A 72,089-nucleotide genomic window follows, 5' to 3' on the forward strand; every position below is an offset into this window, starting at 1 on the left:
GCTGAAAACTTTCTTAACCTGTAGAAGGAAACAGACATCTAGGTTCAGGAAGCATAGCTATTCCCAAGCAAGATGAACCCAAAGATATCCACACCAATTAATATACAGAAATCTGTTGCATTCCTATACATTAATAATGAACTATCAGAAAGAGAAATTAAGAAAATTATCCCATTTAGAATTACATCAAAAAGAATACAACACCTCGGAATAAATTTAACCAAGGAGGGGGAGGATCTGTACACCAAAAACTAAAAGACATTAATGAAAGAAATTAAGATGACACAAATGAATGGAAAGATGCTCATGGACTAGAAGAATTAATATTGTTAAAATGTTTATATTGTTCAAAGCAATCTACAGATTCAAGGCAATCCCTATCAAAATACCAATGCTATTTTTCACAGAACTAGAACAAATAATCCTGAAATTTGTATGGAACCATGAAAGACCCCTAATAGCCAACACAATTTTGAGAATGAAGAAAAAAGCTGAGGTATCATGCTCCCTGATCTCAAACTATGCTATAAAGTTATAATAATCAAAACAGTATGGCACTAGCACAAAAACAGACACATGGCTCAATGGAACAAAATAGAAAGCACAGAAATAAACCTATGCATAGATGTACCATTAATCTATGACAAAAGAGGTAATACAATGGGGAAAAGACAGTCTCTTCAATAAACTGTGTTGGGAAAACTGGACAGCCACATGCAAAAGAATAAAACTGGATCATTTTCTTATAACATTTACAAAAATGAACTCAAAATGGATTAAAGGCTCAAATGTAAGACCTTAAACCATAAAACCCCTAGAAAAAAAACATAGCAAACTCTTTCATCTTGATCTTAGCAATATTTTTTTTGGAATTGTCTCCTCAGATAAGAGCAACACTAGCAAAAATAAACAAATAGGACTACATCAAACTAAAAAGCTTTTGCATAGCAAAGGAAACCACCAACACAATGAAAAGGCAATGTACTGAATGGGAGGAGATATTTGCAAATGACATAAGGGATCACATCTGAAATATATAAAGAACTCATATAACTCAATATCAAAAAAATCCCCAAGGAATTTCATTCAAAAATGGGCAGAGGACCTGAATAGACATTTTTCCAAAGAAGACATACAGATGGCCAACAGACAGATGTTCAATACCACTGAGCATCAGGAAAATGCAAATCACAATCACAATGAGATATCACTTTTTTTTTAACCTTCACTCGAGGATATTTTTTCCATTGCTTTTCAGAGAGAATAGAAGATGGGGGAGAGAGAAAGAGAGTGAAGGAGAGAGAGACAGAGAGAGAGAGGCAGGAAGAGAGAAGGAAGGAGAGAGAGAGAAACATCGATGTGAGAGAAACACATCGATTGGTTGCCTCCCACATGCACCCAGGCCAGGGCCAGGGATTGCGCCTGCAATGAAGGTATGTGCCCTTGACCGGAATCGAACCCGAGACCCCTCGGGCCATGGGCCAGTGCTCTAACCACTGAGCAAAACTGGCTAGGACGAGATGTCACTTTACACCTGTCGGAATGGCTATTGTAAAAAGGACAACTAATAATAAATGTTGGAAAGGATGTGGGGAAAAGGGAAACTTTGTGCACTCTTGGTGGGAATGTAAATTGATACAGCTACCATGGAAAACAGTGTAGAGGTTACTAAAAAAAATAAGAACAGAACTACCATATGACCCAGCAGTTCCACTTTGGGGTATTTATCTGAAGAAAATGAAAATACTAATTTGAAAAGATATATACACCCCTGTTCATTGCAGCATTATTTACAACAGCCAAGATATGGAAGCATCCTAAGTGTCCGCTGACAGATGAAAGGATAAAGTATGTGTGGTACACCCCCCCGAAATATTACTCAACCATAAAAACAATGACATCTTGCCATTTACAACAACATGGATGGACTTAGGGTATTACACTAAGTGAAATAAGTCAGACAGAGAAAGACAAATACCATATGATTTCACTTATATGTGGAAACTGAAAAGCAAAACAAACAAAACAAAACAGAAACAGAGTCATAGATACATAAAATAACCTGATGGTGGCCAGAGGGGCAGGGATTGGGGAGATGGGCAAAATAGATGAAAGGGATTAAGGGGTACAGACTTCCAGTTATAAAATAAATCAGTCATGGAGATGTAATGTACAGCATAGGGAATATAGTCAGTAATATTGTAATAACTCTGTGTCATGACAGATGGTTACTTGACTTGGTGTGGTGATCATTTTGTATGATATTTAAATGTTGGATCACTGCTGTACACCTGAAACTAATATAATATTGTATGTCAACTATACTTTAATAAACATGAAATTAGGACAATTATTTATTACGCTAAAAGGTGTCAATTGTAAGGAAAGATTAAGCATTTAGGTTGTCTTTCATGTACAAACAGTACATTGGGTAATCAAATAGCCCTAAATAGTGAGTGAAAGTTCTTTACAGAAAAATTCCACACAATAAAAGTTTAAAGAACAATAGAACTAGAAAGTCAGCATTTTAACCTCTATTGAATAGTAGATTGGGGCAATAATCATCACTGGATAAAACCATTAGATGAAATTTTGTTGGAAACTTTCCACTGGAGGAAGCAGACTATCGTGCCCAAACCCATTGATTAATCTTAGCCTCAGACAGCGCACGCCTCCTGCTATGCCTCCAGTTTTGAAGTACTGTTTGTGATCTATAAAGTTGAACCAGAATCTAATAAAATCTTTAAAGCTAACTTCATTTGGGAGGAGATATGAGAGATGAATGAATAATCAGTTGACACTACAAGGAAGTAAACAGGACAAGTCCCAAATTCTGGATCTTCTATAGGACAATACATTTGATTTCATCACAAGCCAATTACCTGAAAAACGGAAAAAGTAAAGGAGAAGGAGGAGATAATTCTAGATTGAGAGACTTTAGATAACTAAATATAATGTGTGGCCCTTCTTTGGGTCCCATAAAACCAAATGGAAAAGCATTTTAAATACCTACGGAAATCCGAACATGTCTAAGTTTTATATGATACCATGAAAATTCATGTTTACTTATGTGTGTAAAAATGGTAATATGGGTGTGTAAGGGAATATCATATTTTCTAGATATGTACAGTCAAGTATGTAGAGCTAAAATGACATGATGTCTGGAGTTTGCTTTGAAATGGTTTGCCAAAAAATGAGCAAGACAGACAGAAAAGAGAAGGGGGCGGAGGAAGAAGGAGAGAGGTTATCAACAGGATGATGAAGACAGGAAGACAGAGGAAATGAGAAATTAATCGTAGCTATGAGAAAGTAAAGTTTCCCTAACCTGAAGAAAGACTCAAGTGCTGACATCCCTCAAGAATCAATATATCATGTAGACCCAGAAAATGTGTACTTGTTTGGGTGACATTAACAAGCTTGAGTATAAATATGTCTTATTTTTATCCAACAAATAGAGAACTCCAATTCTTCCCAAATAACTCCTTAACTTTTACTGTCATTGATAGTCACAAAGAACATTTTGTGATTTTACCATTTGATTTTTTTTAGTGGTAGTGTTGTAGAATTTTGATTTTCAAATTTATCTTAAATTGGATTTTGGTTTTCTCTCTTCCCCCACCCCCTTCCTCTCTCTTTTTCTCTCTCTCTCCTCCAGTCTAAAACATACTATTCTGCTGGCATTGGGTTCTTATTTTGTGGTGATGTTAATGATAAGACAAAATACCCTCACCAACATTGAGAGTATCTTAGCTGTGTTTTCTTTCTCTTCCCTAAATTTATTTGGCTGCTCCTCACACTTACTGTTCTGGAATAACTACACCCAGTTTGTGAAGTTGTATACACCATCACACTGCCATCTGTTTGGGACTGCACTGATTTTTGTAAGAATAACTGAGATAATTGTGGTATGTTTACAATATTGTGTGTTCTCACCTAGGAGCAAGGTATATGCCTCTGCTATTCTGGTCTTCTTTTAAATCTGCCAACACATTTTACAGATTTTTTTCACTGTGTTCTTGCACATTTCTTCTGTGCTATCACTGTGAATGGGCTTTTTAAAACTTGCATTTCTAATTAGTTATTAGTAGTGCATGGAAAGCTCGTGATCTTATGTTGCGTTTATATCTGGCAATCTGGGGAAATTGTCATAATTATTTAAAAATTGATTGAAGCCCGGCCAGGCGTGGCTCAGCGGTTGAACGTCAGCGTGGGATCCAGGTGATCGGGGTTCGATTCCCGGTCAGGGCACATGCCCGGGTTGCGGGCTCGATCAATGACTCTCTCATCATTGATGCTTCTATCTCTCTCTCTCCCTCTCCTTTCCTTTCTCTGAAATCAATAAAAAGATATATTTTAAAAATAATAATAAAAAATAAATAAAAATTTATTGAAAATTATCTAAATCTTTATCAATAGAGAAATGATTAAATTAGGATAAATCTAGTTAATGGAACATGATACAGCTTCTCCAAGATAAACTAGGGGGAAAAGCAAGTAAGCAAAAAGAGTGGGAATAATAATATAGTATGGTTTCAATGTGTAAAATGATGAATGCGGATGTCTGCATATACACTATAAATGCACAGAGTAAGGTCTGGAAAATGCATCCCAGTGTCAGCAGTGATTACCCTGAGGTAGGGGAATAAAGGAGATATTTTTACTTTTTTCTAGATATGTTTTTGTATTGTTTAATTTTTTTTCTAAAATGTGAATTTAATCATGCTTTTGAAATTAAAACTTTTTTAAAGGTAAAAAAAATAAGATGCTGTGAATAGACAAGTTGATAAAGATTGACATGGAGGGAGCTCCAGGGAGAGTAGATATAAGTCTATAGAAAACCCTCACGGGTCATTAATTTCTACAATATCTTTAAAGTCACTTCCATTTGGCTTTGGAAATCTGTGGCTCTACACAACCTGTCAAGAACTATTACTAGCATCTATCAGAGCAGAAAATGAAGATAAAATGTAACACAACTGTCCAATGAAATCAGTGGAGACAACCCCTCCCCGATGTTTATCTACCTTGTGTGATGTCTCCCATGCTAGGGCCATGGACTAGGGAAAGACTTAAATAAATTAGCTGGCTAAATGAATTGGATAATTTTCCTTCTAGCCCTCTCTCCTTGTCAGCTGGAAACCAGATGAGACCCGCCTTTATTTCCCAGGTCTTTCGAGTGTCTAGAGTTTCTGCGTGGGAAACTCTTTCAACCTGACTTTGGGAAGGAGAGCCCTGTTGGTTTACCTGCATCAGGTGGGCTGAGTCACACATGTTCACCTTGAAGCCGGGCTGTTCCTGGGCTTGGCACATGAGCTCTTTATGAAAGGGCCCTGACTACCTCATATCACTGCAGGTGTTTGTGCTGTGTCCCTTGCAATGAGTTAGTTATATCTTAAGTTGTGCCATAAGCAAATTTTGGCAGATGTGTGTAAACTGGACTTTTATTTTATATACATTAAATGGAGATCTATGATGAACACCTAACACAGTATCTAGCAGTGCTTCTCAAAGTTTAATGTAGGAGTCCTGTCAGGATGCTGATTTGAGTCTGGGGTAGACACTCGAACTTGCATTTCTAAGAAGCTCCCAGGTTGGTGGATGTGGCTGGTCCAAGGAACCACACTTAAAATCAGTAGTGTATGGCTCATGATTGGTACTCAATAAACGTTTGTTGAGTGAGTCATCTTCTGTCCTAACCCCCTAGAATTGTGGAATTCCCTGTAGAGGCACAACCTTCCCTTTTAGTGTCTGTGTTAGACAGTGAGGAATTTTTACTTTCTGGAAAGCTAAATCTGTCAAGCTCTTGTGTTTTACATACTTCCACCCCCATCCCAACATTCTACCCACGTAGAAGCAGGACCCAGGGCTGCTTTTTCATAGAGCCAACATCACTGTGTGCACCCTGATCTAGTCACCCTCTCCCAGCCCAATCTAGCATAATTACCTGCCTCTGCACTGGAAGATGCCTCACTGGGGCTGCAGGTCAGCATCACAGGCAAAGCCAAGAGGGAAACTGAAGGCCTTTTATGCAAAACCAAGTTTCCCCCAGAGCCACAACCTTTTCCTTCTCTGGGGTAGTGACTTGCTAGAGCACTAAATTGCTTCATAAAACTTAACAAACAGAAAAATAAAAATCAAGCAGCACATCGACTCTAACACAGAGGTACCCTAAACAGAGCAAGGATTAAAAGTTAACTAGACTGGCCCAGCTGGCGTGGCTCAGTGGTTGAGTGTCGACCTATGAACCAGGAAGTCAAGGTTTGATTCCCGGTCAGGGCACATGCCCGAGCTGCAGGCTCGATCCCCAGTAGGGGGCGTGCAGGAGGCAGCCAATCAATGACTCATCATTGATGTTTCTATCTCTCTCTCTCCCTTCCTCCCTCTGAAATCAATAAAAACATATTTTTTAAAAATAAACTTTTTTTTTTTTAAGTTAACTAGACTGGCCCTGGCCAGTAGCTCAGTTGGTTGGAGCGTCATCCCATACACCAAATAAGGTTGTGGGTTCGATTCCTAGTCAGGCCACATACCCAGGTTGTGGGTTCGATCCCTGGTGAGAGTGCAAATGGGAGTCAACTGATCTATGTTTCTCTCTTACATTGATGTTTCTCTATCACATCAATGTTTCTCTCTCTCTTTCTCTCTCTAAGGTCAATAAACATCCTCAGGTGAGGATTTTTAAAAAGTTAACTAGACTAGTATCTTGAGAAATGTATTGCCTACTTAGTTTTTCCTTCACTGGAGAAAAAACAATGTTTGCCTATTGAGCTGTTGTGAAAAAGACTCATACATTAAAATCTCAAGCCTGATTCTTTTGGAGTTATTTTCCTTAGAGTAGGATCAAAAGCCAAGCTGGAAAGTGATCCAAATATGTACGTTGAAATACTCTTTTGGCATGAACTAGGCATGTTTGGGGCAGATGGCGATGTTAGTTTTACTGTGTGAAACCATGTTTAATATTTTAAGAATTGTCTTGTTCAAGATGACTGAATTGTGTAGACAGAAAAATTCTATTGTCTTACAATCAATTTAACAGTTATTCTCACTTATTGGCCACTCAGCTGGGGACTCTGGGGTGCAGTGTTAGCAGAATTCACTTGGGGATTCTAGCATGAGCACATTAGCAGAATAGATTGGACCGTGATTTGTAGCGCGGGCCTGCTTTTACAGGGAGCATTTTCCACCCCCGCACAGCTTCGCGGTGATGTTGGAATATGTCTAGCCGGTGGAGGATCAGTAGCTTAAGGAGCTAATGAATATTCATTTCTTTTCCCTGGGTGCAAAGTAAAATAACCAGTAATTAGTATAATATTTAATACTTTTATTCAAAATAAATAAATCTTTTGTAAAAAAATAAAAAAACCTAATTATTATAATGTAGCAAATTCCGCATATGTAACTGGAATTGGATGTGGTGATTTGAAAATGCTCCTAAGCCCTCATTTACATGTTCAAGATTAGTTAATTATTCCCCTCGTATGCATAAAACAGAACTTTAAGTTTTTACCTGCATTTATTATTCATTTTCCTATCTCCCAAGCTTAGCTGATTCTAATGTTTAAATTTCACATTTTCTTCCATACTGGAGATAGCTGTATTTTGAAGTAACGTTTTGAATTGGCCCTTGTCTTCCCCTTTTCTCAGCCCACAATATGGGATGCAAATGGTATTTCTTACCCGATCGCCGGTTCCTGTGGTAAGGTTTACCAGGTCCATTTTTTAAAATACACATTTTTGAGCACATAATATGTGGTTGGCACTGTGCAGGGTACCTCCACACACGTCATCATGTTTTTACTCTGCAACAGTCCTGCGGGATTTGTTTTCCTACCACTCTTCTGCAAATGAGGACACTGAGCTCAAAGAGGCTAACTCCTTTTGTGCAAAGTATAAAATTCTAAATTTTTTGTGTTTCTGAGTCCAGATCCGGTTTATACCACAACTACAAGATTCTGAAACTTGTTCTTCCCAGGTGAGGAGGGGAGAAAGGTCTGGAGGAGTCGATGGTATGCTTGTGTGCAAGTGAAAATTCCCCAGGTGTCATCATGGGCGTGAGTGCTTGTGGGTGCCAACCTCTGCTGGGGGTGAGCGGCAGCACAGCGTCATTTGTCTTGTAGGCAAATACTTTCTGGGCCTGTGGTAAACAAGGAAACTTCAGATCGACAGCCCAGAGGTTAGTCAATGATTCTGGCTAGTGCCTGCCAGAGAGAATTCACATTCTTGCCCAAGTGCAAGTGTATGGATGTATGTAGGATACGGTCAAAATCCAGGAAACCCTAGGTAATTCATAGTGCTGCAATTCCTCAATTCTATGAAAAAATGGAAAGCTGACATGCAGGGAGTTTGTATGACTCATCTGGGGTCGGGGGAGAGGCAGGTGCCTCTGTTTTAGATTCTTTTGAAGATTCTAGGACAACCAGAATAAAATTCAGGTTTCTGACCATGCACTGCAGGCCCCAAGTGACCCAGCTAGTGCCTGCCTCTCCCAGCTCCTGTGTGTTCCTCTTCCATTCTCCTTCCATGCTCAGCACCCTCCAGCCACACTAGTCACCTCCTTTCTGTTCCTCTAACTTGCAAGTTTGTTCTCACCTCAAAACCTTTACATTTATTGTTCCTTCTACTTGGGGTGCTTTTCCCTGCTGTCTCCACATGGCTGATTTTTCTCATCTTCAGGCCCCAGTTCAGATATATACTCCACATAGAGCCTTCCCTGCCCCCTGCCCCATCCAAAGGAGCCTCTCCCCATGACTACCCACAACCCCCAGGAACTCATCAGCCTATGGCCCTGTTCACTCCACTTCAGAGCACGTTTGCTTTCTGAAATGATCTTTGCTTATTTCTTTTTATTGGCTGTTTTGTTTATCACTTTGGCATCCAGAGCAGCTCTGGAACATAGTAGGTACTTGATAAATGTGTTGAATAAATGAATCCATGAATCAATGAATGAATGCAAGTTAGACTTAAAGAATTACAAATTCTAGTGTTTAAAGGCACTTGCTAGCTAATCCGTCCCAACTTTACACCCTGTATCTGTATTTGATTACTTCCAGTAAGAATAAATTCATTACTTTCCAAAACAGAGTCTCCAATTTTTATATTGAGAGACAGTGTCGGACTGTGGAAAATAAGTCCACCTCACCTTAATTCAAATCTAAGTCTGTTACAAACTAGCTGTGAACCTTGGTTAGGTCAGTTAACTCTCTGTGTCCTGTCTCCTTATCTGAAAAGGGAGTAACAATACCTACCTGGACAAACTGTTGTCAGACATAAGCAAAGCCATGTAGACAAAGTGTCGTGCATATCTATAAACACATGGTATAGAAAGGTTGACATGTAAAGGGGGTCAGACAAATGTTAGTTTTCTTCTTTTTCTGTGCATCAGTCCTATTTTACAGGTGAAAAAAATCAAGGGTAATGCTATTAAGTAATTTGGCCAAAGTGCCCCTTCTAAGAAATGGCCCAGTCACTGTTGTCCAGTTCCCTTCCCACCAAAGCTACCTCTTCCTTCTGCCTCCAACACCAAAGAGCAAACAGGTTCATGAAAGGGGAGGATAAAAATCTGCTGCCCAGTTTAACTCTCAGAGTGCCAGAGGGCATCTGCTTCGCCCCCTGGGCAGCACAGTCAACTAGAGCCGCAGGGCCTGTGCAAAGGAGACGAGCAAACACGGGCAAAGGAGGGTGCACCAACCTCTCACGCCAGGGCCCCAGCCCCGCTGCCTTTAGAGCACCACACCCCTTCTTCAGTTAAGTCCAGCTTTGGCTCTGAAACGAATTAAGGTGATGGGCAAGTTGTTGTTATCACTTGTCACGATTATTGAATAGCTGGGAACTCTAGCGTATTGCTACTGGGCACTGTGGTGCCCCAGCCACAGTTGCTGGGTATCACGTGAGCTAATTTGGACGTGGTCATTGAAGAGGACAGCAGAGCAATGGATTTAGAGTCAGGCTTGGTTTTAAACTCTTATTTCATCATGTATCAACTGTGTGACTTCGGGCAGGTTATTTTCTAAATACTCTATTTGCTCCTTCTGTATAATAGGGATAATTCCATCTACCTCACAAGGCTTATTTGGGGAATTAAATATGCCCAACACATGTCAACTTGTAATATGTGATAGCCACCACAACTATCTCCTTTTCCTGCAGGTAGCATTACTGTTCTCCAGGTGGAAGCTGATGGAAATGGTTGGAAATGTCTAAGGGCTCCTATCACACCCCCACTGTAACAGGGCCAAAGCAGGGAGGCTCCTCCTGTTTCCAACCTGTGTTTTGTTTTCTGAGTGATATGTGAATTCTGGGGGAATCAGACAGTTTACTTCTGAACACTTCGCAGATAGGGTGGAAGTAATGTGAGTAATAAATTATCCTCTCTTCTCCAAGATCTTCGTGGTCATTATTCTCTAATGTAATTAGAGTGCCAGATGCAGACCCATCCGTCTTCATCAAGGAGTGATGGTAAACTGGAGAAAACGCTTGCGGCAAAGAAAGGATGGATTTTCTGTGGAGAGGTAGAGATTCAAACTTAGAGACTTGATCTGACTTCCAAAAGCAGAAGTGAGGGCTTTGCTGTGCTTTCTTCCCAAATATGCATGTCAAGGCACTTGCTTTCCTTTTAATAGTCAATCTAATGTCTTTGTTTGAAATCTCTCTAAGATTTCTAGAGAATATTCTTGCTTCTGTGGTTTTCCTACCTTCATGTCAAGGAAAACATCTGAACTTCCTTGGGTTCCCTCTCACCACATCCCTCAAAGTTTCTCAGGCCTAGAATTTAAGCTATAAGTGTCATTTGTGGTCATTCGTGGCAATTTTGGCTTATATGTGTGTGGCTAATACAATCAGATGATATGACAGTAAAAATATCTACCAACTGGATCCAGAACTGCTAGAAGAAAATACTGATAAAGTTCTACCTCTGTTGAACCTTCAAAGGGAAGTAAGTAAATCCTTATGATCTATTTGCTTCTCTCCACTGGAAATATAACAAGGCGGTGTGATTTGAGAACCTGTTGGAGACTACCAAGCTCAAAGTCTTTCTCCCCTAGCCCTAATATATTCATTAAAATTCCTTTATTTGAACATGCCTTCCTTTCTCCTTCCCTCTCTCCCTCCCTCTATTCCTTCCTGTGAATGACTGTAGCTGGGCGAGTGTAGGGGTCCCAACTATTTTGCTCCCTACTCTTTCTCTAGCACTTAGCACATATAGTAGAAGCTCAGCAAGTTTTTGCTAAATAAATGGGTGAATGGACATTTACCGAGTACCTATTATGTCCCTAGTTCTTCAATTCTTAGGGTTAAAATTTTGTTTTCCAAACTCAGATATTTACATACTCCTTTCAGATATTTGCCAGATCTCTGAACTACTTTTTTCTATTTATTTAACATTTTCTTTTAAATTGACTTTCCTTTATACTTAGTTAGCATTATCCATAGCAATAATATTCACAAAATTACAGATTTGGTGTCTATTTACAAATTTTTTCTAATTCGCCTTAAAGTAAATTTGTAACTATTAAAATAAAAAGACTCTTGTGTCACCTAAAATCATCTAAATGACCTCTATTAAAATAACAATCTTATCTAGAATGAGTTTAAAACATTATTGATCACACCCACCAGCTATGAACCTCTAAAGTAAACGGGCCCAGGATCAACAGTTCTGCAGAGGAAAGACTTCTTAGTGGAAGCTGATGCTCAAGGGAGCAGATGACCGGCACATCCCAGAGGATCAATGGGTACTGTGGGAAGCGTCTGCCATACGGCTCTAGCTCTTTGTGACTTTGGTTGGGTAAATAGTTTGCTGACTCTCTCATCCCTCAAATCTAGTATGAAAGCAACAACCACACCACCTCAGGGTTTGAAAAGCACTGAAAAAGTGTGAAAGACCATTTATATCCAAGAATAACTATATAGTGGGTGCACAATAAATATTTTAAATTTACATTATCAGGAGGTCAGTAAGCAATTAATATGAAGTTGAATGCCCCAAAGCAGAAAGAAGCTAAGAAAAAGACTAGAAAAGCATTTCATTTCTTCATTCACTCATTCACTTATTCCTTCATTCAGTTTTTCAACAACTACTTAACTGTTATTCTTGACCCAGAACTAGGTGCTGAGAATATTACAGCAGAAAGACAGACATAGTCTAGTGGGAGAGACAGTTACACAAACAATTACACTTATAACTATCCGAATATAGCTGTGATAGATGCCACGATGAAAAATACGAAGTGCAATAATAGTGTACAGCAGGGAACCAGCTAACCCGAGGAGTCAGGGAGGGCATCCTTCCCGAAGCGACGTTGAAGCCAAGGCCTACAACATCGGTCGAGGTTAAACAAATATACAAGGGAGCACTGAAAACCTACTTTCCAAATTCTTATGAGACTAGGTGCCCCCCTCTCCTTATTGCTTTCTCTGTTTCTCACCAGCCAACTGCAGCTTGACATTCCAGCGATTTATCTTCTCACTCCCTCACCAGTTGGTGGAGCACATTGGCCACCACTGCCTTAAAAAAGAATCTGGAAGTGTGGCCTGAGAAAAGATCACAGAACCAAGTACATTTCACACAGCAAAGCACTAATGAGAATCTGTCTCCATTCCTAATTATAAAGAATTAACTGTTAAAAATTTAGTGTTTCTACTTCTTGTGGGAATTCCCTTTGCCAAAGAAAGGAACAAATGTGGTAGGCGCAAATTCAGAGTTTGTACATGTAGAATGGTTAGGATGTAAAATCTATACTATAACTTGTGTAGTGTCACATATAAATATCACTACCAAGCATGTTAGGCCCCCATGGGTTCCTGATGGGGTTTCCTTGACAGGTCAGCTAAGAGAAGGGGCCATTAGTTGGCATCAGTGAAAATAAGAGTTATTCTGCTTATGATAGCCCAGACTCCCCTGCTTATGCTCCTCAGAATGCTTCGATTAGTTTTTCTTTATTTGATTTTATGCTTTTTTTAAAAAACAAGGAGTACATATTTATTGTAAACAAAAACAAGTACAGATTGATTAAAGTGAAATAAAAATTAGCCGTTATCTCACTACCCAGGAAATATTAACAATCATAAGCACTTTGTGGTATATTCATGTATATAATTAACTCGAGATCATATTGATATCACACTGTTGGTTATTAGTCTTTTACAATTGTGTGAGGTTGGTTTTTGTTTTTTTTAACTTTCAACCATGAGTGACTTTTAGAATAAACCTTAGGCTTTCTCTGGAGCCAAGTCTCCTAAGAAAATCATTTGAGAAGATTACTCATCCTAATAATCCACAATTCACAATCCCTCTCAGGAGAGTTTGTTAACCTTAGGGATTAACAGTAGGCTCCTCACAGTGCTGTGTGAGTAGCTGCCTCTGTGAAGGCCTGGGGACCACTGGGATTGTGAAGCATTTTTGCAAAATTTGCACAGGAAAGTGTCACTTAGGCTTTCCCCCTATGTTTCTCTTCAGTTTTCAAAAGCAGAGAAATAGCAATAGCCTCAGGTAGAAAAGTGACTTCAGCTGCAGTTGATAGGAGCTGAATATTTTGGAGGATTGCAGGGAAAAGTCATTCTGCAAGAATGTGTAGATTAATAAAGATGAATTCAAACTCTTAGTGGCATGGCAGCGATATACCAGTTAAAGCGTAGGGTTAAGCTTCGAGCTACAGTTGGGTTGTTTCTCCTGTTTCATGTTCTTAAGTTGGCTCACGACACTGCCACAATGTAAATGTGCTCATATCCAACCAACCCTAGTGCTTCCCTGTTCCACCACCAAATGCTTCCAAACTTCCCAACATCCCTCCCTAGTTTGTACCCCGCTCCCCCACATTCTGGGACCATTATGCTCCAAACTTCAGACACAGACCCATCAGAAGGGAAAGGTGGCAATAGAAGGGATTATGGGCAAATTGGGATGCATTCTGGTGAAGGCTGACTTCATTACGAAAATGATGGAGTTAGTATACCTGTTGGGGAAGGAGGCAACTGCTACATTGTTCTGTCAGTGCCCATGTGGACCAAGTAAAGGATCGCCAACACTATACGCACAGCCAGTGTGGCATACTAGGGGGAGATCTGAGTAGCAGCCCTGCTGAGGTCCCCGAGACTGAACTTGGCTTGAGGTCCCATAAGATTTTTTTTTTTAAATATATCTTTATTGATTTCAGAGAGAGGAAAGGAGAGGGATAGAGAGAGAGAAACATGAATGATGAGAGAGTCATTGATCGGCTGCCTCCTACACGCCCCTGACTGGGGATCGAGCCCGCAACCTGGGCATGTGCCCTGACCAGGAATCGAATCCCGATCGCCTGGATCCTGGGTCAACGCTCAACTGCGGAGCCACGCTAGGCCGGGCAAGATTTTTTTAAATTTTATTTTATGTTGGGAAATTTTCTGCTTTCATTATCATCTTTGTCCAAAACTTCTGTTGGAACTTCAATTTCTAAATCACTCTCAAAAGGAAATAATGATTATCTGGTCTATCCAAATGAAAACAATGAGAAGCAGCCCAAGCATAGAATACACTTGTTTGCCTACTTATGATGATGGTAACTAACACCTCTTTTGCGCTTATTATGTCTGGCATTAGTAGCTTATTTATCGGCTCATTTAATTCCAAGGACAGTATGAAATAGGTGCTTAGTGTTTCAGAAGAGGAAACTGAGTGAAGGAAAAGTTTCCCCAGATCTAGTTTGATTCTGAAGTCCATGTTCTTGACACTGAACTCGCTGCCCATGCCAAGTTCCTTTGTTTTGCACTTGTGACATTCCTGCAAGAGTGGGCACTCTCTTACCACATGAGAGAGATGAACTTGAGGCTCTCAAGTGCTTCTTAGCAAACTGGAAAAGCTTTGCAAAGCATGCTGCTAATGGGCCTGCTCTTGGGGGCTCTTTTTTCTGGGCTCCTAATGCAAGGACAGAATGAGAGATTTCACTTAGACAATCAACTTGGAGTGGAAACAGCACGTAAAAAGTTGTGGTGCTCAGAAATGATAAGAAACATGATTTAATAGAAGTTGCAGTTTCGCTTTCCCTTGAGGCTGAAGCATCTCAAAAGAAAGGGGGAAAAACACACTAGGGGTTCAGCCTGTTCTGGCTGGGTCATCTGGCTTGAGTCAAGCTCTTGACTTCTCTGAGACTTGATTTCTTCATATATTAAGTAAAAGGACTGAGCCAGATAATCCCCAGTGTGCTCAGCTCTGAGTGTGAGATTGGTCTGTCTCTGCTGGGCCTGGGAAATTACAGAAATAGGGTAGCTTCTGCTTGTCTTCCATTTTTCCCTTTCCCTATAACCCCTTGTGTTGGGGAAGAGCATCCCTTTGGAGAGTCAGGGTATGGACAGACAAACTTGTCCTTTAGTCTAGAGCAAGGTGTCACAAACCCAACAGCTGTAGAGGTCAGATAGGGTGTGTGTGTGTGTTTAAAAAACCCCAAATCCCAAATCAAAATAGAGTGCAGGGACCAATGTATGCTCAATACCATTTTCCTGAAAACATCTATCACTCTTAGTCCGCTCTCTGATTTTCCCACTTTTGATAAAGACAGTGATATACAGAGATATTTCCCTATTACAAGAAAAACAACTGAGCAGGAGCACTGGTGCAAGCTACAAAGAACACAGTAGTGAGGCCCTGGCCATGAGCCACCAGCTTATTTTCTATGCTCTTCAGGTTGTGCATCCTAGATCAACAAGTTGACACCATGTTGGTTTTAGAATATTGAGAGAACTCTTGTATTGTTTTTATGCTGATCATTTCTATTCACCCACAAGTTTTCTTATGGTTTAGCTGAGATCTGGCTTTCTCAAATGTGCCTACAGTTAACTTGTGCATAAGGAGGGGAAGGAGGGAAGTAGAGCCTGGCAGAGATCATTCATGGGTAATTTACACAGCTTTTGGAAGTCTGTGTTTCTGGAAGCAGACATACCTTCCTAGTGTAGTACCTGGCATATCCTAGGCACTCAAAACACATTTGTGGAATGAGAGAACAGATAGATAAATGGAGAGATACGTAGATACACAGGTAGATAGATAGTTCTGTATAGATGACAGGTAGCCAGTTAGAGGCAAAACTGGGACTAAAACCCAGGTCTGCCAATGCCAAACGCAATGCTCTTTCCACAGTCTTCTGCCTGTTTTATTTTTCTCACATACAATTTTTTTTCATTGCATCATTATTTATTTATTTTAAATTTATCTTTATTGTTGAAAGAATTACGGATATCCCCTTTTTTCCCCATTGACCTCTTCCACCCTACACCCACCCCCTGCCCTAGGCCTTCACCACACTATTGTCTGTGTCCATGGGTTATACATACACAATTTAGTTCCTTAAACTCATGCAACTATGACCCAATGGTCTCCTAGATTCTTTCTCATGCTCAAATGTATGATCTCTGCTCACAGTTTAGGAGAGTGTCCCAACACTAAATGGGTGGGATGTGACTGCTGCCCCTTCTCAGGTAAACCTGGCTTGACTAGATTTGGGTGAAATACTTTTGATAAGAATATCTTATAGGTGGTGCTGTGCACTTTATATTGCATCTCATCAAGAGGTATATAATGTCTGGCTCTTCTACTTGTGTAGTGCTAGGACTGATTCTGGGTTTATGTCCCATCGCCTGATGCCCCAAGTTTTCCCTACCCAGTAGTGGGGGGTAGGGGGAGGTAGTACTTTGATACCAGGTCAGTCTAATTCCCTGTCAACCTTTCCCCTATTGTCCATAGGTGATCCTTGGACACCTATTATTTCTTTAGGGATTGCAAAATGGTAATTTTCTAATTTTATCATTTCTTCAACATTTACTAACCAGTACTCACCCATCAAGAATACCTTACCTCATCAGCTGGGGCTTAATGGTTACCCTAAAATATAAGCTATTTACCAATTTTCAGAGTAAGGGAGTTGGTATGATAGCCAACTCCAATAATAAACAGTATTTGTTTGCTTGCTTTCTCTCTTTTGAGTATCTTTATGGACTCATGGATTTTTAGATAGTCACTGTGCTTTAATCCATTGCAGTCAGTTATTCATTGTGATACTTAATTTGTCCCAACTTTTTTTTTTTTTTGTGGGTGTCTCTTCAAGTTGGGTCAATATTTGAAGATGGAAAATGATGGAAAGATATACTCAGCAGAAAACCCATCCAAGAACTTGGCTGTGCTTGGTGCCAGGCTAGAGGCTGGGCAAAAAGGGCCACATTCACACATTAACACTTAAGAGATAAGTCCTGACCGTATTAGTGAATGAGCAAGAGCAAAAGCAAACTGCAGAGTGAGCAAGTTTGCCTTTGAATGTGCCCTCTTGTCACCAGGCAGATGGGCAAATTGAGTCAGCTGTGGTCCCCCGAGGATGCTGTCAGGTAGCTAGTTGGTAGTATGTGACTCAAATCTATAAAAAGGTAAATCAGAACTGAGATCCGAGGTGGGTGTCAGTTTTTCTGGGTTTGTTCTGTTTCAGCTGTTCTCCTAACTACAGTTGCAAAAGCCAAATCAAAATGATCTCAGCATTTGAGGCATAGTAGTTGGGGTGGGGTGGGGTGGGGTGGGGTGGGCTGGAGGTAAAGGGGAGTTGAGAAAAACAGGTGTTGGGGAAAGCATGCTGTGTTCTTCCCTCAGTACATACTAGCTGTGTGGTAGAGGCAAGGCAGCCAGCTCCCTTCATGCACCAGTTCCCCATCCACAAACTAAGCCTGAGCTCTGACCCCGGAGGCTGCTGGTGACGACTGACGGCCAATAGCAGATGTGGGAGCCTGAGACTAATCGGAAGACTCATTATTGTTAGATAATGTTAAACAAAAATTTTAATTTCCTTTTAAAGAAAGAAAAATTTTATTTTTAATTTTCTTTTAAAGAAAGATTTAATTTTCTTTTAAAGCCCAAAATGCTAGCCAAAAAAAAGATCCGTTCTGGAACATGAAGTCCAAACCACCAGCAGCATGGCCGGGTGGAAGAGACATACATGTCCATCATCTGGGAAATTTGCAAGGGCTTTTATATATGGAGTAGGGGGAAGAAAGAAGGAAGGTGTAAGCTGTCGGAAAGAATTTACATTAGTTACAGAGTAAGAGGTGGGAGAAGGTGGAGTGGGGCCGGCTCTGGGGTAGGCAGAGTCTGCAGAAAGAAATGTTCGCTCCTGTGGATTGGCTGTGGGCAGCAGTCCCGAAAGCCCATCTGCAAACCAGAAGCGGAGGCTCCCGGAGTGCCCCAGTGACTGGCTGGCATAACCTAGGCGGCCAGCTGGAAATCAGTCCGAAATTCCAAGAGACAGAGAAGGACTGTGAGCAGGCTTTTGTTAGTTGGCCCACAGCCGTAAACAGACTAACAGTTAGTTCTGTGTCTTTCTCACTTTCCTGCACTGTAATTTAATTTAGAACATGTCAGAATTTTCTCCTTGTCAGGAATAATCAGTGGGAGGATCCCGGCCAGTGGTCCTATAGATGTCTCACAATTCTGGAAGCAGCTGATGTTCTTCTCTTGTATCTTCTCCTTTTTCTTGCTCTTCTGCCCCGGGTATGTCCTAAGCCTTCAAGTAAGAGCAAAGACTTGGTTAAGTTCTGGTGAAATGTTTTTGACAAGAATATTTTGGAGACCCAATTTCCTTTCAACTTAAAATAGTAACAGGAGGCACCATTTATTCAGTGCTTAACTTATGTAACCCTTTCAACTACCTCTTTGATGTAGGTGCTGTTGTTATTCCCATCTTACAGATAAGGAAACTGAGGCACAAGAGGGTTAAGTAACTTGCCCGAGATCACAGCTGATAAATGACGGATGCGGGGTTTGAGCCTGTGTTTCCAGGCTCCAGCAATGGGGCTCTCCATTCCTCTGCTGTGAGCAAATACCTTCTGGAGAAATCTGTAAGAGGTGTCTGCATCATTTGATGTCCACGCTGTAGATTTGAATTTTTAATTTGGGCTTCTGGGGAGCATAAAAACATCGGAAGTGGTGCTTCAGCCAACAAGATGACTGAAACAAATGTTTCCATCACATCTTTTTTTTATGTCCTGTAGTCACCTTCTCCAGTGGGTAACTGGAGGGACTTGACTACCTGCCTAGAAAAGCAGAGCTGATGCTTTCTGTAATTTTTTTTTTTTGCTATAATTTGAAGACTTAAATACATATTTGAGTCAGCTTGGTTTGCCTGTCATGGAGAAGAGAATCTTATTTGGGGCAGCGTGGTCTGGTGGTTCCATGTACAGGCTCTCCCTAGAAGTTCTGGAGCTGAATGGGGCTCTTTCTGAGGCTTTACTTGTATTTTATGTTAGGAGAACTTGCCTAGGGTAGTGTTAAGTGTGTGAACTTGAGAGCAAGGCTGCCTATATTTGCAAGACACACACAAAGCTTGGTGCGTGGTAATCGCTCAATAAAGACCAGCTATTGTTACTGGAATGAATGGCTTTCTTAGCTCAAAAGTGGGTTATGAAGAGTATCTTTGGGCTCCTCTTTGGAGATTAAGACCAAGAAACACCAGGCTAGAGATTCTGAACCAGGGTTCTAATACCACCTGCTAGGTGCAACCTAGTTCAGGATATTCATAACAGTGATGAGCAAGTCCCCTCCTCATCCCAGCTCAGTGTTACACCTGTGTCCTGGGACAAGCTGGTGTTAATCCGCACTCCCCTGGCCAAACAGGCAGCGTCTTTGAAGCCCCACTTCCTGTGGATCCTTCCTGCTGTGCCTCTCAGTGACTTGAAAAGAGCTTTGAGTCCCACTGACTGGGCTTGGATCTCAGTCTCCCTATAGAGTCGCTGTGTGACTCTGGGCAATTTACCCAGCTTTCCTGAGTCTCATCTCCCCATCTGTAAGAGAGAGACAATACCTACCTCATGGGTCATTGTGAGCACTTAGAACTAATAATATATAAAATTGTGCCTGGACTCCCCCGGAGGCTCCCTCTCCCTACTGTAACCACCTGCCAAGAACACTGAGCATTCGGGAGGTACCCGGGAACAAGGAAGTCATATTTAGTGCTCTTTTTAGCAGGCAGAGTTGAGATCTTAAAATAGTGAATTTTTAAAATTTACTTTTTTTTTTTAATTTGCTAAGCATTCCCCCCACCCTGAACTGAAATAAGATAATTGAAGAATTGTTCATTACTGAGCTAGATGATTCAGACAAAGGCGTAGTTTATTCTTAAAGAGTAATATGCTTATCCTTTTAATCTTAAACCATGAAAGGTTGGATCTTTTTTTGTTTTAATGCTCAATCTAGAGTAGTCAAATTCATAAAGACAGAAAGATGTTTGTCAGAGGCTGGAAGAGGGAGGGATGGGAGTTATTGTTTGATGGGTACAGATTTTGTTTTTCACAATGAAAAGAATTCTGTGGATGGATAGTGGTGATGGTCACACAACAGTGTGAATGTACTTCATGCCACGGAACTGGACACTTAAAAATGAATTGGTAAATTTTATGTTATATGTATTTGGCCCTAATTTTTAAAAAAATAATGTTCAAAACACGAATGAGCCCAATTTTAGTTCCCTTAAGCCTCTGAATCCCGACAAGAGAGCTGGATGGAGGCACCTCTGGCACGAGTTCTAGATTCTAACAGCGAGAGTCGCAGGCCCTTTCAGAAGCAGCGTCCCTGTGTGTGGTCCTGGTCCGCTGGCTGCGGCCAGTGTTGGGGCATTCCTGGGATCTGGACACTTTTGTCTCATTTCTAAACCGGAGTCCCCTGAAAGGAAGGAAGCTGTTTGTTGAGGACTGTGCTAAAATCAGGTTGGGGAGAATTTTCAGGGAAATAGCTCCATAAATTGTGTGTAGATGCAAAACTAACAGGCATATGAAAGATTTGTATTTTGAAAACAAAACCCCTGTGGGATTCTCTCAGCAGAAAATGAAAAGGTCTTCTTAACATTCAGTTGAACTATTAGAGCCATTTTTGCTGTTGCAAGCACTAATGCAGGTACGGACACTGCCACAGCCCAGATTGCAGCGCAGCAAATTAGCAAGGTTTTAACTTGGCTGCAAATATCAAGCTGGCTGCTGGTCATTATGCAAAGAGGGCCGGGGGTGGGAGGGGGACCGGCACCTAGCGGCAAAGCACATTATAATTGTTTAAGCAGGCCCCACAAGTCATGCATTTCAATTATTTGTTCAAAGCAGCCTGCAATTAGGAGTTGCAAACAAGGCTTTTGAATGCAAAGTCAGACAATTAAAATGTTTCATGAGTGCATTAGAGAAAGAAGTTCTGAATTAGCACTTTGAATACACAAGACCTCTTTTTCTAATCTCTAGCCCTTTTCACTCTTTGGAAAAAAGAGAGAGAAAGTGAAAGGGGAAGGAGCCAAATGGGGCTGTGGTGGAGGTGATTTGGGTGTTTACTTATTTATATCAAATGCCTGGCTAATCCAGGGAAGATTGAACCATCCTAATCGGTTCCTCGTACATTTCAGTACATTTCAATGTCTCTTGTTACTTGCCAGATCCTTGTCCCAGAATAATGGCCCAGGTGCCAAAACCCCTCTCCTAGGGGGGTCGTAAATCACTTTAAGCATCTCTCCTCCCTCTTCCCTCCCCACTCCCCACTCTGTCCTTTGAAGAAGCGGGTCTATTTGAACCAGTGATTTGTGACTTTCCAGTATTTAGGGCACAACCCCAGGCTGGTTGCGCTGACACACAGGATGGGAGGGAGAGTGCACTGGACAGCGCTGGGATCTGGGAGGAGAGGGTCTGTGTGTTCTGGGGGGACTGGCGAGCAGAAGCTGGCAGCTAGGGGGAAGCTGGAAAAATACACTAACCTGCCTTATTTCTTTGAAGGAAGACAAGCTGCTAAACTCCTTCCCCTCCCCCACCTCCATCCCCACTCACACATTCCCTTCCCAGCCCACAAATACCCTACTGATACTTAAATTTTACTTTATGATTCAATGTACTTTAGGATATCTTTAAAATTTTTTTGTCAGAATGCACAGTTTTAGGAGAAGATTTTCCAGCATAGGGGGAAAGAATGTTCATCCTTCGACCGTTTTTAATCCTTTAAATATGAAGTATTGTTTGTTCAAGGAATCAACAACTAGTGCAAAGTAAGTGATTGCAACCCAACGCACCTTATATTATTATTCAACGTATGAGATTAACCAGGAAAATCCAGACAGTTTAAGGTGAAAATTGCCAACGTATCAGTTAGATGTGTGTATGTGTGTGTGGGTACCTAATTTGAGAGTCTAGTGGGTAGTAGCCTTAATTTATCATTTCCTGTCTGTAGTTGATTTATGAAACATGTTTTAAATAATCCTATGTATTCTCCTTTATAAAGGAAACACTTTGTAAGAACATTACTTAGTTTGGGTAGGGGGAAGTCCCTAAATAATATCCCCACCCTCTACATGGATACTTTGAATATTACTTATGCAATTCTTTTTTAATTACTTTGCCTCCAAGCAATCATTGAGGATTCCGAGCACTATTAAAATGCCTTTATTTGATCAATACGTTCTATTAGTGGGAAAAGTTTTATGATTTTTCCATGGGAAATATTTCTGTTATGTGGGCCTATGTAAAAAAAAAAAAAAAGTTTTTTCAATTAAACTATGTATAATTAAAGATGCTGACATGATAAGTATTGAAATCATGTCATTTAAATATTTGTGATCTGTAGATACAGCAAAACAATTGCGCTCTTTTTTTAGTTGGCAAAGTTTCAAATCTCTTATCTTTTTTCCCCCAACAGCCTCTGACATTTTAAAGTATCTTTTGGCATGCCCAGGTGATAAAACAGAATTATTTTAGATTGATTGTATTTTTGCCAATCTGTTTTTGAAAGTAGGAAGTGTCAATAAAAAAGAGAGGAAGACTTTTATTTTAAAATGAAAAAAGCTACAGATTCTTTACCCTAAGCTCATCTCAGGTCATTTACAATAGAAAGAGGTGGGGTGGGTGCAGCTGTGGGGAAGCCCTGCATAAAATCACACCTAGGTGCAAGAAGATTCTACTCCCACAGTGCCCTTAACAACATCTGCCCAAATGGGAAACTTGAATCTGAAGGCGAAACCTACTGAAATAAATGATAGCCAGGTCATATGTTATACTATTGCAAAGTGACAAATAATAAATCACATCAGATTTGATGATTTCTATGTTGTTTCACAATTTTTTGGCCTGCTCATTTATTTACTCATTAAGTTTATGAGTGTTAGTTCTGTAGCTGGCTCTTTTTCTCTAAAGAGGTAATTCAATCAGAGAGTGTGCCCATAAATTGTACCAACACAGCCAGAGTTAAACTCGAAACAGTTTGAAAACCAGCTTTTCAGGCCTCCTTAATTTGAGTGGGGGTAGGGGGAGAAAAGAAATACCCCACAAAGTGTTTCTCTCTCAGGCTACCTTCACAAGCAGACATTCCTCCTGAGGGTGAGTAAAAGAAAAAGCTGTTGCTACTATAAATAAGAAAAGGAGAGAGAAAAGGCCTCCCAGCTCCTGCTTTTCTGGAACCTGCATGAATCTGGGGTCTGGCAGGTAAGCTGGAGACGCAGCTGAGGCTTTTCAGGAGGAAGATAAGGGGAAGGGACACGGCTATCCCCCCATATTACGCCCATTTTCCTTGCACATTTCATTCCTATCCGTTTCACGATCAAGAGGTAGTGGGAATCTTGCCACTAAAATGCCACCATCTCTGGAACCCAGGGCTGGACGCCACCCAGCCCTTTGGATATCTCAGTAGGAGGCAGAGAGAAGTTTCTGCCGAAGTTTCTACCAGTACAAACGCCTTTTATGCAAGGGGACATGGGAATTCTTCAAATTCCCTACCTTCAAAAGCTGAGTGTGTGCGTCACTCCCCGAGAACGGATTCCCGGGTCTGTGACATGGAAAAACAAAGGTGTTCAGGGCTGGGTAAGGGGACGAAGACTTTTCCCAGCTGTAGAATTCAAGGATGAAGGAAGGGAGAGGCAACAGAGTGTGAAACAAATTGTGCACTGGAGGGTGGAAAATACAGATTTGAAAGTTAAGTGTCCGGAACAGGCGAGACGATGAGTCACTGGAATTTACAAGTTACTATAGGAAACAAAGATAAAGAGATCGTGAGAGGAGGAGTGGCGCCCGTCGCAAACCGGCATCTGTTAACTGCAAAACTAGACGGCAGAAACTGCTCGTCAGCTCAGGAAAGGGGCGGTAATTACCGAAGACAAGAGCCCTAACACTTATGGAGTGACCTAAGGGACAAAATTGGGTGTTTGGCAATCATGTCAAATGGTAGCACAGATTTTTCTTCCCCCTCCAAATGGTAAATCAGAGGAAATTGGGTCTGGGGGTGTTCAGTTTCTAGGAGGGGAGGCAGTGACGCTTGGTTTGCTAGAGGGCAATGCTGTTCCAGCCACAGGGGAACGGCCTTTCTCTGTACCAAACAGCATGGTTCTCGTATGTTAACGTAGAAAACAATCTGGCTTTTTGTACTTCAGTGTGTGGGTGTAAAATGTAATACATTCGAGGAAAAGTACATAAACACCTGTATAACTCCTATAGCCTGTCCTTCCCGCCCCGAATCCCATCTTTCCCTGGAGGCACTATTCCAACTTTTGTTAGAACAATTCTTTTGCTTTTCTTTATAATTTCATTACCTATGTATACTCCCTAAACTATATAGTTTATTTTTGTTTATTTTTGAACTATATGTACTTTTATAGATAGAGATAGAAATGACACCACATTCTAAGTATCCTTTGGGTCTGGATTCTTTTGTTCATTATTTTTGTTGGATTTCATTTGCAGGAATAGTTTGTTCGCTTCCATTGCCAGATCACATCCTCACTGTATAACACTGTCTCAATTGATCTATTCCGTTGTTTGTGGACATTTTGATTTGTGGCAGAGATGAATAGGAAATCACCTCCCCTGTTTTCTCCTGGATACCTCTTCTCCCTGGGACCATCTATATTACAGTTCCCAGCTTCCACTCCAGAAAGGTATGGACATGGGTTCTGGCCTGGCCCAGAAGAACCTCCTATGTATGATGCTTCATGGGAGCAGCCATCTAGACTGGAGATGACCTCTGGGTGACCTTGGAAGCCATGTGTAGAAGATGAGAGAGCCACAGATAGAAAAATGCTGGGTTCCTGAATCAGCAGTAGGATGAGAACTGCTCACTAGAGTCCCCTGACTAGGAACATCTACATGGGGCTATAATGGGAGTAAGAAATAAGCCATCATTGCGTCGAGCCCCTGAGATTTCACAGGTTATTGTGACAGCAGCCAGCTTCACCTTAGCTAACACGGAGTTATTACCATTTTTGGCAATTATGAGCAATGCTGCTATGTACAGTCTTGAATGTATATCTTGCCGTACATAGTCTGCATTTCTGCAGGGTGTATGCTTGGGAGGGGAGCTGCTGGGTAAGGACTGTGTATATCTCCAGCTGTATAAGATAATACCAAACTACTTCCCAAATAGTTGACCAGTTTACATTCTCATCAGCAATGTATCCACATCCTTGTCAATACTTGGTATGATCAGAATTTTTACCTTCTGACAAACAGAAGGAAGTATAATCATTTCTCACTGTGGTGTAAAATTTGTGTTTCCTTAACAAGTGAGATTGCTCATATTTTCATGTGTTTATTAGCCATTTGGATTTCCTCTTATATGAGGTCCCTGTCCAAGGGTTTGCCAAAATTTATCTTGGGGTGTCTGTTTCCTGTAGCATATACGATTTCTTTATATATTCTGGATAATAGGTTTTTATTAATTTTATGTGTTGACAATTATATCAACCACTCTATGGCAAAACTGTCTTTTTAGGTGTGTTTTTAATGCTGTCTTTGGTAAATATGGTTTTAATGTAGTGGAATTTATGAACTTACCCTTTATGGTCAGCATTTTTTAAGTGTCTTCATTAAGAAATCCTTCTCTTCTTGAGTTCTAAATATATTCTCCTATATTATCTTATAAAATCTTTATAGCTTTGTCTTTTACATTTAGCTTTTAATCCATCCATAATTATTATTTGCATATTGTGTAAGATAGGAGACCATTTTCAGTTTTCCCATATGGATACCCAATTCTTCCAAAATCATTAATTGAAAATTTTTCGGTTTTTTCCACTGCTCTGCTTTGCTACCTCTGCCATATGTCAAGTGTTCATACAGGTAAGAGTTTGTTTTAGTGCTCTCTCATTTGTTCCGCTGGTCTATTTATCTCTACACCAGTTCCACAATATCTTGGTTATTATAGCTTTATAATGTCTTAGTGTCTCAGGTTTCTTGCATATTCGAAGTCCTTTCCATTTCCATATGAATTTATGATCATCTTGAATTATTCCAAAATAATTACATATCATTAAATAGGTAAATCAATTTAGAGGGAATTGACAACATTATTGAGCTCTCTAACCCAAGAATATGGCATATACTTCCAAATATTTAGATCTTCATTAATGTCTCTCAATTGATTTTTGTGTATTGATTTTGCATCTAGAAACTTCCCAAATTCAAGCTAAGTCTAATAATTTGTTAGAATAATTTAATTCTGTAGATGAATTTTTTTCTACTTAAACATATTATCGACTAATAATGAGCTTTATTTCTTCCTTTCCAGTCCTTGCAACTTTTATTTCTTTTTTTGCTGTGTTGTCTAGGGCCTCCAGTACAAGGTTTCGGTGGAAATGGTCCTATTAAGCATTGTCATCTATTTCTCAATATCAGAGGGAAAGCTTTTAACATTTTACCATGAAATAAGATGTTTGCTCTAGGATTTTTAAAGCTCTCCCTTATCAGATTAAGGAATTTCCCTCCTAATTCTGGTTTGCTAAGAATTACTTTGATTATGAAATGCTAAGTTTGCATACTGGTACAAACCCCACTTGATCATAATGCATTATTATTCTTTCCAAACATTGTTGGATTTTTGCTTACCAAAAATGTCTTAATGATTTTTGCATCAATGTTTGTAAGTGAGATTGGCTCTGCTTTACCTTTGTCATCTCTGGTCCTTGTGAAGTTTTAGAATAAAAGTTATACTACTTTCATATGAGCTGAGGATGTGTCCACTTAATATAAATCATCAAATATATAGGCAGAGAGTAGTTCATAATATCCCCATTCTCTGTTAATTATCTGAAGAATTTATAGTGGTATCCCCCTTTTCCTTCCTCATATTGCTTATTTGTGCTTTTAATTTTCCTTGATCAGTCTCAATTGTGACTTGTCACTTTTATGGCCTTTTCAAACAACCTGCTCTTGTTCGTTGATCTTCTCTGTTGCACATTGCTATTTTAAAAATTGTACCTTATCTGTATTAATTCCTTCCTATTGCTGTCTTTGCATTTATTTTGCTCTTCCCTTGCATTTGTGTGTGTGTGTTTAACCCAACATAATACTCACTTGGTGAAAGGGGAAAATAGTGACATCACCTGCTACCTCCTGGGGTCGAGGAGAGTTGAAACCTTGCTTAGCATGAACTCTCACTAGAAGCTGTGCAAATGGGTTATCACGAGCTCCAACATTGGAGATGCTCATTCAGATATCATTTAAGAATAAATGACAGTAAATTCAGATATCATTTATTTTAAGGCTTAGAAAGGGATACAGAAGTCCCTCTACAGCTTAGGGGTTGGGATCCTGATAGTTGCTATTATAAAAAAATTTGAAGTTAAGTAGCTTGGACTTTAAGGGGAAAATTTGATTGAGGAGCCAAAAGAGAAAGAAAATCTATAAAAGCCCACTAAAGAGTAATGTATTTACTAAGCTAAATAGCAGAGACCACACCTTCAATGAAGGCAATCTCGGTGACATTTTATGTATAAGCAGTAGTGATGAAATTGTATCCCTGTTTTCTAGTGACTGTCTCTTGCTCTATAGAAACTTCTTTTGGCCGTTTTAGTAGAAGACTTTAAATTCACTCTGTGTGTGTGTGTGTGTGAGTATGCATTCTGAGCAGTCTTTTTGCCTGCGTCTCTTTATGTCCAGTGCTCTTCCACATTTATTTTCCAGGAATTATTGAGATCATCTCCACCAATTGTTCTGATATTTGCCACTCCGCAGACACTACTGGAATGCACGTGTAAGCCCTCGGGTCCGCTTCTTTCTTCCTCCTTGCTCCTACAAACACTTACTGAGAGCCCACTCTTTCTTGTCCGAGCATTGTCCAAGGGACTGAGGAGAAAACAATGAACAAAACAGAGAAAAATTTCAGCCCTTATGTAGCTCACAAATCTAGTGGAGTAAGCAGACAGTACCAACATAGACAAATAAAACATAAATGTCAGATGGCTGTGAGTGCTACAGAGAAACATAAATCAGTCAAGGGGGCTAGGAGTGCCAGGGAGTAGAAAATCTGGCTGAGGGAAGTTTGCAGTTTAGATGGTTTAATCAGGGAAGGCCTCACTGGGAAGGTGACATGCAAGTAAGGGGAATTAAGGAGGAGCATGTGGTTATGGGGATTCTGGGACAGAGAACATGCCAGGCAGAGAGAACACATGCAAATGCAAGGTCATGAGTCCCTGTAGAGCATGGTAAGGCCTTCAGTCTGAGGAAAATGGGAAGCCATAGGAGGTTAGGAGCAAACTAGTGATGTGGTATGACTTATGCTCTAAAATATTACTCTAGTTATTGTGTAGAGAGAAGACCAGAAGAGGGCGAGGGCGGAAGCGTGAGAAGGCTGTTGGGAGAGTCAGATTCTAGACAGACGCTTTGAAGACAGAGAGGACAGGACTTGTTGATGAATCAGATGAGAAATGTGAGGCCAAGTGTGAGGTCAAAGATTGCTCCACAACTTTTTGGCTTGAACAATTAGAAGAATAAAGCTGATATTAATAGGGGTGGGGGCAGAAGGTGCAGGTTTGGAAGAGTAGGTCGGGAGCTGAGTCTTGGGTATGTTAAATCAGTGTGTAAGGCAACCAAGTGAGGTACCTGGACACCTGAGTGCAAACAGGTACAAGGTCTTCTGTCAACGCAGTCTAATTCCAGAGCCTGTGCTCTTTCTAGTATATCACAGGTAAAATCTGTTTAAACAGGTTCTCTTCGAAAAAGGTTTCAAAAGTCTGCATGTGTGTGTGTGCGAGGCTGTGGCAAGCCAAGGTATCAAAACAGCCCTTTTTATAAAGAGATTAAATTCAGTAACTTTAGAAAAATGGATAGTGTTTTTAAAAAGATTAAGTTAAGTTAAAAATAAATCTAAGACTATAATTTCTGTAAAAAGACATTCTTGGTTTGAAAGGGGACCAAAAGGCCTACTTTTCCCACTCTTGTTAGTAGTAACATAATATTGCGGTCACCGTTTTATGAACTGACATGATCCTGACATAGGAGAACAGGCGTGGCCTGGTGAAAGAGTGTCTAAAACCAAAGCTGGTCATTTTATTACAGCAATTTTAGAAGACATGTCACAAACGGCTGATGTAATTTGACTTTATTTGTGATATTAAGTTGTTGAACAGCTTTGGTGGTAAGTAAAAAAGTTGATATATGATATTAAACCCTCACTTCTTATATATCAGTATCGTTTACTTTCTTTATAATGAGGGTGACCTACTGGCCTGGGAAGTTGTGGTTTTAGCACTAACAGCTTCCCTCAGTCCCAGGCAAATAGAAGTGATTAGTCACCCTATTTATAACCCTAGCTAGAAAGTATCAATACCGCTTCAAAAGCATTTAGAATATTAATCAACTATTTGGGGGAAGAAAGGATAGGATGGCATGTAGTTCTTTCTTTTGGGCAGGTGGGGTTACTGATGTATTTGTCATTTGGCAGTTTATACCAAAATAGATGACATGGTATTTTCTTTTCAAATATAAATACTCCTGATTTTGAATGAGGGGCATCACTATATGGCCTACCCCTACACCTATCTCCCGTGCCACCCCCATTGTTTTATGATCTCATTTTTCATGAAGTATAGTCCAGGCTATAAACTTAACAAAACAATTGACATAGGAGATTCTTGAAGTGCTTTGTTCATGGAATGAGAAAACCAACATCACAGGCAGTTAGGGCTTTTCATTCTTTGCAAAACTTGCTGCATGCCTCACATGGGACCTGAGACCCCTGCAGCAACAAGCTTACATCGGACACTGGAGAGACCTCCTCAGTTTGGCAACAGAGTGGTCAGATCACCTTTGCTGGTGAATTCCAGCTCCTCAAATTAAGACTCTTGTCCCCAGCCATGTTTGTTCACAGTTCTCTCCCTGATGGCAGGGCACTTTGCTCTGGAGCGAGTCCCTGGTAGGCACTCTGTTCAAAGCTGCCACCAGCTGGGCGTCACAGAGGTTTATGGTCCCACACTGCTGGCTTGCCCTGTTCTTCCCAGCTGTTGAAGCAGCTCTAGGGGCAAAAGGTGACTAGGTCACTTCTACTCCACCTGCTTCTGTTGTTGTTTCTTTTAAATCCTCTTAAATGGACTTTTAAGTGTGAACTTTGCAACCACATCCTGGCTGAAGAACAACCACAGAGGCAGCTGCAGCCAGTTCAAAGAGGTGGCCTGATTTCTGTTCACGAGCTCTCACTAATCTGGGAACCAGGTGGTTTATTCCAGTGTTAACTGCGTGGACTCGCTAGGGTGTTCCTTTGCCCAAAGGCTGCAGGAGGTTGGCAGCTGGAACCACTGAAATCTGAATTTTTCCTGTCCAGGGATATAGTGGGAAGTCAGAAATTTCTCCTTGCTTCCTACTTAAAATGCTAAAGTTGAGATGGACTTTTGAAGTCAGCTAGCCAGAATAACAGAAGTTACATTAGTGCTCTATTGCTGTGCCACAAATGACCCTTTTTATAGTGAAACTGAGATGATATGGTGGCTATAAACAGGGAAAGTGGACTAGTCTACCTGGATTCAATTCCTGGCTCCCCCCGTTATTAGCTGTGACCTTGGACTTCTTTCTGTACCTCAGTTTTTCCATCTGTAAAATAGGGATGATAATAGTACCTACTTTAGAGGGCTCTGTTTGAAGACAAAATAAGTCAATATCTGTAAAGCTCTTAGAATAGTGCCTGACATAAAGTAAAAGCTATGTAATCCCTAGCTGAGATTAGTATGATTAGTTACAAATCTAGTGGCCCATCAAATAACCTGGCATGGGCCTCAGTTCTTGGTATGTTTGTAAGGTTTGCCATTATTGACCATTGTTGCTGCAATGGGCTGAATGTTTGTGGCACGCCAAAATTCATATGCTGAAACCCTAAACCCCATTGTGATCGTATTAGTAGGTGGGGCCTTTGGGATATGATGAGGTCATGAGGGTGGAGCCCTCATGAATGGGATCAATGACCTTATAAAAGGAACTCTAGCGAACTCTTCCATTCTCTGACATGTGATGGTACAAATGAGAAGTCAGCAGTCTGCAACCCAGAACAGGGTTCTCACTGGAACCCGGCCATACGGGTACCCTGATCTTGACCTTCCAGCCTCCAGGACTGTGAGTAATACATTTCTGCTGTTTATAAGTCTTTGGTACTTTCTTGTAGCAGCCTGAACAGACTACAATAGTTGTGAATATTTTTGGTCTACTTACTATGTTCTAAAAAACATTTTATACATATTGTCTCATTTTAACTTTATAAAACCCAATGAAATTGGTGCTGTCGTTATCTCCGTTCTACAGAGGAGGAAACTGAGGCTCAGCCTGGCTAACTCTGATGCCCCAGTTCACCAGCTAGTAAATGACAGAGCTGGGACTCACACCCAGGTGTGATTTTTGGACATGAGTTGATGTCATCATGGGTTGACACTTTAGAGGATATTAAGATGCGGTGAATTTATTTTGCAAATGAATTTATTTACTTTGGAATGAATGTGAGTCTCTGAGGGCTGACTATGGTATATTGAATAATAGTCCCCCCAAGATATTAGGTCCTAATCCCTGACACTGGTGAATGTTACCTTATGTGGTTTTGGTATTTATTTATTTATTTATTTATTTATTTATTTATTTATTTATTTATTTATTTATTTATTTAAAATATGTCTTTATTGATTTCAGAGAGGAAAGGAGAGGGAGAGAGAGAGATAGAAACATCAATAATGATGAGAGAGTCATTGATCGGCTGCCCCCTGCACAACCCCTGCTGGGAATCGAGCCCACAACCCGGGCATGTGCCCTGACTGGGAATCGAACCCCGATCTCCTGGATCCTAGGTCAGTGCTCAACCGCTAGCCATGCTCGGCCAGGCTGTTTGTTTTTTAAAAAGGATATTGCAGCTGTGATTAAATTAAAGTTCCTGAGATCAGGAGATTAGCCTGAATTATCCAGGTGGCCCTAAATGCAATCACAGGTATCCTTGTAAAAGAGAAGTAGATTTGCACACAGAAAGAGAGAAAGCGCTGTGACCACAGATTGGAGGGATGTAATCACCAGGAAGCCAAAAATGTCAGCAGCCAGCAGAGGCTGGAAGGGGCAAGGAACAGATTCTCCTCTGGAGCCTCTTGAGAGAGTGTGGTTCTGCAGTGCTCTTGATTTCTTCCCTGTGATACTGATCCCAGACTTCTGGCATCTAGAAGTGTGAGGGTAAGTGTCTGTTGTTCTAAGCCATCAAGTTTGTGATAATTTGTTACATTGGCCCCAGGAAACTAATATATATGGTAATTGACATTTGGATCTCTGCTTTTTTATATAATTCCAAAGATGTGGATATTGAATAAAGGTTCCTCCATCTACACAGTTGTGCCTAAATGAGGGACAAATCTTTTCTTTGACACAAAGAGCAGTGGTTCTCAAACTTAGCTGAACACTGGAATTACCAGGGGAGATGAAAATTCCCCAATGAACAGCCACAACCCAGGCCAGTTACATCAGACCCTCTGGAGGTGAGACCCAGGCATCAGTACTCTTTACAGCTTCCAGACTATTCCAGAGTTTAGCCATGCTTGGGAACCACTGGCTTGGAAGGTGGAAACATCTCTATCTGTGCTTGGATCTCTGCCTGTAATTCTGGGTGTGAATTTCCAACTGTCCTCGCCTGATTGCTGTGTACCTTAAACTAAATGTATCAGAAACAGGACGTATTCTTTCTCTCTGCAAATGTGCTTCCCATGCTGTGCACCCATTGTAGGTACTGGCACCACCACCTTCTCTGTTACCCCAGGACCATGTGACTCCTCACTCTACTTCCCACCTTGCCCCTGCCCTCAGACACACACACTCCTCCCATCTGAGGCCTTGGGGTGGGGGAGAGATGAGTGAACTCAAAGTTGAAACCTTCCCCACTTTTTAGAAATACCTGATTAATAAATTAAAGTTCATTTGAAAAATGAGTTCCACTGCTTAAAAAATGGAAAAAGGAATGAAAGCAGTATGGCTGCATTATACACCCAGTGCCTCAAACAGAAGCCACGTGTTTCCATGGGAGCTAGAATATAGGGAGCTGCTTGGAATGGGAAGCTTGGTAGCTTACTGTGTCTATAGCAGGGAAGCCATAGATAGAGGCTCAAACACAAAAATCAGAGCTGTGAGAAGTCTGAAGGGGAAGGCAGAAACTATTCCTCACTGTAAAATTAGATGTTCCTTCCTTTTCACAAATTTCAGGGAGGTTAAGACACGTGTCCGAAGTCACACAGCTAGTAAATGGTGGCTCCTAGGTTTGAATCTGGATCTTGCTCATCACAAGGCCTCCAGGCTTAAACTCCTAGTTTGATCACTCTAACCTCATCCTACCCATTGTTTTTCAAACTTTGGTGTGTGTAAGAAACACCTCAACTGTGTGGTAAGGATTCTAGTTCTTAGGCCTACCTGCTGGGAGTTGATACAGCAAAGGCACCTGTGGTTTTTTTGTGTGTTTTTTAAAAACAAACAAACAAGCATCCCGGGTTATTCTCAAGCAAGCAGGATGCAGACCACACTGAAAAACCTCTCCTATATTTTATACAGGATTTGTGCATGGGAAACACACACTTGATTCAAGAACCTGTTAAATAGTTGTAGACAATGAAAGCTTACCCCCACCTCTCCAAAGAGAGATTTGGGGGCTTAGGCTGGCTGCAGGGTTGGAGGACTGGGTTTCTGTTGTCATCCCAGCAAGATCCTGCCAGAGACAGGAGCAGCTGCCCATCCCAGGGGAAGCACCTGGTTCCTCCCCAAGCCCCAAAACGCCTGTAGATCCCACATTCTGCAGAGAGTGGATGAAATGGTTTTAACATTGTCAAAAGGACCCAATTTTAGGGTCAAATTTTGCAAGAATAACCAAATGCTGCTGCAGTGGCTGTCTGCTTTGGCCCCTTTGCAGCCTGCCTGGAAGAGATCATTAAAAACTCACTTATCTGTTGATCTGGCCCTGAGCTGCAAGACGCCTTCTGCTACTGGGACCCATAATGGTGGCTTTGAAGTCCAGCACAAGTGTGAATTTATTGTTTTGTAAAGACCAGGTTCCTGAACAGGTCATAAATTACCTTGTTAGACAAAGGCTTCTGGGGAAATGTAATGTGATGAAATCCTTCAGTGGGTGATTATCCTAACACATTGCTGGCAGAGCAAATAACTGGCACACAGGCACCAAAACTCGACAGCTTCCCAACTCCAGAGAAGCTGCAGCTAGGCTAGGCTTTGAAATCCTAGAGAACCTTTTTCCTAGGTGAGAAAAAGAAAGGAAAAAAGGGAGAGCAGCAAGTTGTTGTTGTTTTTAAGTATATATCTTTATTGATTTCAGAGAGAGGAAGGGAGAGGGAGAGGGAGAGAGACAGAAACATCAGTGATGAGAGTGTCATCATTGATCAGCTGCCTCCTGCAAGCCTCTGATCTGGGATCAAGCCCGCAACCCGGGCATGTGCTCCAGCCGGGAATCAAACCTCCATCTCCTGGATCCTAGGTCGAAGTTCAGCCGCTGAGCCACGCCTGACCAGGCAGCAGCAAGTTTTTAAAAATTGGCTTCCCATTCCTGATCTTGTTTAGGGAAGTCCATTTGGGGAATCCAGTGAAGTAGAGCTAATTACGGTTAAAATGGATTTGGGTGGCACCGTTCTCCTGGGTTGCAAGAAGGTTCCCTTTCGTTGTTGGTTCATCATCTTTCTGTGCTCACACCTTCCCTATCTGACCTTCCCAGAGCTATCACCGGCACAATTAGCCCTTTGACACTGTCACTGATTGGGCATGATCTGATACTTGGGGCCACCTCTCTCTCCCCTCCAGACCTGGTATGAAATAATAGCCACTGTTAGAAACCTTGTCGTCTCTTCTCACCTTCAGCAGTGTCTCTAATTATAGGTAGATGGAGAGCCTTGACTAGACTCAAAACACAAACTGAAAAGAACAGTCAGGTCAAAATCAGGCTTGTCATCTTTGTTTCAGATGGACATTTCAAAATGTGATGAGGAAAGAAACACATGCTCATTATAGGGAATTTAGATAACACAGAAAATACACAAGAGGAAAATAGCAACTATCCCAAATCCCATCAACCAGAGTCAATATTTACATTTTGGCTTAAAAGTGGGCTTATACTGGACATGTTGCTTTTCCATGCAGCTAGATACCATAGACATTGGCTCATGTCATTGAAAATTCATTTACAACACCTTTTTCAGTGAGTGCAGAGTAGACATACCCCTGAGTTTGTTGGTTAGAAGAAAGTGTTAGTATTTCTCAAGTACTTACTTGGTTAAGGGATGTGGAAGATAATTGCCTTTCTCTCTGTGGATCAAGAGCATCATTCATTTGTTCACCAAATATTTATTGAGCATCTACTATGCGTCATGATGCTAGGGATACAGCTTGAATGGAACAAAAATCCCTGCCCTCATAGAACTCCAAGGGAGTGTGAGAGTACACTTTCTTTAAAAATTGGCAAACTACCATTTTTAAAACTGAGGATATTGATTATACACAGCAAACTCCCATCAAATAAAAGTCACTGAGTTATATAAAATCCTTAGGAATTAATGTTAGTTACCATAGAATACTATGTTTATTTAATTACATTCCATCTAGTGTAGGACCTGTTACATAGTAAGTGCTCAATAAATATTGGTTAAATGACCAATGTACGAGTTGGTCTGTCAAAGATAATTGAAGTTGGTTTGTTTATCAAAAGTTAGAACTTCTTCCTGGAATTCAGGAAGAGAAATAAAGTTAAATGCCATGGTAGCTCTTCTCTCCTTGGACGTTTGTCCATGTAGGGGGTGGGGTGGAATCAGCCTTGTGAGGAGTCCCCTTGAAGCCTGAGTTTTCTCCTTGTGGACAGAGAGTGCAGCACTCAAGTTCAAGAGACATTCATATCATGGCACTGCAACATGCCCTCTGGAAAGGTAGGCGCTGGGGCAGCTCTACCCTGTTCAGACATTTGCAGGTGAGGAGAGAGAATTGGCTCATTAATCTCAGGAGCAAAGGAAACAGCTCTTTGCAGAGAAGTGTGGGCTTTGGGGGAATGCATTCAAGTATGTGCTGTCTGAGAACAAGACATAGACTTGATGTATGTGGTATTCAGAGAGTCTGAAACTGGGAAAAGCAGACATTAGATCAAGTTATTTTCACCTGTTTGATTTGTGCCTGATGCCTACATTTTGACAGATAATTAGCAGGTCATATAGAGTACCTGGAAGGCACTGAAATGTTACAACTTATGGGTAGCTGGCTCTGGATGGGATGGCAGACTGTATGTTAAGAGTCATCCTGAAGTCGGATTGCCAGATTTCTGACGGTTGCAAAAAATGATCATAGAAAATGTTTGAATTTGCTTTAAGGCAGGACCTAATAAATACATGTGCATTGTGGGAATTGAAGCAATAAATCTGTTATTTTTGCTAAGAACCAGCAAACTCTTTGAGCAGAATGGGATGAGAGGGTGGGTTTGCTGAATTACAGAGGATGGTATAAAATATGTAAATGTCACTAAAAGAAATGTTAATGAAACGGAGCTGGTTTCTGTAGGTGAGGGGCTTTTGGCCTTCAGAAGGGATGCAAAAGAGCTGGATAATGGTTTGATGGTGAAAGGTTCTTTTATTAAAGAGTGGACCCAGTGAGGGTCGCTGAAGTGAGGGTTCCCTTCAGGTCATTTCCATGTCAGACCTCCCCTGACTTCTGTGCAACATTAGGCAATAATAATGAACTCTAGAAATAGAGGGTTACTGTGAGTGAGTCTGAGAACTGGAATTCAGGCCTAGGGCTTGGACTCCAAACCCCTCCTCCTGTTCCCAGCTGCTTGGGCGCAGACCCTGGCTGCGCAGATCTGGGTTGAACCCTGGGGCTCTGCCACTTCATTGCAGTGTTACCTGGGCAAGTTGCTCACCTCTCAGCTTGACAAGGAAAACTTCAAGGGAAATGTTCTCTGAGTAGAAACCCAGAGATGATTAGGAAAGCAGACTTTCTTCAGGTCACCTGAGTTTTAGGAACCCTACTTCTGTTTAATCTTGTGGGAATGCATGTTCACTCTAGGCTTCCTTGTACCATTCCATGGGGCTGTCTCTGACATTTCAAGTTTGCCCTGTTGAAAATGTTACCCACGCATGTCATGAATTCAGCGGGACCATCAGTGCCATCTGCTGCCATCCCCACGTGCCGCTGCACTGCGAACCCTGGGACAGTCGTCGTGTTGATTTCTCTGTCACCACAGCCTCAGTGCCTGGCAGACCACCTGGCACACTGCAGGCACTTGGTGTTTGTTTCATGAGCAAAGGATTCTCTCTCCCTTCTCTCTCTAGTTTCTCCTTTTTCCAGGACCTCCACACACTGTCAACCAGAACTGAATTACCAATCCCATGTATTACTTACTTAAATATCTTAAATGGCTCCCCATTGCAGGAAGGAAAAATGTATGAGACCCTCCTGGTATGAACACAGCCTGCCTTTCGGAGCCCACCTCCTGCTCCCCTAGGCCCTTCTCTGTACTTCAGCTGAGTAGAAACAGCCTGGCTCTTCCAGGCATGGCACACCTCGTACCTCTGCTCTCCCGGGCTCCTCCTGCAGGCTGGAGACCAGTCTCTGATGAACAAAATGTCTATGCCATACACAGCTCCCCCAGCCTCCTACCCCCCAAAAAACCCATGGAGTGTGACAGTGCTGTTTAGCATCAAAACCATGCTGTCCTGTATATTTTTCAGAGGAGGTGGTCGTGCATCTCAGCTCTGGCTTTCCCACATAAACACGTTGTTGTTGGGAAATGTATTTGTCAAGAGGGAAACATTCATTTAGACCTCTCAAGGTCACCTTTAAAAATAAATTGAAACCTTTTCTATTAGGACAAAACCCTACCGTCAGCTGCCCAGCACCAAGCACTGTGCTGGAATATCCCTCACGCCTGTGGGAAGTTATTATTCTCCCGCGTTTACTCGTGTCTTGTCTGGGACAGAAACCATTTTGGAAGCAGATACAGAGTCCTGTCCCCCAAGGAAGGGCGTATGTGAAGGTGACTTGGGAATGGGTCGAGTATGGTTAAGAGAATGGCTGGGAGAGATTCTCCAGGAAGCTTCTGGAAGAGCTGGAAAACACCAAGGAGAAGAGTGGGCGGGAACAAGAGGCCTAACCTCTGCTCCAGTCTTAGTCTTTTGGCCTGTGATCGACTTCAAGATGCGAGATCACACGCCCTTCAGGAACACCGGGGCTGCAGAACTTCTGTTCCCCGGGGCCCTGGAACTTGTCCCTTCCCGTCTCAGGTCGGCCCTCTTCCCCACAAAAGAAAAAAGCAAACAGCACCTCCCCTCCCCTCCTTTCCTTCTTCCCCTCCTGCTCCCTCAGGAACTTCTTTCTAGTTCGCCCCCGGCAGACAGAGCCTGGCTCGCCTTCTCGGCAGAGAGCGTCTTTGGCCACTGCTTTTGTACCCGTTGTGCCAGCACCGTGAGAACTTCATTGTGTCCCTGTCTCAACTCAGGGACCCTACTCCTGCATTCTAGGATGAGTTTTGTGGGTATATAGGGAAAACCTAAGCTCCCCAAAGAAGTGACTTATTAGGCAATAGGGTCAGTGGTGAAATTCTTGGGGAATTTGGACTCCATCATCACAAAGAGTGTATTTTTCTCGGGTTCTGAGCAAATTGGTCCTATCTGTACGGCCTTACCCTTGAAAGTTAATTTAGAATTTCCCAGTTTCTCAGTGTGGTTCATCACCCCTCTGACTGGCCCTTCATCTCTCCTGTCTCCCTGGGGCCGCTGGATGTCGGTGAGAAGAGGCTAACGATGGCCCCTCTTGACGACGCGCGTCCCTGTGGGTATCTTGCAGGTACAGCGGAGGCGGCGGGGGACCAGCTTCGCGGGTGCGTCAGTGTTTCCTTTTGAAGGTGTGGGAGCCCTGGCTCGCCAGCCCGCCTTTGCTGATGAACAAACGATGAACATAATGAAAGCGAAGGTGCGGAGTGGGCCGGCCACGGCAGTCTGGGCACGTCTCGCCTCACCCCGTTTGGCCAGCGCCTGTTTATCCCTCGCCTTTGAAGGGTGGGCAGGCTGCGTGAACCGGGCCCGGGCCTGCGAACTCCCGAATCCTGGAGCAAAGCGAGGTTGGGAGACAGATGAAGGGCCTGCTTTCAAACAGTATCGCTTTCTCTAATTAGTGCAGGCACGGAGCCCCCCGAGGAGCTGCAGGTGACCTCAGCCTTGTGCAGTTCAGGTATTTCTCAGAACCGACAGGGGCTGCAAACCTTTTGGTCTGGGAATCTTGAAAGAATCTGTTTTCTTGCTGCCCATGGTGCTTCTGGGTGGGGTCGGGATGTGTGGAAGATTCTCTAAGACCTTCATTCTTGTTGTGCCTTTGGTTCTGGTATATTCCACGCACAGAAAAGTCCCAATTCCTCAGTTCTTCTGTTTGAGACTCTATCGGGAGGCTGCGAGCTTCACCGTGCATGACCTTTTCTTTTTTTCTTTCTTTTCTTTTTTATATGTTTTTATTGATTTTTAGAGAGAGAGAAAGGGAGAGGGAGAGAGAGATAGAAACAATGATCAGCTGCCTCCTGTACGACCCCTCCCCCTGCACTGGGGATTGAGCCCGAAACCCAGGCATGTGCTCTGACCAGGAATTGAACCAGCAACGTCTTGGTGCATGGGAGCATGCTCAGTCCACTGAGCCACACCTGTCGGGCACAGGACCCTTTCTCATCACACCCTGAAAGTTTATACTTCTCCGTCTTTACCTTTTTATTCTATCAGGAGAAATGGTAGTAATGCTTACTGTGGGCCAGGCCTTATTATCCCTGGGGCTTTGAGAGACAGGAGTTATCCTTGCAAAACTACAGAAGAGAAAGCTGAGGTTCACAGAGACTGGAAACATTCTAAGGCCCATGGCAGGATTTGCACTCAGAACTGTCTGGTTCTCAAGGGCCACACCGTCCTGCCTCCCTTGAGAAATGGATGGTTGATAGGGAATGTGATGGTACAGAGCAGCCTCCTGAAATCAGCTTTGCCTTAAAAGATAGAAGCTACAAGGGCCCAACAGTGCACACTTCAAAGTGAGTCTTTGAAACCTCAGAACTGACAGCTTGACACTATACTGGAGAGGAGTCAGCTGTGTCAGATCCCAGTGGGACTGTACTGTTCCCTTCCCACAAAGGCGTTCGAGCTCTTTCCCCAAGTGCCCAGATCTCCAAGGTCCGGCCCAGTGCTGGCTCTCACCCAGAGTGGCTAAGAAAGCACTGTCATACTAGTTGACAGTTCAGAGCTCAGAAAAATCACCTGAACTTTCTGAGTTGATTTCTTCACCTGGGAGATAGAGCTGATATAATAATACCTGCTCTTTCCACCTTGCGAGATGGTTTTGAAGGAGCTTTGTGGGCTGAAAAGTACTTGAGGGAAATAAGGGCCTCCTGGATGAGACATTTTCATAAAAGAGCTGAGATTACAGGAGTATTTTAGGCATATTATATTTTCTCAGGGTAGGTCGCTGATGTGGTCTTAGATATGTTAAACCTTCACAGAGTCTTCCCTTCCAAAGCACAGTCTGGGAAGATCCTAGGCTTCTTTATGTCTGAGTTATAACAAATAAATCAATGCTAGTCCTCTGGAGTTGTTAGGAAATGCAACTTCCTTGAAAGTTTCTTGGTGAGTATTTTTGGCTCAAATGCTTCCCAGTCTGTTAGATAAAAAAAAATTTAGTATGACCTTCTTTTGTGTTGTTTATTGGCCGATATGTTTCATGCCTCATTTGCCCCCAAATTCACATTTCTATTCATCAGAGTATTTGCTCTGCTTCTGTGTGTGTGTCCCAGAAAACCTTTGCACTTTAAACACTAGTCAGATGATAGGATATTTATTTTTTATTTTGCCAAGCTACATTATATCTATACATTGTTTTAAAACCAAGAGAGCAGAGGTAACACAATTAAGAATTTTGCCTCGAATGAGCAGCCTCTGGCATGCTTAAGACAGCCAGGATCCATTCTGTGCCATGCACACCTTTTAATTACATGCAGCCTGAATCGGGCGGCCGTCTCTGACCTGAAGCCTCAGTCCCAGTATCTTGCACTCTGGTGGGCGCCGTCCGCCAGTGCGCATCCTTCATGGGAGTCTGTAATTCTGTCTCGCCCTCCCAGCAGGCCAGCGGGCCGGCAGGCTGGTTCCCTAGCAGTTAAAGAACAGCAAGAGCACATAATTATGAAATTTCTAAGGACTCCCATTGTAGCCAGTGAAGAGTTCATCTTTTCTCCCTCCTCTTGACAATTCTCATACCTGCAGATATATCTCATCGGGTTTGGGAATTTTATCATTTTTATTGGAAATCTTTTTTTTACAGAATTTATTTTTAATCTGCTATAAACATTTAAAAAATTTTAACTTTACAAGTAGCTCATTAAGTTAATCACATTTCTCTTGTTTTATTTATTCCTTTATTCCACTTGGATTCCCTTGCATGCCTTCACAGGTATGTGTTTATATCGTGTGTGTGTGTGTGTGTGTGTGTGTGTGTGTGTGAAATTGTGTTCTTGGAAATGGCCATGAGCTTTCAACATTGATTTTCCTTTACACCAACTCTCAGGATCATTCATTTAACCTTGGATGTGGTTTTGTTTGTGGCAAGTGAATCACATATGTATGCACACAAGTCTGCCATTTTCATCTGGAAGTGTGGCCAGAGTTTTTAGAAATTCTGCCGCAATGAGTCTTTCTTTTACTCACATCTCCTGAAAACTCACCCGCCTGATAGGATCTTAAGCTTTTAAAGGTACTTCCTGTGACTCTCCATTCATTGAGGAGGAGGGAACTGACTGATGCCAGGATGTGATGGAACTGAGACTTGGCGGGAACTGAGTGATGGTAGGGCTGACACTAGTCAGCCACTAGGCATGAATCCTTGAGCAACTTATATAAACCATGTAAAGCCTCAGTTTTTCAGTCTGTAAAATGGACTTAGTACCCACATTATAGTGTCGAGTTGCAGTTAAATGAAATAATGTTTTGACAGGCACCAAGCCCAATGCCTAGTATATACAAGGAGTCCAAGAGGTGTGGTTGAAGCAGAACATCTTTCTTTAGAGTGAGCTGAAGTTTCCTGCTGAACTCAGGTACCAGGAAAAAGCTCCAGCAAAAGATAACTATGAGTTGCTGCAAAGGGGTTTATCCTATTTGCCTCAGGAGGTGCAGGGAACAGCCATGGGCCTTTTCAGAGCTAGTAAGAGAGGTGGGTTGCTCAGGAAAGCAGAAACATTAAGATATCTATATTGATATATTTTTAAATATATTCCTTCTCTATTGTTCACTGTGGACAAGTGACTATCTCTAAACTGGGAGTTGGGAGCTCGAATCCAAGACTCAGCTATGGGCCTTGGTTTCCTCATCTGTCAGATGGCGGAGGGTGGGGGCTAGTCAGCATTTCTCAGTGGGCAGTACAGTTCTTCACTGCCTGCGACAGGCCCCGGACAGGGGAACAACAGCACCCTCGGTCATTGTTACACCAGCCCCTCTCCCATTCCACATGTCCCTTGGGGGAAGTGCCCAGCTCCCCAAGGTCCCTTCTGCTGCTGGCCACAGTGAGTTTGTGGTACTCAATCCAGAGTGGGTAAGAACGCATTTCCATTTCTGTTGGAATGAACGGTCATTTCATTTGTTTAATTCCACATTACCTTCATGAGGGAGGGCAGACTGATGGAGAGAGGACATGGGCTTGGTGTAACAGTGGCCAGGGCAGACTGCATTCTTTCTCCCAACCCAACCTCACCCTAAAGGATTATTGTTTCTGTGGTCATCAGGTAACCAGTGTGACAGCCTTTGTAGATCATAGATACATCTACATGCATCACAGAGGATGTTGGCTACTCTGAAGGACACTGAAAATGGTCACAGTCTCACTCCCTGCCTCTTATGTGGGCTCGTACATGCTGGTGCAGAAGGTCTTTCAGGCTCCATGATATCCATACTTGTCAGGTGGGTGAGAAGTTGTTCTGTATCCTCTGCAGCAAGGAAAAGGAGTGGAATAATGTTGGGAGAGCCCATGGGGAGATTGTTTGGAACTCTGGTCTGCCACCTCCTAGAAACCGTTCTGTATTTCTTTGCTAGATCAAATGCAAAATAAAGTTATTAAATGGAACAGGAAAAGGTCCTCATCGGTTTTGTGCTGAAATCCATGATATTTACCTTCAGATTTGGATAAACAGAAGCTGTCTCCTCCACTGCTACCTGGGCTAGTACTGGAGGGACAGTGAGCAACAGCCTTTGACATTTAGAAAACTCTACCGGATGCTTTTAGTGCATTAAAGTCAGATTTTTTTAAATATTTACATATGTAAATATCATTTTTCTCTTCTAATTTTGTTCTTTGTATTTATGTAGTTGCATGTGCTCTAAACACAATCACTGTGATTAGCAATATTTATTTACAATTAGAAAATACTGATTTTGCTGTGATTTCCTTTCCCCCCCCATTTTCAGATGCAGTGAAGTCAAAAGCTCTAATGATGACAATGGCCCAGGAAGGGAACTTAACCCAACAGCTCATTCTCATTTGAATAAGACCATGCTTTCTACTACTACCTGGGAAGGGGAGCTTCCCATTTGCTAGGGTTTGTATCCCCAGGTCTAGAGTTCCCTTTCTCCCTGCCCATTCCTTCACCCAGGGCAAGGAAGACAGCCATCACTAGAACCTTGGACTCTTCAGAAACCTTATTGAAGGGGGGAATCTTCTCCTTCTAGTCCATTCATTCTGATACAGAATTTCAAGAAAGGTTCATTCCCCTAGAGTGGGAACATCTTGACTCTGCTGCCTTCCCGGGGTGGAATGATACTTGAGCATAATGTTTAGATCTTTCTCATCTCCAAGGATGACATGTTGGGCTGACATAGTCACTGGGCAGCTGTCGGATGGCTTTCTCATCACTTAATGTGATCAATACATTCTTGGAAACTGGGACTTTAGGTGAAACAACATATCACAAAATCAGGTTTACTGTAGGCTAACTGATATAAATAAGAGGTAAGTTCCTACGGCGTATTTCTGGTCACAAAACCATGACCAAACCTCTAAACAAAGACCCAAAACTCTTCTAATATAAAACATTGAAATAGAAGTGAGCTATACATACATTTAAGAAAGATTAATAAAAATAAATAGGATGACTTTTTTTCCAACCTTCTGATCACAGTTCAGGATCACAGTTGGCCAGAGCCTGTCCCTGCAACTTAGGGCGCAGGATGGGACCCACCCTGACAGGATGCCCTTTCATTGCAGGGCGCACTCACACCCACCCACACTCAGACAGTTCACCTCACCTGCGCATCTCTGGGGTGCGGGAGGAAACCTGAGCACCTGGAGAGAAACCCACGCAGACAGTGGCCCTGTGTTTTTCTCATCAATGTTTTAATGAAACAACATTGAACAAAACAATGTTATTCAAGGACCTGCTATATACTTTGGGAAATTAAAAATAGCAGTTTCTTTTCAGGTTGAACATTTGTAGCCTTGCCAAATTATCACATTTCTTCTTGTGGCTCCCAGTAACAGCAGACCTTGATGTAAAATGTCCACAGAGCACCTGGGGCGTGAGGATGGCCTGCCTCCTGTGACTAGGCTTCCCCCGGGCCCTCCGTGGACTCTCAGAGACCTGGGCCCAGGGCTCCCTTTGTGCTTCTTTCCTTTGGGGGAATGATTAGGTCTGTCATTTAATCAGTTCGGGCTACTAGCCTAGGGTTGTTAAAAAGCAGGTGTTGATCGTGGGAGTAATTACTAAGTGCTGCATACCCCAAATGATTTACAATCTGAGATCTAAAGCAAAAAATTCATTCTCACGTGTCAGATGTCCTTCTTCCCTCCCCCTGCCCCAAATGCGCTGCCTGTAATGAATGCACCTCCAAGCGCCTCACCTGCCAAGAGGTGTTCTGCCGGCCACGAGATTTCTCTAGAGCAGGCTCCTTGTACTACATGCACACACAAAGGGCCATCCCCGCCCTTCCGCAGATCACATTTTATAACGCTCAGTCTGAAATGACCTTTAAAAAGCCAGATAATATTTTATTTACCTTTTTTCTCCCATTTACTGTTAAATGTTAATGAAGGTAAGAGATTCAAATTCTTGCTAATAAAACACTTTAATTGACTCAAGTGTAACCATAACTGTAAATTGGCTACTTTGTACGAAAGACCTTAGAGCTTCCCACCCCCGACTCTGCCTCCTGTGCAGTTTTGGAAGTTGGCAGCAAACATTTTCTTTGTTCTTCCAGGGCTCCGTGGGCAGCCCATGGGCTCTCTTCTACAAGACAGGCAACCAGGAGCAACCGGATTGCTCCTATCGACAGAATTCATTGCTCTTCACCCTTCCCATAGCCTCTCCCTATTGAAGTCCTTGAGATTCAGGGCTCATTTTAAGCACCGCCTCCTCCAGGAAGCCCTATAGGATCCCTCCTTTCCTTGCATCTGGCTCCAAACGGCCACCGAGTTTAGGGACTTATCTTGTGATCTTTCTGGCTTTGTCTTTTACTATAGTGACCGCCACAGCTGTGTTATCTCCTTACTCAGGTTAGAAACCCTATGCATGGTTGGCATATCTATTACATTGAATTAACTGATTTGAATGAGAACAGCAACAGAAAGATTTCACTGGCCTCTGCTATGCCATTTCTCTAGGGCATTCACAACAACATTTATTAAATGGCTGCTTGTCTGGGTTTCTTAGGCAAGACCATTCACTATTTAAAACTTGTAAGAACTTGCTGCTTTAGAGAGTCTCAAAAAAGATGACATAATCTACACTTCTATGATAAAAATAAAAAGGGAGAGACCTCTGCATGACCTTATGCAGGGTGAGATGGGGTGACCAGGGGAAGTAACCGGACCAGGACTCTCGTTCTCAGGGGGCAGAGGCTGCAGGCTTAGCTACTCCCCTGCTTAGTGGAGCTGTGAGGGACCGTGGGCCTCCCAGCATGTCATCTGGACTGTAACGGGGTGGGCCTAGGGTCCTTTTCCAGCTCTGAGAGCTGCTGGTTTTAGCTGGTAGAGGGCTGGCTCCCAGTCAGCAGCATCTATCGCCAGTGAGCTGTGGGAGGCTGGTGGAAGAGGTGGTGTCAGCCCATGACAGTGGAGAGGAGCAGAGAGATTAAGATAATGACCCTCTAGTTGCTGTGTGATCTTGACTGAGTTCTTTTGCCTCTCTGTGCCTTGGTTTCCCCCTCTGTAAAATGGAGGTAATTGCAACACCTACTTCATAGAGGTATTTTGACAAGTGCTTTTAGTGCAAGAGATCTGAGTGAAAAGCTTTTGGGATAATGTCTGGTACACGGTAAATAGTAAGACTTAGTTTTATTACGTTTCCTAGTCTGGAAGCAGAAGAGAAGAATGGTAAAAAAAAAAAAAAGTGAAATTCTCTCCTTTTCATGAAAAGGGCTTTGAACTTTGGAGAAGAGATTCCTGGCTTGGACCTCACAGGCTCCCTTCACTCACAGTTGCTCCCTAGGAACTCTTCCACTCCAGGTCCATTTCAAGAACCACTTTTTCCAGGAAGCCTTTCCTGATGCTCCTTCCTTTCACCTTCCTCTACGTTTTTGCAGTGTTTTGACACCTGCCATGGCTCTTCCCCTAAAGATGGCCTATACCTGCCTTCCAGTTTGTGCAGGTCTCTTTCCAGTCCCTTAAGTCATGAGCCTCAACTGGGTTCCCGTGGAATACGTCAGTCCTAGAGATAAACAAACATGTTCTGCTGCTGGGGGTGAATGATGTCCTTTGTTTCTCCATTCATAGAAAGAGAAAAATTAATGGTTGGTATTTCCTCAATTTTAGGTTTTACTCCCATAAACTCTGTGTATTCCATCAGCATCTACTCCACTTAATTGTCCATGACTGTGTCTCTCAGCTGGGCTCACCAGGGGGGCCGTTAACCATTGGACTCATCTCAGAACATTAACAACCATCACTGCTCAGGCTCCACCCCTGACCAATTGAAAGAGAAATTCTGGGGGTGGGGCCTGGCATCTGTAGATATTTTAATGCTCCCCAGGTGATTCTAATGTACAGCCAGGGCTGAGAACCACAAATCAACAGTGATCTTGCCTAAATAAGAGCTCAATGAAGAGCAAATGTACAATAAGTATATTTGTGGAAAATTTTGGAAATAGATACTCTGGCTTAATTTCATAGTTTATTAATTAATATGTGCTCATGGCTCTACCTTTACATAGAAAACATCGAATAGTCCTCTCTGGGGCTTATTGTTTCATGGCTGTTTTCTTTGAGGCTCTGTGGTTTCTTGGTGTGTTCTAATGTTTTACCTGCTGAAATTGCTGGACTTAAGCAAATGTGTCTGCTGGTCATGCCCGCAAAGCTTTGAAATCATAGGCTCCTGTTAGCGTGGCCTGCTTACTTCTTTCTGTTGCTCTAGCTGCAGATGTCTTTGCTTTCACAGCCTGTTTATCAGTGTAGCCTGTTGGCCACAAGAGGGACAAAGAGAAAGTGTTACTGGCTTAACAAACACTTTCCTCCTCCTGGGGAAAAGTAGAAACATCCTCCCTCCAAGGTGGGAGAGCAGAGTCATCTTTATACAGGACAAACAAACCACTGTAACCAGGCTCTGTCACAAACGATTATACAGAAAATACTTTTATCTACAAAGAAATTCAGAAGTCAGGGTATGTTCTGCGTTAGAGTATTAACCAACCTGTAAGATTCCTGCTAAAGTCGCCTGCAGTGCTCAGCCATGGGGCCAGACACAAAGCGTTGGGAAAGTTCAGGAGAGATACGAAAAGCGATTTGCTTATTGGAATAATTTGAAAGAGTTAGAGTTAGGCTCTAACTAATTAGGAATTCAAGAAAAAACCTTATGGCCCCTTCATACTTTTTCATATTTGTAGAGAAGTTGTGATAGTTTTCCGTTAACAATAGTAGTTGGTCAATATCCAAACATTTCGTGCCTTTCGATAAAGAAATGAATATTCGTAGCCCCACAGCTAGTTGTTCTAAGGGCAGTTCCTTCTGCCCAGCTCTCAGCCTCTGCTTGCTCTTGCTCCAGTGATTAGCAAGAGCCTCAGCTGGGAGTTAGGCCTGATCATTAATCCAAAAATGTCTGTGGCCTCGCTTAGCTCTTTTGTAATATGCTCATTCACTCGGCTCAAAATCCTATCTTTCCATCTTTTGTAACTACGGGGAAGTTTGCACAGGTTCCATTGCAGAATCCTGGTAGTGAGAGACACCTATCGTAGGGAGATGGTGGCAGGTGGTCTCAATGCAGTTATGCGATTATCCTTGTGACCAGTTTGCTTGTTTCCATGCACTGCCTCCTCATCACCTCCCAATGCTTTAATGCCCCTGTGAGAGAGATCCACCCTCAGAGAGGCAAGGCAACGAGGCCTGGGGATGCTATTGTGTGGTTTCATCTGCCTTCAGTCTCCCCCTTACTGCCTGGAATTTAAACATGACAGGAGCAACCCTATAAAATTAGCCTTGTGGGATGAGACAGGGAGAAAATGTCAATAAGCCAGCCCCTCCCCCCACCCCTTCTCAGTCTGTGTTAATATACTCCTGCCATAGGAGTTTTTAGCCCACTAGACAAAATGCTCTGTGGGTCTTGTTGGTTTAATAAACAGACCAAACTCTTGAGGCCAAACCTGCCCACTAAAAGTTGTGTGGCTTGCACACCTTCAAAAGCTTGTGCTCAGCGAGGGGAATGGAGCATCCTGAGTTGAATACACTGATTGTATCCTTCACCACCCTCTTGTCTACAAACTCTGAGGGCCTGAGCAACTAGAGTTTATTGTCTGCAGCCACCCAGACCGTGCAGGATCGACCAGTGTCTGGCTAGGAAAACAGTTTACAGGTTTGTTAGTTTTGAGCAACAATCTAGCTGAGGTTAATACTTCCTGGACTTGAGGGACATGAGGTTTTTTTCAAAAGGTTTTTGCCTTCAAATATGGAAAATAGGCCCTTTGTGGTGAGTGTGCTTTTCCTGGTACAAAGACTGAATATGTAAACATCTGTTTATGAAAAAGTCGCAATTCTCAACATTACGGCCTGATCTTCTACACCAATACATAAATGGATCTTTAGTGCACATGGAAATCTTTTGCATTTGAATATAAAAATCCATTGAGGGAAGGAGAAGGGAGAGAAAGAAATGGGTAAATAAATACAAAAACTCTTAAGAGCTTCTGGGCTGGTTTCAAGAATGGCCCACAAAACAGGTTTTCATGGTTGTGCGGGGGCGATGTGATCCTATTCAAGTTTCTGTCCTTTCTTTAGAATTTCTGAAGAAGCTGTTGCAAATGGCTTTGGGGGCTGTTCCGAAAATAGATTTTAGAGATGAAAAAATGAGAGAATGCATAGACAATCTGAGACAAATGATCAGCTCTGATACTGACACTGAGATTGTAAGAGGACTGCTGGGCCTTGGGAGAAATGAATATTCAGGATGCCCCTGCTGGGTGCCTTTTCCTATTTGAACCAACTACTGTTTGGGCCATGATTCACTTGTTACCAAATTAAACACTCTTTGCACACAGCAGAGTAACTTTACGAAGTCGGATTTTGAAGTGCAAACATCTTTTCTGCTCTGGCCACGGAACCTGTCACAATCTTCATCGGGAACTGAATTAAGTTTAAAATATCATCAGAGGGTGTTGATCTCTCTTGGGCCTGGAGCTGTCCTCTGTACATCCGGCATTTTTCTGTTGACACTGCGTATCACTTAGCAACGGGCCTGAAAGGCCCTATATGCATTGATTGCACACCATTGTCTTTAAGGGGTGGAAGTGTTAACTGACTAAACCCCCCTGGGTGACCAGACGGTCATTCCTCTCATGTTGATAATCTGTTTACATCAAAATATTGTTTATTCCATTCTCTGATCTCCTGATTTTTTTAATTCTCTGGCTGAAGGAATACAGTGAGTTCCCTACATGGTGGAGAACCCAAATCTACTTGCCTGACATGGAGTGATGAGAGCAGTTTTGTCTCTAGCTCTCCTGATAAAGCATTAAATGCATTTGACAGCTAACTGCAGACGATAGTGCCAACTTTCCTCTATAGTTCTCAGAGGATGGAGAAGTTACAAGCCTGCAATTGCCCCATAAAGAGAAAATATTCCCTTTGGTCTGTGAATAGTTTTGAAATAAACGACAGGATATGTTATATGGCTGTGAAGATGTTAAGGCTTTAAAATGGATGGCGGGCTCTGACATCATCTGAATGAAAAGGAAATATGGCCTAACCAAGGGGTGTTTTCAGAATGAATGAAATTTCAAAGTAGAAAGTCGTGCTTGAGAGGCGAGGATAGCAGGCATTTCTGCATCAATAGCCATGGCTGAAGCAATGCACTGGGCTGGTGGGTCAGACGGGCAGTTTCTTCAGACCTCGCCCTTTTACAATGATCTGTTTCAGAGCCTTCCACTGAGGCAGCTTTTTCACAGCGGTTTCAGACAATAAGGGCATTCCAGCCGGGGGATTTTACACGGACAGCAAAAACCAGATTGGTGCCCACCTTCGTCAAACTGTGCAGTGGAGACGAAGTAGAAATGTTGTGGCTACCTGCCCTGCAGTTTCTAGTTTTGAGAAATCTGTTTTGTTCCTTTGTGAGTTTGTATCATACTACATTCAGCTAAAAAAAAAGGAGACGGCGATCGGTCAATATGTCTTGAGAAATATGCCAACACGGCAAGTGATTTCAACATCAGCCCACTAATTACATTGCTTTGGCATTACTTTCTGTCTGGTATAAAACAACAGTGCCAAAGTGTTCTTCGGTAAATTTTTTAAAGTTATTTTTCTCTCCCCACAACCCTCTTCATCAAATAGAAAATCTATTTAAAAGAATAAAATTTTATTAACGTTTCCCTTTGATCAAGGTCCCAGGCCTTTACGCCTTGTTAGAAAGCAAAATGCAGTTCCAAACCTTTGGACGTAGATATGTATGAGTGGGGAGATGGGAGCTGTCGCAGAAAGAGATGGGGCCTTCATGGGTATTCATGTTAACCCTGGGGAGATGCACAAAGACCCTCATTATTACAAGTGAAAATATTTTAAGCTAATGTACAAGTTTTTAAGTGATACTCATCTCCTCCTGCACTCTTTTCCCCCCAAAAAACCTTCTCAATACTCTCCCTGCACGCTAATTCTGTGGCCAGTCACCTAGGCTGCTCCAACGGCTAAGTGCATGCTGCTTCTATAAACATTTCACTGCGACAAGCTGGATTTTTCACAGCATTAACTTTAACTACACGGGTGTTTGTAATGGAATAAAACTTCGAACTGATGTTTTGCCATATTGCTGAGTAAAGGAGTGGGCCCCAAATGGAGATAGATGTGCGCCTCATTTCCTGGGAAAATTGTTATCTCGTGGGCCAAGCGTAAGTTGGAGGCAGTGGTAGCTTCACCAAGAACGTTTGAACGAAAAAACACACACCAACAAAATCCCTACTTTTATATGAAATTCCTCAGCAAATTTCCAACCACATAGTAATTTAAAATGGATTTTAAATATGCACAAGCTTCAATCAATTGAGTAGAAAATAACAGGTTTCGGCTCAAACATCTGCACAGACCTTACTTGAGTGAAATCAGTAAGTGTGGAGCCCAGGAAATAAGTTGGAAGAATTTGCTCAGGGTCCCTTTCACAGTACTTGCCACTTGCTCTACATTGAAATGCACTTAAGGACGAGGTTCCTAGCTTCTGCCCAGGAATCAAAGGCTTCTTTTATAAGAGGCGGATTATTTAATTGTGGTTTAGATTACCCCACACAAATGGCACAGCCGCTTTGAACTCAGTTGAGTGGGTGGTGGTGGTGGTTTGTAAAAATCATTGCATCACCGACTCCTCAATTTCAGCAAGAGGGTTAGGAGCAAACATCCCTTGAATGGCAAGGAGTCCTTTCTAAAGAGCCCGTGCCTCCGCAGAAAACATCGTCCTTTTTCTCAAAACTCTATCCTACCTAAGCCTAGCAGTGTTGATACTGAGATAATTCTAGGGAAAAGGCTGGAAGACCAGGCCCCCTCTTCAGAGTTAAATGTTATCTGCTTGGACTAATATTGCAGTTGCCACCCACTGACATAATTTGTTTCACAGTCACAGCTTGGCAGCATGAATCAAATGTTGACATTCTAATTTCATGCACACATGGGCGTTTGGCGGAGCAGGCCCGCAGCCTCCAGACGGTTCCCTCTGTACCTGTGTAAATCAGGCCGGCAAGGCGCTCTCCACGGCCTGCCAGCCAAGAGGCTCTTTTCTGTGGGGAGAACTTCTGAGCCTGGCGTCTTCCCCTCAGTGTGTTTGTTTGTTTTTTGTCTCCCACCTTGCAGAGTATCACAAATGCTCTTTTACTGCTCGCTGACAGTGTGGTTTTATTTTTATTTTCCCCATTTACTTATTTATTTATTCCCCTTTTAATTGCAATTTTCAGAAATTTCTTTAAGATCTCAATTAGCAAGTGATCCTCATTGATTTCTACATCAATCACAAAATATCTCTGAGAAAACACCAAGGAGAGTAAGTAGCAGTGAGGAGAAATACACAGACGACTGGAAAGAAGCATGCTGGTTTCCTCTGTTATGGAATGGACCATGCATCCCCAAACCCCTATTTTGAAGCCCTAACTCCCCACTGAGACTATATTGGAGACAGGGCCTTTAAAGGGGTAATTAAGGTTAAGTGAGGTCATATGGGTGGGGCCCTAATCCAATAGGACTGGTGTCCTTTTAAGAAGAGGAAGAGATGCCTGGGACGGACACACAGAGAAAAGTCCATTGTGGGCACAGAAAGAAGGCAACCATCTGCAGGCCAAGGAGCGAGGTCCCAGAAGAAACCAAACCTGCTGACCCCTTGATTTTGTACTTCTAGCCTCTAGAACAGTGAAAAATTAAATTTCTGTTGTTTAAGCCTCCTGGTCTGTGATATTTAATTATGGCAGCCCAGGCAAACTAATACAATCCCCAGTTAAGGGCTAACTTCCTGAGTGCTCTGCCACTGACCAGGTGGCTTCTAAAACCATCTGAGCCCTTGCTCCTCTACTAGACATGGTCAGTGTGTTAGAGCTACAGCCATCAGGAACTTGAATGAATCCAGCAGAGCGTTGCAGAGCAGCCCCTGCTTGACCTTCCACTCGGGAAGGATTAATGGCTGCCCTTTTTGTTAGGAGAGGACAGCCTGGCCATATTCAGCCAGACATGGAGGAGTGTTGTTTTCCCAGTTTTTAGTGACAGGTTGGCCTAAGCCAGTCCCATGCTCACACTTGGTTCTCCTAGGTCATGAGTTAGCAGGGAGTGGGCAGGGGTCAGGGATAGATGTTTTACTGCTGGCTGAGGCACAGAGAAGAGCAACTGATTTATACAAGGGTGCACCCACATCTAAGTCTACGGCCCAGTTGTCTTGCCTTTTTCCAGCTTTGATTTCACTGCTTTTCTCGGGGTCCATTTTTCCTATTACTGGAATGTTTCCAAAATGAGCCCACACTCTTGCTCAGTGGGAAATTCTTCCCAGAAATTACTTGTCAATGATTTGGTCATCAATGACTTTTCTCATCTACTTGCTACCCATGGGTTGTGTGTGAAAGCACAAAAATACTCTGAAGATTTTTATTCCCCTTAAAGAACTGATGCTCTGGAATCTCTCCCCCATAAAAACGTTGAAAATTATAATATTTTTCACCAAAGAGGAAATCACGTCATCAAAGCAGGTTTGGGATCCAGCTTGAGTCATGTCCTTGGGATCCATCACTTCCTTGGGCTTCAGTGTCTTCACTTGTAGAACAAGGGTTAATATCTCTGGTCACTTCCAGTTTAGAGATTCAATGATTCTTTCACTTAAAAAAGTAAAGTATGTCACAAAAGTCCCTGAGAGCAAGGGAATGAAAAATCAGTGATTCAAATTCAGCTCAACCTCAACAAAAGCACACTGAAGGCTGCTGTGTACCAGACACGCAGGAAAGCACAAAGTCCGCAGAAATGAGTGAGATGTCATACTTGATTCCCAAACAGAGGGAAAATTGAACTCGAACTTCAGGGAAGAAAATCTGCAACAACAGAAGAATTGTGTAGTGGCTTGTATATCTGTATAAGGGCAAATGTTATTTACTAAACTGAGCTCAGTTTATAGAGGGATATGGAGCGACTGTTACTGAGCCCATGGAAATAAAACTTAATGGCTGCTAATTAACTGTGTGATCCTGGAGGAGCAAATAATCTTCCTGGGTCAAGGTCATCTTCTCTTTTAAATACAGGGCCTGGGCTATGCTTTCTAAGGTCTCTTCCAGTACTGACCTTATATAGTTAGGGGCCCATGAACTAGCTAAACAAATAATACTCCCAAGAAACCCTATAGGAGAAGAAATGGGCTGAATTGCTAGGAAAGCGTTTTCCCTCATGTTTCTGACATAACAAGTGTGATACGGCCTCCCTGGTACTGAGACATTTGTGAGTCAGTAAAAACATCCCAAATAATCGATGCGAGTGGCGATAACTCAGCGTTCTGAAGGAATTTGTCACCGGCGGAGTCTCCCCTTGTACCAACAGAGACTCCTTATTCCTCCGTCTCAGTTATTTGAAACACGTCCCCGACCTCCTGCGGGCCGAGCATGCCTGCAGCTCCTTGGGGAGCGCGCGGGGCTTAGCAAGTCAAACCCCAGCACCTCAAGCCCTGAGTTACGGCCGCGGGCTGTGTCTCCCCTTTCTCATTTAGGATGCTTGCCCCACGCCCAGCAGAGTACATGACCTCACCAGGCCAGGGCCTTCCCTTCCCCCTCGCGCACCCTCACTCACACCTGTCTCCTGCTCCAGCGCCCCCCTCCTCCTACACTTCCCAGGAGGTGCGGGTTCGAGACTCCAGCTCCTTCTCGAACACTTGTCCCCCACCTAACTCCACAGAGGTTTCTTCTCCCGCTCAGTCCAGCAGTCCTTTCTGTGCCTCGGCTGCCTCCCATGTGCCTGCACATTTCCTTCGAGTGCTGCTCCGACTCGTCTATGAGTCGTCTGAGTTTTTTTTGCCAGCTGGAATGGAAGGTATCCTATCATATAAACCATGCCTTCCATGTTTTTTGTGCTTCCCGTGATGCGTGGCTAAGTGCACAGTGATGCTCAGGAAGTGTTTATACAATTAAATGGGGGAAATCTGAAAATAGTTTTTAAAATTTGTGGTCTAGCTGAATTTCAACAGTGTTTTCTCATTACTGAGCTGTGGGAGAGGCATGGTGACCAGCAGGAACCTGGAATTTAGAGTCCGGTAGATCTATGTCCAAATCCCAGCTCTGATCATTTACTTTGTCAGTCATCAAACATTTACTGACAACTGCTGTGTGAGAGAGTTGGGGCCAGATGATGGATACATAGATAAACAGGATCTAGTCCTTGCACATTGGAAGTTCAGGGTCTAGGAACTGTATTACTTAATTTCTCTGAGCTTCAGTTTCTTCAGATGAAAATGATCATTGTAGTTACTTCAATAATTAGTTTTCTCTTCCTTTTCTCTTATTTGTTGAGGGCTTAAGTTACGAAAACCTTTCCTTCATGATTCTATTTTTTTCTTCTTTATATGACTCTGTTGCAGGTTCATTTTGTTGTAAAATTAGCCATGATTTTGAATCCATTTATATTTTAAACTTTAGATCATACGTGGTGATGTTAAAAAAAAAGAATTCAAGCATTGGTTCTGAGACTGATGCTGCTAATCTCACTTGTTGATGATTAGGTTATCTCTGTGCATTATCTTTTATCTTTTTACATGAGTACTTTAGTGACCAGCCTCAAGAAAATAACCTTTAAAATTCAAGGAAATAAAAAGTATGCCTCAAATATGAATGGTTCCTTTTTGACAAGACATGGTTTAAATTCGCACTCAGATGGGTGAGCTATGGGAAAGCAGGTGACTTCCAGAAGAAGCTAAGAGGGAGACAGGCCATAGCCTGGGTGTCAAGTGTAGTCTGGTAGGTGGTGTGATCAGCAAAGCCATCATTAACTGTCAGAGGACTCACCTTGTCTCTGAATTCTTTGACCCCAACATCTATTTGTCCCTTGAGAGAAAGGTATTGGGTTGTATTAGAAGAAAACCTACCCTTGAGTACTGGTTCCCATCCATCCATCCATCCATCCATCCATCCATCCATCCATCCATCCATCCATCCATCCATCCAGAGGAGGAGCTGTGGACCCAGATGCTCCGCTATGGAGCCTTCTGCTTATGGCACCAAGTGGCGGAGCCAAGTTCCTCTAAGCTGCTGGTTTAGTGAAGAGAAGTTCCACTTACCTAATAAACCAACCGTATTGTTGAATTTTACCCTAAAGATTTGCTGAGGGTGATCTTTGAACTATGACCCACAGTACATGCAATGTGAAGTCAAACTTGGACAAATTGGGGGGACGGCCTGACTTAGGGGTGAGTCTGAATTGTAGTGCATTTAGAAAGCGGTGCCGTGATTCGGTTTCCCACGTGTAAATTGAAAAGGTTGGAAGGAGTCTTCTAGTACTAACCCTCAGTGATCCCGAGAATATAACATAAATGAATGAACATTGTTCCAAACTACCTAAGGAAGTGGAAGAAATTGATGAATGGCAGATTGTTTTCCTCATATTTATGACATTATGTGTAGTATTAGTTATAATGCCACTAAGACATTTGTAGAAATATAAAAATTCATGTCCTTAGTAATTATTATGATTCGCTACCAGGTACCTTACCCTTTAGTGCTACCAGTCTCACTCTTTCAATGGGAGATCCAAAGGCTATCCCTCCTCTGACATGTAATCGAATCTCAATAAATTCATGTTAAATTACGAGTGAAGATTAAGTATCATAATACATGTAGAATGTTTTGTGGTCTATAAATGCTACCTAATTTTTTTCCATTATCATCAAACTTCTCCTTTTCTTCCTACACAGCTCAGTCATCACTTCCTCAGGGAAGCCTTCCTTGATTGTCCATCCTATCACAAATCTCCAGCTAGGTACACTGATGGTACCATATATCTATTACTTGTAGAATGTAATAGCATCGTAGTTTTCCTGTTTGGCTTGTTAGATTATTTGACTACTGTCCCTCACCCAAGTAGGCTCTAAACTCCATCAGATATAAGGCCCCTGTTTCATTTTGCTCACTCCTGTATCCCTAGTGGGTAGCATAGTGACTGCAACATGGGAAAAGATGAAAGAAAAATATAAATATAAATGTTTTCAATAACCTGAACTAGAGTGGCAAAATATTGCCTACTGGGATTCAGATGGCTTACCTGGATGAATCAATGACAACAATCTGTGACTCTCATGGAGCCTCTCTACATGTAAAGGAATCCGAGAAAGGGACAAAGTTGCCTGCTCTAATTTAGGTTGACTTTCTAGCCCTGGATTCTTCCAAACTTGTTCCAGGCTTTGATTCTTTTCTGACTAAAGAAACCATCCAGATCATCAGCAGACACATATTTCCCTGGCACCAAACTCCAGTAGAAGTTTCTGAGAGGGTCGCTCATAGTTTTTGCTCTCTAAGAAAGGTCTGTCCAGCAGGCATTAGGATGCCATGACATTCAAGCAAAACTTGCCCACATTTTGAATTTTGTTTACAGGCAGTCACTTCTCTAGAGAATTCCAAACTAATGCCATCCCAAGATGATGGGACACTTTTGCTGGAGTTTAATGCCTTGAATTTCCTTGACTTCTCCTGAGCTCTCACAGTCCTCAGAACTTCCTCCAGTCTCCTGTCAATGAAAAAACACCTCCCTCCAGCCCTTCCTTCTACCACACTCTGAATACTTGTCTGCTGCTGACATCTGAATATTTCCTGTGACAATAGCATGTACTGTCAGTATTTTATTAAGCAAAAGCAAGTATGTTTTTCTTCTTTGCTCTGTTATGTATTTAGCCACCATCTGGCTAGATGGAAGGACGTTTTCCTTCTTTTTTTAAACTAGTGAGATTCTGAAAGATGTGTAGACTACTCCAGGAGCTGCATGACAAATAGGTCAGGGGAAAGGAAATCAGCCCTTGCCTGATGTGGCAGGTGAGCCACCCATAAGCAGCCTGCATAGTTAACAGGCAGGTACAAGGTCTCCACTTGGGGTGAGGGAGCTATCTGCCCCTCTGCAGACTGGTTTGTGGGAAGGTGGTATCTCGTATTCTCTGCCACAATGGCACAAGTGGGGCTTCTCAGGCTCCCAAGCTGTCCATGGGAATCCGTAGGTATCGGGACTAAAGAAAAGGCAAGAACAAGCCGTGACATTAGGCAAGGGGATGCAAGGACTCCAAATTAAATCCAGTTAAATTCACTTTCCCCTCTTAAAATCATTTTTATCTCACTTGGGTCAAATACACAGTAAGTGGATTATGAAATGTTATAAATTAGGCCCACCCACTAGGTCAACAGAAACTAAAAGGCTTAATGCTACATTTAAACAGCTTAGTGCCAATTTTTTATTTGTTTTTATTTTGTTAGGAATCTTTTGTGCCTGCACGTAGGAAAAGGGGAGGGAACGATCTGAGCAGATGGGGAAGAAATCCACATTGCAAGGAGGGAAATGGAATAAGCCTCTTGGTCTCTCTTTAATTCTTTTAAGTCGTTCAGGAAGAAAACTGCTCTTTGGTTCTGATAACATTCTTTTAACTTCTCTGGAAGATTCTAACTTTGTAAGTGCCATTTATGACATACTGGGAAAGGTGGATGTTATTTTGTTCCCCTTACCTTACCATAATGAAATGTATATTTTGGAAATGAAGCCTCAGATCATGAGAAAAATTGGCAAAGGCTTATAGTCGCATCGCATGTGGCTAAGTGAGAGGGACTCATTCAAATGAACCCGCATTGCCTCCGCAGAATCCTGTCAGCTGGCCCTTTAAAAGCAACCACTCTCACCTGGCCGGCGTGGCTCAGTGGTTGAGTGTCAGACTATGAACCAGGGGACTGTGGTTCAATTCCTGGTCAGGGAACATGCCCGGGTTTTGGGCTCGATCCCCAGTAGGGGGCGTACAGGAGGCAGCCGATCAATGACTCTCTCTCATCATTAATGCTACTACCACTCTCTCCTCCGTTCCTCTCTCTGAAATCAATAAAAACATATTTAAAAAAAAAAAAAGAAAAGCAACAACTCTCTATGGAACTTGGTAGCAGCAAACTGAAAAACACACTTCCTGGGAAAATCCCACCAAGGTGTTCCAGGCTCCTCCTGTAAGTCTGTGGCATGTTTCCCAATTTGGGGGTGGCCCCTACCATTAAGAGCGAAATGTACCTCTAAGATAGAAGATTATGCCCTGGCCAATGTGGCTTAGTTGGTTGGATGTCATCCTGTGCACCAAAAGGTCAATGGTTGGGTTCCCAGTCAGGGCAGATGCCTGGGTTGCAGGCTCCATCCCCAGTAGGGGGTGTGCAGCAGGCAGTTGATCGATTCTTCTCTCTCACATTGATGTTTCTCTCTCTCTCTCCCCCTCTCCCTTCCTCTCTCTCTTTAAAATCAATAAAAACACATTTTTAAAGAAAAGACAGAAGATTATTCTATCATGGCAGAGTTGTTTAACTAGAGGCAATTTTGCTGCCTCCCAGGGAAGACTGAGCAATATCTGAAGACATTTTTGGTTATCACAACTTGGAAGAGAGTGCCATGGATACTGCTAAACATTCTGCAATGCACAACAAGGAACTGTCCAGCTCAAAGAGAATTTTCCATCTTATGTGTGTGGAAACATAAGATCCTTCTGTACCCATAAAGAGGCCAATCTCACCCTAAAAACATTTCAGTGATGTCTTCAATACCAATTCTCACTCTTCCCTGAAGGTTCTAGAGCTCCATGGGGACTTCAGGTAGTAAATGCAAATTTCAAATGATTGATTAAAAATAAGAGAGAGAGAGAGTCTTCCAAACCATTTGTCTTGTCTTTGTCTTTAATCTTGATTTGCCCTGTAGGTTACTCTTATCATAAAGACAGTATGAATGACTGTCTCAGCGCCTTTCCTCATTAATGCTGCTAGAAATTGATGAGTGGCTTTCTGGAACTGTGGATTTTTTGGCAAGAATTATAGCCCCTATTTATTTTGGAGGACCCATGCAGCTTTCTGAGTAAATATATGTGGGAAATTCCCCCCAAAATAAACACTACAAGTAATTGCCTGATGTATGAGGTTGACATTTTGGCTTTGTGATTTGCTTTGATATGTAAAAATCTAATTTTCTCCATGGAATGATGCCACTGCAAAATTGTGAGTAAATTAGAATTAGTGGCTTACTTAGAATGTGAGTAATAGCTCCTGTTATGATGTATCAATATTTATTTACAATTTCTTAAATTGACCCAAATCCACTTGGCGAGTGTTAAACACATGAGTAAATATGGCGGCGGAGAGAGACAGAGGCTTGAGTTCTCTTCTGAGCTCCTGTGATAAAAATCTCTTTGAGAATGTATTTGATGATTCAGGTCTTGAGATGTTGGGTACACTTTCTTTAATTGACAGAAAATAAGTCGATCAGGTCTATAATAAATTCAAAGTTAATAAATTCATAGTTTATCTAAATCTACAGTTCTGCTTTACCATCTGATGGGTGAGGCTTAGCTGACAGTAGCCCTAAGGAGTGTTTCTTTGAACACCGTTTGCTGTTCCTGGGTACTCTCAATCAGTACGTAAAGAACTGGAATATCATGACTAACGGCCGGATCGCTGAAAAATATCTACCTCTTAGATGTACATTTGTAATCAAAAGAAAAAAGAAACGCTCAAATGAAACGTAACAACATTTCCAAATAAATAGTTAACAAAAAGTTGCTCATTAATTGTCACCCCAAAACAGAAAACAAGGACCTTTGCATATTTAGGTTAGTCTGCCTTAAGCTCTTGTTAACATTCCAAAATTAATTTGAAACCTCTAACAGAAGCTGATTTTTTTGTTTTTTTACATCCTCTTTGAGCTCTTATAAAATGGTAATTACAAAGGCCAAGTGTCCGGGAATTATATGCAATCATTTTTATGGCTAATTTACAAGTAGAATAAATCATCTTGGATTACCAGTGTTTCCTTCCTTTAAATTTATTTTGAAGGTAGTATGTGAATAAGTGTCTGAGGATGCTCATCACAGTACTGATTATATGATAAATGAGATTAGAAGTAAATATTCAAAATGATGTTATTAAATACATTTGAGCATACCCGTATAATAGAATATTATACCACCACTAAAAGTGATGATTTAAAACAATACTGATATAGAACAATGATGATGAAAAAAAAAAAAAACTGGTTACCAACAGCATGAATAATATATAATTTTTGATATATGTATTTGTGGTAGGCAGTCTCGTAGATGGCCTCCAGTGACCCTCACCTGGTAGTCATGATCTCATATGACCCCCCATTCCCACACTGGATAGGGCTGATCTGACTATCCAATAGGACATGAAGAATTGATGGAGCGTGACTTCTGAGTCAAAGTGTACACAACATTTCAGCTTCTGAATTGCTTCTTGGATCATTCTTGGATCACTTTCTCTGGGAAAGCCAACTGTCATGTCATTGAAGACACTCAAGCAGCCATGTAGGAGGGCCATGTAACAAAGAACAGAGGCCTCCCTGCAACCACCAGCACCAAGCCAGGAGTGTGAGTGTGCCATCTTGGAAGCAGATCCTCTGACCCCAGTCAAGCCTTAAGATGACCGCATTTGGACTGCAACCTCTTGAGAAACCCACAAGGAACCTCAAAGCCCCCCAAAATCACCCTAATATCTCTGAAGGAGAAACCAGTATTTCTATGTTAAATGGAAGAGGCAAAGGACCAGCTGGAATTGCTTGGGTTGAGAAGATGGCCATGAGACATGAAGGGTCACGAAAAGGCTTGCCTGATTAAAAATCCTTTTTCCATTTGAGGCACCAGATCTCTACAAAGCTCTAGCAAAAGGGTGCAATAGTCATCCTCTAGAAAGTGTACTAGTAAGCCCTTCAGCATATATTGCCACATTGGTGTAGACTCATTTATCGAAAGATTCAGAGCCTGGCTGAAGTGGCTCAGTGGTTGAGCATCGACCTATAAACCAGGAGGTCACAGTTGGATCCCTGATTGGGGCACATGCCCGGTTTGCAGGCTCCATCCCCAGTGCGGGGCGTGCAGGAGGCAGCTGATCAATGAGGACTCGCTCATCATTGATGTTTCTGTCTCTCTCTCCCTCGCCCTTCCTCTCTGTGAAATTATATATATATATATATATATTTTTCAAAGATTCAGAAAATGCATTAGTGAGGTTTCCTGGAAGCCATGGTTTGGGAGGTGCATTTTGAGGGGACTGAGGCAATGGTATGTAGTTTGTTGCAACCAACTTCCCATAGAACTGGGACTGAGAGAGTATACAATGTAATTGAAGACTCCCACTGAGGTGACACCAAGACAAAGGACACTGAGAATGCTGCGCTTAATACAGGGACACACGGGCCACCTCTTTTGTGGACTTGACTGATGTAGGCTGTAGTCTGAGTTAAAACCACTTGTTGTAGAGGGAGATCATCATGGGTAACCTCTTCGATGTGCCTCGGCCTATTTTACTGTTTAAGCTGCGCACAGCCAAATTCTAATTCTGAAGAAGGGTTTCTACGATGTAAGCAAGATCCTCAGTTTCTGTGTCATTTTTATGACAGCCTTAACTTTTAAAGTGGAACCAAATTTCATTTGGAAAATGAGCCGCCTAAGCATGTCTCTGGGAACAAATTGAGCTCTGGGGCCCGAGGTCTGTTACGCTTACTTCTCAGGTCTCGGTGACTTGGGGTGGCTGGGGGCCTGCGTATCCAGGGCTGACGGGGTTGGAGCGGTGAGGGTGAAGAGGGACGTCTGAGGGACGCAAGGCACATGGTCACACATATCACACTGTCAGTGAGACAGGAGACCCTGATGTATAAATACAGGCCGCCATGTTTGGGGGACAGTGGAGATGGGGAGAAATGCGTCGATAGCTGTGAGTGGAGGGGGCCCTGAACATCGGCTGCCTCGTTATTTACTGGCCAGGGAGGAGTCTTATCTCCGTGGGAATTGTGGGTAGAGGCTGGTCAGTCCAGAATAAGTCTCCCAGTGGCATTCCCTCCAACCCGCCGTGGCCTTTGCCAGCCTCTGGCTCTAACCTAAGACAAGGGGCCCGTCAGTCCAGCATCGGAGTCGGGTCAGACACTCTTAGATCTTGCCATTTGCTTAGGAAGAGAGCTAATCTGGCTTTTCTTTTTCAAAAACAGTTGATGACACACATTTTCCTTCTCAATTGTAAGTAGTTCTTCTGCATTTTGATTTTAAAGCTAGGGTAGAGGGAAAGTGGGAAATAGAAATTTGTTGCCTGAAGGAAAGACTTAAACACAGACACATGTCCCTCCAGTCCACAGGAAGTTTTGCCAAAGATGAGCACCTTGGTAGCGAAACCCCTTTAATAGCTATGGAGCTGTGAGGTACAGCAACTGACTTCCTCTAAAGGGTTTATTTCTGTAGGACTGAATTGATATGAACTAGAGTATAGAAATTGGACTGCCCTTTGGAGTAATGTAAATAATAATTATAAGTAAACCTGCACAGGCTTAAACAGTAGCAATAAGAACAATGAAAGACTCAGAAAGCAAATAGAAAGACATTGGATTAAAGAGAATATATTGCCCTAGCTGGTTTGGCTCAGTGGTTAGAGCGTCAGTCTGTGGACTGAAGGGCCCTGGGTTCGATTCCGACCAAGGGCACGTACCTCGGTTGCAGGCTTGATCCCCGGCCCCACTTGGGGTGTGTGCGGGAGGCAACCAATCGATGTGTCTCTCTCACGTCTATGTTTCTCTCCCTCTCTCCCCCTTCCACTCTCTCTGAAACCAAATAATGGAAAGAATATCCACAGGTGAGGGTTAAAAAATAATAGTAAAGAGAGTGTATTAAAAACATACATTTAACTGTGTTTCCTCTAAAAACACATTTAAAGTAAAATTAAAATGTATTTAAACGGTAAACTACAAGGATGATGCCTTTGTGAAAGGAGATGGTTGCAGTAGCATTTGAGGGAATAGTAAGCAGGGGGAATCGAATATTTTGTATACACTCCAAATCTTCGCAGCCTTGGGAAAGGCAGGAGAGCTTAAAGGCAGCTATCCCTGGCACTGTGGGCCTTTCTAAGGGCACTGGAGGCTCCCCAATGCCTGCGGCCAGAGCAGAAAGACAGAAGGCTCTTGTGGGGAGCAAAAAGGTGGGAGCTGGACTGGAGAGCAAGAGAACTGTCCATAGTTACGACGGGTGACTGGGCAAAAAAGCACAGAGATCTTCAGAGCTCCACGGGCGTTTGTCTGGTGGCTTAATGGAAAGTTTTCACTTTTTGTAAAATATATTTTTGTTTTTCCCTTATCATTTTCTAACAAAATTTCTGTAACTGAAATCCTCTTTTACCACCTCTCTGTCTGAAAATAACTTTTTTGGTGCGTGAAAGAAATCAAGCCATTTTATAGTCATCTAAAGTTATAAGCTAAGATTCTTTTAAAAGTTATTTGAGAAATTTTTGTTGGCCATTTAATTTTTATTTCAGTTAACCGGTTTCTTCAATTCCTTTTTTGCTGTTGAGAGGAAACATCAAATTCGCTGTGATTGCGTCAGCTGGCTTTTGGCATCGTCCACTTTATCTTTTTTTTTTTTTTAACATAGCAGGTAGCTTTTCTGTTTCACTCCACAGCAGCCCACTGCAGTTGCCACATGTTGTGAAATTTGGAACATTCCATGTTCTAGCCCTAGTACCAGCATCTGCGTCTTCACTCAGTTCCACACCAAGAGTATGCCTTCATTTTATTTAAAAAAAAAATTGTTCATACTTATTTTTTAATTAGAAACATTTAATTATATCATCATTAAAATAAATATTTCAGTTACCAATTATAATGTACATAGGAATCACTACGTCTTCAGCTGTCTGCGTTTTCTATTCAAATAAATACATTGTATGTTACATTAATGCATTTTAAAAATCACTTGAACTGAATCAGTTTGTCCAGTGGCTGGATCAGTGGCATATTTATTCATAATGCTAGAATCGATGCTGGTGCCCGATATGTGCCCTGCAACATCATAACAATATCTTATGCGATGCAATGATTAAAGTAAAATGTAGTCCTACCCATATGATAAAGTTGTGTTTAACAGAAAAATATTTTACACTACTTCGGTATTTACGTTTAAATCTACGTTAATGAAAACGAAATACAATTAAAAGTTTAATTCCTCCACCAGGGTAGCCACACGTCGAGTGCTCTGTAGCCACAGGTGTCCGATGGCCGCCTCATTGGGCAGCACAGCCATGGACAGTGAGCGAGTGAGAACCTACGAGAGGGCCAGGCATTTTGTTAGGCACTTTCAAAGCCATGATCTCAGTTATTCCTCAAAACAGTCCTACGTGTTGTTATCTACATTTTACATAAAGAAACAGGCTCATTGAGATTCAGCGACTTGCCTGAAGTCAGGGAGTTCATCAGCGAAGGAGCTGGAAGAACAAATGTTAGTCTGAACCCAACGAGCTAGTGTGTGTCGCAACGACATGGCCATTGCTCGGGTGTAGTGATACACATCACAGAGCAGGGAAAACAGGAGGCTCTTGCCTTATTTCCCTGCCCCCTTTTAAAGTGTACAAGTCTCTAACTGCTTTAATGATTTTATATGAGTGAAAGTTGGGACATTCATTTATTCAAGAAATATTTAGTCTCTCCTATGGGCCAGGCACCATTCTAGTGAACAAAACAGAGTCCCTGCCTTCATGGAATTTACAATCTTATGCAAACAGAGCAGAAAATTGAACAACGACAAATTATCTACTTCCAGTGGGATAGTTTTCTCAAAGTTAAACTGTTTTTTCAATTACAGTTTACTTTCAATATTATTTTGTGTTGGTTTCAGGTATATAGCATAGTGGGTGGACAATTATAAACTCAAAATGGATTAAAGACTTAAATGTAAGACTTGAAACCATAAAACTTCTAGAAGAAAACGTAGGCAGTAAAATCTCGGACATTTCTCTTAGCAATATTTTTTCTGATATAGCTCCTCGGGCAAGGGAAACAAAAGAAAAAATAAATCAGGATACATCAAACTAAAAAATAAATCAAACTGAAAAGTTTTTGCACATCAAAGAAAACCATAAACAAGACAAAAAGACAGTCTACTACTAAATGGGAGACTGTATTTGCCAAAATACATCTGATAAGTGGGTTAGTAACTCAACACCAAAAACAACAACAATCCAATTTTTAGAAAATGGGCAGAGGACCTGAACAGACACTTCTCCAAAGAGGACATACAGATGGCCAACAGACATGAAAAAATACTCAAAGGCACTAATTATCAGAGAGATGCAAATTAAAACCACAGTGCGCTATCACCTCAGACCTGTCAAAGTTAAACTTGGAGAAAGGGCTTAAAGTGAATCCTCAAGGTGCTGGTGCTTTTTATAATTTAGAATGGGGATAAGGTATCTCTGCCTACAGCAATTTTGTCAAGGGTGGTCATGCAAATAGTTGCTTAGCAGGAGCTTTTGTTATTGAATGTGAAGTAATTCCCTTCAATTCTGGGTAACGATGTTTGTCCTTGTTTGTCGGTTATCCAAACGTGGTCCAGTCTCAGCAGAAGTGGGCAACAGGACAAAGGCACGTGCAAAACTAAAAGGCACTTCCTCCCAGAGGCAGAACATCAAACCGATTAGGGCACTTTTTTGTTCCTTCCAGGGAAGCACAATCAGATCCCCCCTCTGCTAAGGTACAGATTTGATCAGTAAAATCATGATCTTACACTGTATCATAAGTATGGCTTATTTTCAGACAACTGCAAAAGCTACAAGAAGCAGTTTCCTTTGTCTGAATGGTGTAGTCTGATTTATAACACTCTTCTACCTGGGCTGTGGGATGCAGCTGAGGAGCCCTGGGTCTTCAAGGGTAAAGATTTATGCAAATAAAAGGATTTTTTTCTTAAACATGGCCACAGGGGAAATAACTCTTAAGGAGTACTTTAGAGTTCAACCAGATCACTGTACAAACAGGAAACCTCAAATTCAGAGAGGTTAAGTAATTAATTCAAGGTCACACAGCATTGTACATTCAATGAGACTAGGACTTTTACATTTTCTTTCCAGCTAATGAGTTGTGGGTGAGGAGAGGAAGAAGCATGGAGGAGGGAGGGAGAACCAGGGGAAGCTAAAGATTGTGTGTAAAGTAAGGCTAGGGTTTAAAAACCTGCTTCCGTCCTTTCTACGCTGACATGAGGCAGGTTTCTTTGCTGTTTCAGGAACTCAAAGTTGTGAAGTGGGGATAACACATACCTCCTAGGGTTCCCGTGAAGATTCAGTAAGATGATGCATGTGAAAATGCCTCAACCTCTCAAAGATGAGACCTTTCCTTACTCATATCTCAAAGTACCACTTCCTTTTATTGGTCTTTAAACCATCTATTTCAAACGTCAAGCTCCCTAGGCCCCAGTCTTAAGTGTTCTGGACTGGTGGATCAAACTCTGCTACCGCCCACCTGCTGGCCCCAACCTCCCCTGGCACTCTGTCTCCCAAGACTTTCCCAATTCTGCCCCAGAGCCCCCTGTACAGCCTCTTCCTTGTCACCTCTCAGGATCTGGCCCATCCTAGTTGGAGTCCCACCTAACAATAGGAAGCCTTTTCAAGTGTTTGGATCGTGTGACAGGCTTCAAAGTGCTTTTAGGGACATTCTCGCCTTTGATCCTCACAACAGCCCTGCAGGGAACACAGTAACCCAATGTGCATAGAGGCTGAGTAATTTGCCCAAGGCCCCAAGCTGGAGAATAGCTTGGTCTGCAAGAAAGAACATAGGCTTTGGGGTCAGGACGTCCTAGGTTCAGCTTTCCCACTCCCTAGTAGTGTGGCCTTGGATAAGTTATGAGTTCCCCTGAGCCTCAGCTTCCCCCTCTGTAAAATGGGGATGACCCCATATTTTATATATGCAGCACTTAGTATGGACAGCAAGCATTCAGCAAGCAAGACCAGAATCCGGTGCACCTCGCTATCTCTACACTGTTCCTCAGCGTGGCTCCGACAGTAAGCTCTTCCATCTCTCAACTGTGGGGACACTCATTGTCTGTCTCAGAAACTCACTCTGGCTGATAAATAGCAAATGGGCTTTCGCTAAGACACTGTTAAGGTCACAAAATGAAAGAGCTGGAAAAGCACTTCCTGGGAAGGAACTAAGACAGTCCCAGGGATCTCAGCAACCCCTCGGGGGTGGTCATTGGATGACTCAGTGCCAACTCTCCTTCCCCATGTGTGTCTCTCCACTCAGATCTGAATTTACAGAAGAGAAGATCTGGTTGACCTACCTTGGGTCACGTGTCCACCATGTGGGCAGGGGTGGTTGGGAGCCCACTGATAAGATATGGAATGGAGAAAGGCAGTTCCACAAAGGAGAAATGCTCTTTGAGAGTCCATTACTTCGTCCTCAAGCAACTTTAAAACCAACTGTTGTGCGTGACGGGTTATATACACTGTGCTTCTGTTGTAACATCCAACTAGACCACTAGTCCTGGGGGGTTGGAGTGGGAATCGGGGTGGGGGGAGGACACCTCTGTCTTATGCTCAGATTCAGCATGGAAGCCCACAGACTGGCCTGGTGCCTTGCACATAATCAGTGCTCAATAAATATCAGATGATTGATAGATTTGTTTTGATTTTATTACAGCCTTTCCAGTTCAAAAAAAAATTAATTTAGCTCTTTCCTGACTTACCCCAGCTCCTAAGCCTCAGAACCCCTACCTACACACTGCCACCAATGAAGCAATCAATCAGGAACAATTCACCTAATTAGCTTGAGCACACGAACCAATAGATTCCTCAGGCCCAGCCACTTCCCAGCACAGCTACTGGGCCAGGTGTCAGGTGTCTCGCCAAGGGACTTGATTAATACGCCATTATAATTGAAGCTGAATACAATTAATTGCATAATTCTGAACTCTTCAAGTTTAATTCTACAAAAATTACATCACAGAATTGGGACATGATGGGGTATTTCTAACAAAAGGGATAAACAGAACTTGAATAAGCACCGGTTCATATCTGTACATGTTATGCACATACCGGCCTGCCATTCCCACCAGTAAAAATTTGCAAAGCTCAAATGCATACGTGAATTTCTAAACATGTGGCCCATTCAAAAAACCAGACACCCTTATCCTAGTGAAGCCTAACGTTTAGATAATGTAGCGACACCCTCTTTAACTCTGTCCTGTTCTGTTTTTTCTGTAGACACAGACCCCAGATCCTCTCATACAGTATTTTAGGGGTTTTGTTTGTTTTGGTCTTATTTTCTGACTCTGCGGTTCCCTTAAATTTGGTCCTTCAAATGGTCCTTGACTTGCTAGAGGACATGTCAGAAAATAGCTGATGAATAAAAATAGTGCTGTCCGCCTTTGACAAAACTTTTACCCAATTGAGCAGGCAGGATTTTCATGAAGAAAATCTGAGAAATTAATTAATTAACTGAATTTCACCTCTTTAACCTTAACTAGTGAGCAAATCTGAGCTAAATAAACATCTGACCATTCAATCTCTTCCACTTAAGGTTAACTTGAGTTTATTATTCAGGCTACTGCCCTTGTGTATTAGGCAACGCATAAATTACGCATACTAATTACCCTGGATGGGGCACCACTTTAATGAATTCTTTTAATTAAACTGCAACACAGTGGTTTTGCACAGGATGGTCTATATTTCATCCTTAAATTACGTTAACCTTCATCTTTGTCTGGGCTGCTCACATGTCCAACCGAAGAAGGTCTGAGTTTAATTCGTCTAAGTATATACCTTCAGCAACCCCCCACCCTGGACTATCATAGGAAAATTTGAAAAATGTTTCTCTTCTGCTTTGAGGTTAAGAAATTAGATGCCTCGGTGGAAAGTTATGATTCTGCTGGGGATACTTAGGTGGGGGAAAAGGTGAAACAAAGCAAAAAATTGAAATGGCAGAATCAACCAGCAGAGCACTGCAGTCCTTAAAATGAAAATAAGAGAAATATTAACAGTGTTCTCAGTGAAGGTGCTACTAAGCACGGGGCGCCCTTCACTTTGTGGTCTTTTTATTACGTAGGTTACAGTAAATAATCTATATCATGAGTCTAGTTTTCAAAGATACAGTTAGTAGTCTGTTCTCTGGAACCATTTGTGGATGGAGCAGTAGAGAAAATTAAAACCCATGTGTATTTTAGTTATGAATATTAATCTTCTCATCTTCACTGAGCTCCTGCTTTTAGGTAGTAAAATGGATGATTTTACCTCCCTGATATATGAGGCGGGGAGCACCAAGAGTGGGGGGAGAAAATCAAACAGCTGAAGGGCTCCTAGATACCAGGAACCTTGGTAACTCCCAACTCAGTCACCACATATTGAGCACCTGCTGTCTTCCTAGCACTGTGCCTGGTGCCAGAATATCATGGTGACTGAAAAATGTTCTATTTGTGTGTGTTTTTAAAGAAAAAGGAAAATTTGCTCATGTGTATCACATTTCCTGATTTCAAAATACAGAGTGTGGCAAAAGTGGGTTTAATTATTGTATTACTTATTTGTTTTATACACACATACACACACAAATTCGGGAAGATGCACAAAAAACTGTTGAAAGGCTTGTTCCTGGGAAGTCCTGGAAGCCTGGGGTGGGACTGAAAGGTACTTCTTACTCTGTATCTCCTCCACTTCCTCCTCCTCCTGTCATGAGCATATAATCCTTTTTAATTAAAAAAATACAATAAAAATATCTAGAGAGTTCATAGTCCACTGGGTGAGACAAACACATCACAGTGTCATGTGGTAAGTGCTGTGATAGGTGAGCATACAGACTATTCTGGAAACACAAAGGAGGGCTCATCCAACTCTGCCTGTGGAGTCGGGGAAGGCTCCTCAGAGGAGGTGGCAATTTAAGTTGGGTCTTGAAGCGCAAGTGTGAGTTTGTCAGGCTGAACATCAGCTCCCCAGTAATGGGAAAGGGCTAGTAGCCTAAGATGATCCTTCCACTGACCCTAAGGTTGTTCTCTGTTAGGAATCCTGCTGATAGATGCGCTCTTCCGGGCTTTTCTGATGACATATGTAAACAGTGTTTAAACCATTCTAATTTCTGACAAGATGGCTGAGAGTGACACTTTTTAAATGATCCCAAAGAAAAGTTACTCATTCTGAAAAACAGCTGGATATGCCTGAAATTCTAGCTTCAGAATTACTTACCACGTCCCTGTAAATTTTTCACCAAGCCCCAATTCAAATAGAAATGTATACAAAAGCAGCTGACCTGTAGCATTCAACAGATGTTCTTTTTGATGAGAAAGATAAAGGAACCAGGCATACCTTATTGTATTGGGCTTTGCTTTATTGCACTTCACAAATTTGCATTTTTTACAAACTGAAGGTAAGACCCTCCCTCCACCGGCAAAAAGATTACAATTTGCTTTTTGAGGAGCTCTGGAACCAAACATGCAAAATCTCCGAGGTATGCCTGTATAGTAGGTTTTTCTTTCTTTCTTTCTAAATTAGCAAAGCCTAGCTCTTAATATCATATCATTTTTTTAGAAATGGAACTCCCCGCTCTGGCCAGTGTGGCTTATTTGGTTGGGTGTCGTCCTGTGCACCAAAGGGTTGCCAGTTCGATTCCCAGTCAGGGCACATGCCAGGGCGGCAGGCTCGGTCCAGGTAGGGGGTGTGCACGAGGCAGCTGATCAGTGTTTCACCCTTGTATTGATATTTCTCTCCCTTTCTCTTTCTCCCTTCTTCTCTCTCTAAAAATCAATAAAAATATTTTTTCAAAAGAAAGAAATGGAACTCCCCCTTTTCCCTAGTCTCCACCTTATAGCTTAGAGGAGAGACTGGGAAAATGAAGACCACAGTGGTCTCAAAGTCCATATTTTATGGGAACTCCATTGGAATTCCTTGGAGCGCCAGGTT

Source organism: Miniopterus natalensis, chromosome 1 (assembly GCF_054644295.1).
Source record: "Miniopterus natalensis isolate mMinNat1 chromosome 1, mMinNat1.hap1, whole genome shotgun sequence".
Classification (NCBI taxonomy): domain Eukaryota; kingdom Metazoa; phylum Chordata; class Mammalia; order Chiroptera; family Miniopteridae; genus Miniopterus; species Miniopterus natalensis.